This window comes from Eubalaena glacialis, chromosome 10 (assembly GCF_028564815.1).
Source record: "Eubalaena glacialis isolate mEubGla1 chromosome 10, mEubGla1.1.hap2.+ XY, whole genome shotgun sequence".
Taxonomy (NCBI): Eukaryota; Metazoa; Chordata; class Mammalia; order Artiodactyla; family Balaenidae; genus Eubalaena; species Eubalaena glacialis.
The window spans coordinates 24,087,147-24,147,221 of NC_083725.1; the positions used below are offsets into that span (position 1 = coordinate 24,087,147).

The 60,075-nt window shown below is 48.5% G+C and overlaps 2 protein-coding genes and 2 pseudogenes across 2 annotated transcripts; 2 read left to right on the forward strand and 2 right to left on the reverse strand.

Moving 5' to 3' along the window:
* Positions 1–8,081: 8,081 nt before the first annotated feature.
* LOC133099815 (serine/arginine-rich splicing factor 3-like) lies at positions 8,082–8,846 on the reverse strand (annotated as a pseudogene).
* LOC133099817 (thimet oligopeptidase-like) lies at positions 8,845–15,851 on the forward strand. Its single transcript, XM_061203685.1, is given in 11 exon segments — positions 8,845–8,912; positions 11,826–12,115; positions 12,360–12,566; positions 12,768–12,809; positions 12,812–13,098; positions 13,100–13,137; positions 13,230–13,587; positions 14,409–14,484; positions 14,590–14,718; positions 15,346–15,482; positions 15,696–15,851. Coding segments are annotated over 11 exon segments (1,788 nt in total).
* Positions 15,852–46,421: 30,570 nt separating this feature from the next.
* LOC133099818 (serine/arginine-rich splicing factor 3-like) lies at positions 46,422–47,187 on the reverse strand (annotated as a pseudogene).
* LOC133099819 (thimet oligopeptidase-like) lies at positions 47,186–54,192 on the forward strand. Its single transcript, XM_061203686.1, is given in 11 exon segments — positions 47,186–47,253; positions 50,167–50,456; positions 50,701–50,907; positions 51,109–51,150; positions 51,153–51,439; positions 51,441–51,478; positions 51,571–51,928; positions 52,750–52,825; positions 52,931–53,059; positions 53,687–53,823; positions 54,037–54,192. Coding segments are annotated over 11 exon segments (1,788 nt in total).
* The last annotated feature ends 5,883 nt before the right edge of the window (positions 54,193–60,075 follow it).

Here is a 60,075-nt window from a genome sequence, read left to right on the forward strand (position 1 = left end):
AAGAGGTATTTTGGCAAGCTGTGCTAATGACCCAAAACATTGTGTTAAAGACATGTATGTCAAGGTATATGTGAAGAATAATGAATAAAATTAATTCATAAAATGTTAGCATGGACAAGAGTCAATATTTTTCAAAATTACTTCATCAAGTAAGTAGACATTTAAGTAGATCCTCTATATCCTAAAGTTTATACTTAAGTAGCTATTATCAAGGAACTAGATTCCTTGCTTAGCACCGACCTCAAGAACCATTTCAAAGGACTGAAATACAGTAAGAGCTCTCCCTAACTAAGTTTGTGAGTATTTTTTGGCATGACCTGATAAAAGGTTCACAAAATTAGTCAAATGGCCCCTGGAAATTATACTGCTCTTTGCAAGCTGTCATTAAGTAACTCTTACTCTGGAATAATTTTACTAGACATACATAAAATCACAATCATGAAAATACATGCCTGGGGAAAAAAACTCAAACTTTGTCCTATCTTGGTTTCCCCAGTGAAATCTTACTTTTTAAATTCACTGATTTTGTTGTCTGCCGGCAGACAAGAAGTAGCAGGCATGCAGTCTGCATCACATAGTGTTTCCACAAAAGTTTTGTTTCCATCCTAGGAATAGGACTATTTTGCAGTGAGTTATCGCAAATATGAAATTTACATATCTTAAATTACAAAGATGAAAAATTAATTATCGTTTACATTATTAAAAGAATCTTCATGGCCAATTCAACTCAGTAGATTTTCTTAGCTAATTAATTTGGATGTGAGTCTTAATAATGAGATCAGTAACTCCTGGTTGGTAGGATCTATGTCTTTACTAATCTATTTCTACCATAGCACTTCACACATCAAATGTCACAGACATAGCATATTTTATTTACTACATTTAAAATGTTTGAAAGAAACTAATACATTCAATTTTCAGAAAGAGCTTTGTAAGCATTCTCTAACTAAAATGTTCTATTTGTCTGCTGGTTATCAAGAACTCAGGATGCATTCTGAATAGCACCCTTTTAGCCTCCAACTCCCCACCAAACACTCTAAACTGAGCAGCTCTGAAATAGTTGTTAGCTCTTGTGTTGCTAATATATCCTACCCACAGTAAGAAGGGTTCTTGTGGTAGAAGGTGGAAAAGCAGTTATTATGCCAATACCACTGAAGTCTTATATTCCTATAGTCATATAGTAAATACCGTTTACATTATGGAAATCAAGGTTTATGCAATGTTTATGGCATAGACAATTGTGCTATAACACAATAAATGCATCCTGACGAACCTCACATTCTGCAAAACAGCACAGTAAAAATAATAGGACTGGACTTGCCTGGTGGTGCAGTGGTTGAGAGTCTGCCTGCTAATGCAGGGGACACGGGTTCAAGCCCTGGTCTGGGAAGATCCCACATGCCAAGGAGCAACTAGGCCCGTGAGCCACAACTACTGAGCCTGCGCGTCTGGAGCCTGTGCTCCGCAACGAGAGAGGCCGCGATGGTGAGAGGCCCGCGCACCGCGATGAAGAGTGGCCCCCGCTTGCCGCAACTGGGGAAAGCCCTCACAGAAACGAAGACACAATACAACCAAAAATAAATAAATAAATAAATAAATTTAAAATATGGAGGAAAAAAATCATTAAAAAAACATGACTTGATGTTTAAAAAAAGAATAATAGGACTTAGGGAAAAAATAGGACTGGGGACATTCTACTCAAAACTTAAGTAACTCTAATCAGAACACCACAAATAAAGAAATATGTCTTAACTTTTAAAAGAAAAGAGAACCCTGTTACAGCACTTTCAAGAAAGAACATTTAGCCAAACTAAGCCAAGACAAAGAAATTCAGGTGAATGAGAATCACATTAATTGTTTACTCTTTGACTTGGGGTATTCAAGTGTGTTAGTATACTTTACATTCAGCTCCTATTATCCTGTGGTACACAACCTAAAAATATTGGGAAAAACCATGTATGAACCCAAGTACCCTCAGACTTATACTACTGCCATCATTCACCTTAGATAGCCATATGTATAATCTAAATCAACACATTTTTGAAATTACCCCAGGAAAACAAATATAGACTAGAATTGTCCCAAGCAAACTGAAACATGGTCACTGCATCTACTTAATAATTGTACATGATATATAATATAGGAATATAGGCAACCACTAATCTCCTTTCTGTCTCTACAGATTTGCTATTATGGGCATTTCATATAAATGGGACCATACAATATGTGATCTTTTGAGAGTGGCTGCTTTTCTTTACAGAATGCTTTCACGGTTCCTCCATGTTGTAACATGGATCAATATTTCATTCCTTTTTATAGCTGAATGCTATTCTATCGTACGGATATTCCACATTTTGTTTATTCATTTGTCAGATTGACATTTGAATTTTTTCCACCTTTTGTTTTTAGAAATATGCTTCTATGAACATTCACGTACAAGCTTTTGTGCAGACGTAAGTTTTATTTCTCTTAGGTATATATTTAGTAGTGGAACTGCTGGGTCATAGGGTAACTCTATGTTTAACACTTGCAGGAACTGTCAAGCTGTTTTGTAAAATGGCCGCACATTTTGTAAAATGGCTCAGACTGTACTTTCTATCCGAAGGTATCCAAAGCCACTTTAGATGCAAAATGTTTAAAGTTGACCTTTGCTGCTGCCCAAATCGTAGCCATTGTGGGCAGTCTGCAAGATGGCATCTTAGGTTTGTCAGGAAGAAATTAGAATACACAAAGGGGGAAATAAGTGTACAATTACATAATGTAGATTTCATATTTAATTTTATGGGAAAAGCAATCATTAGGTGGCTTTTGGTTTTAACTGGAAATAGCCACTCATTGGGAAATAATTACTCGCTAATGGCCTTAGCGAGTCACTCTGGAGCTTCTCCTAGAACAAGAAAACCTAAGTTCTGCTCACAGCAGAACATGGAGACGGTGCCCAGTGCTGGCGAGGCAGCACAGAACAAGGGAGTCGTCGCTGGAGGGAGCGGAAGACAGTGCAGCCACTCTGGAAAGGAGTTGGCCAGCTTCCTAGAAAGCGAAACTACATTGCCCACTTTTCCCCAATGTCACCTCTTGTGAAAGTCCAGTCAGCGTCCCAGCAGGATCCTGACGTTGACACGACTGCCCCTGTCATCCGTTGCCCTGGGAAGGCCCCCGGCGGCTTTCGGTCTGGGGCTCTTCCCAGTCAGGCGAGCGTTTGTGTACAGCTTCTGTGTGGACTTCAGTCTCCATTTCCCCGGGGTAAGTGCCCATGACTGCGGTTGCCGAGTCCTGCGACGGCTGCTTTTTGAGGAAGTTTCGCAGTAGGGGAGCGCCTGGCCTGAGCCCCGCGTGCTGGCCTCTACCCATCTCTCTGCCGCCTCAACCCCAGGAGGGAAGGTCCACGTGGACCAGCGCTCCCTCTGCACCTGCTCTGCCCTCGGTCCTCAGGGTCACAGGGCTTCCCAAGAGCACGGGCAGCGTGGGCCCCTCCCTGTGTCCCGCCCCACCCCCGCCTCATCCGGGCCCCCCGCCCCCTGTGGCTTTGGTGGGAGGGTCTCAAGGAAGGACCCCCTCCTCCGAGCCTACTCCACCCTCAGCCCCCGCTCCCACAGAGCTTCCGTCCCGACGCCAGGCCCGTGGGGCTCCCGCAGAAGCAGCGCTGGGACTGCCGGGTTTCTACAGTTCTTCAGTTCGGACTCCATCTACCCGGAGTCAGAGCCCGCAGGTCAGGGCTCGGCCCACGCCAGCCACAGGTCCACGTCGTCCTCTGCGCTTGTGGCCGACAGGCTGTGTCAGGAGTTCCCACGCCCCCAGCCCGAGTTCCGTTCGTTGGCTAGCGCGGGCCCCCAGAACACAGGCCCCCAGTCCACGGACTAGAGCACCGGGCTATTGGAAAGGAACAGCCAGGTGGAAGGAGGAGGTGGGGAGGCGTGGGGCGGAGCGCGGGGCTTCTAGGCCGCCTGCAGGCACCCACCCCGCAGCTCTCTGAACCCCGTGTTTACCGAGATTTTGTTCCATGAGCACGATTACAGCGGGGGCCATGGGCAACGGATTCACGTTGCAACCCCTGGCCCTCTCCCCTCGCAGGAGGTGGGCAGGCAGGGGGGCTGTAAGATGCAAGCCGGCCTGCAGCTTTAGGTTTAGGAGCTGTGTGCCAGGACTGGGGGCCAAGACCCGACCCCTTTCTCCCGTAATTCACAGCGCGGCTCCTGCTGGGCACGGAGGCTGGGGGACGACGGGAGGCTGAAGAGCATGGCGTCCGCCTTCACCCCCTCCCTCCTCTCTTGGCTGAGCCCTCCAGCCGCGCGGGTTCCCAGTGGGGCCCCCCCGGGGGGCCTGTCCCTTCAGGTCCTCCCAGCTGCCTGACACCCCTCTGCCCCCAGCGTGGACCCCCAGAGCCCTCAGCTCTTCCCACTCCTGGTCCAGCAGGACGGGGTCCCTGCGGCACCCTGGACAGGCGGGCGATGGGCAGCCCGGCCCCTCCCGGGAGGCAGCCCCGTGGGGTGGGGAGGGGGGCGGGCCCTGCGAGCCACCCATGGTCGAGCGCGTCACCTTGGTGCGTGGCGTGGGGCGCCGTGGCTACACGCATCTTGATGGCCGGGATCAGACCCAGCTCTGCCACCAACTGGCTGGGTCCCCGGAGGCCGCTCACTGGACCCCATTGTCCCTGTTCACCATCTGCAACGTGCGTGACCCGAGGACTCCCTCACAGGTGGTCGTGAGGGCTGACCGAGTCGGTTTGTGTGGAGGACAGAGAACAGTGAGGCCAGCAGATGAGGAAAGAGCTTGTCACTCATGGTTCTGGGCAGGGGCACGCCTTGTCACCTAGGGCCTCCCAGGAGCACGAGGGTTCGGCAGGAATGAGGGGAGGGGTGGCTGGGGACTGGAGCCTGAGGTGTGGGTCCCCGGGAAGGAGCAGGCTCAGGATTGTCTAGAATGACCCCGGGGCTCCGGGCCTCTCCGGGGTGATGAGGGCAGGGGGACGGTGGCCCCGAGTGTGGGAGCCCCGTACAGAAGGGGCTGGGGTGCAGCCCTGCGCTGGCTGGTTTGCGTCAGAAAGTGACAGACGCGGTGAACGCGGGTACCTGGCCCGACCCAGGGCTCAGCGACAGTTCTTGTTCCTCAACACAAACGCTGTCCCGCTTCGGCCGGTGCTGTGCCTTGCGGTGGAGGAAACCGGGACTCAGAGGATTGTGGGACTTCTGCCCCCAGGGTGGGGCCCGGGCACGTGGGCCCCGAAGTCCTCCGGAGCGGCAGGCCCATGGAGCTTCGAGGCTGGGGGAGGTGAGGGTGTGGACAGTGGGGCTGCGCAGACTGCCTTGACACTTGAGAACCACTGGCCCGAGGGACCACGGGGACGCCCGTGGAGGGGGCCGCCCAGGAGAGGCGGCCTGCTGGCGCGGGGCGGGGTCCTGAGTGCCGCCCCGCCCTCCCAGGGCGCCCTGTGCTCCTGCCCAGTCGTGGCCGGTGGGGCCGTGAGGCTGCAGGGAGGCCAGTGCCCGGCACGGCGCCTGCTGCCCGCAGAGGCCCGGCGTCCCTCGGGCTGCTTCTGAGCCAGGCGTGCCCGACGAGCCCCTGCGCCTGGCAGAGCCAGCGGGCACGCTCCCCCAGCGCCCCTCCTGTCCTCGGACAGGCACGTCTGCTCAGCCCGGGAGCGGGGCCGGGCGCGCTGAGTCCTGGGCTGGGCAGGGGGCGCAGACTGGGCAGGTCCTCGAGGCGCCCCGCCTGCTGCTGGCCCGGCAGGGGCCCCGGGGAACCGGCACCTTCCTCTGCGCCCCACGTCGCTCCCTCCCCCAGGCTGGTCCATTTCTACCTGTTTCTGCAAACCAGATAGACCCTGAAGGGACAGAGACTTAGCTCCGTTGAAACGGCTGAAGCTTAGGCTGTCACCTTGGGGTAACCTCCTGAGGAGGGTCCTAACAGTTAGGACCCGAGACCCTTTCTTTCCCATCTCCCTCCTCTCTCCGCCTCATCCGCCTCTTCTCTTTGAACCCCCCTCCGTGCCCCCGCCCACCGATTTTACGGCCGTCTTCTTCCTTCAGAAAATCAAGAGCATCAAGAAGAAGTTGAGGACTTCCCTGTTAGTGCAGCGGTTAAGAATCCGCCTGCCCATGCAGGAGACATGGGCTTGAGCCCTGGTCCGGGAAGATCCCACATGCCACGGAGCAGCTAAGCCCGTGCGCCATAACTATTGATCCAGCGCTCTAGAGCCCGTGAGCCACAATTACTGAGCCTGTTTGCCACAACTGCTGAAGCCCGTGCGCCTAGAGCCCATGCTCCGCAACAAGAGAAGCCACTACAATGAGAAACCTGCTCACCGCAACTGGAGAAAGCCCGTGTGCAGCAACGAAGACCCAATGCAGCCACTAATAAATTAATTTTTTAATTTTTAAAAAATGTTTAAAAAATAAAAAAAAAGAAGCCGAGTCTCCTGTGCATCGACTTCGACAAGAACCTGAACGGGGACGTGACCTTCCTGCCATTCACGCGCGAGGAGCTGGGTGCGTGCGGGCCCCGCGGGGTGGTCGAGAGGCGTCCGTGTGCCCTGCCCCTGGGAGGGCCTTCTTCTCCTGAGGCGCTCAGAGTGTTTGGGTCCCAAGGTTCTGGATCCTTCCTAGGGGAAGGTGGCGGTCTGTCTACCGAGATTCTGCCCGAAGGAGGTTGTCCCTCGAGACCCCGCCCCGCCCCTGCTCTCCTGTGATGTTTCTTTAATCTCACAGGGTCCTCCCGCACCTGACCCGGCGTGGGGTCTTGAAGGGCTGGGGCCTGGGCGGCTTTTTCAGCTTCTGCCCTCTTCCCCGAATGCTTTATTTTGAAAACTTCACACCTGTAGGGAAGTGGCAAGAATAGTACCAGGGAGACCCAGTGTGCTCCCCGGGCCCGGCCTCCCTATGTGGATGCCATGTGTGCTTTTCCTGCGCTGGGGCCTCTGGACACATGGCCAGGAGCAAGGGCGCCTCCTGAGTCCCCGGGTGCAGGCCCCCCTCGGGAAGCAGAGCGTGGAGCTGTCCCCCAGCCGTCCCAATGGCGGTCTTCTTTTAAACATTAATTAATTAATTAATTTTTGGCTGCGTTGGGTCTTCGTTGCTGCACGCGGGCTTTCTCTAGTTGCGGCAAGCGGGGGCTGCTCTTCGTTGCGGGCACATGCCTCTCATTACGGTGCCTTCTTTCGTTTCGGAGCACGGGCTCTAGACGTGCCGGGTTCTGTAGTTGTGGCACGGGGGCTCAGTAGTTGTGGCTCCCAGGATCTAGAGCGCAGGCTCAGTAGTTGTGGCCTACGGGCTTAGTTGATCTGCGGCACGTGGGATCTTCCCGGACCAGGGCTCGAACCCGCGTCCCCTGCATTGGCAGGCGGATTCTTTTTTTTTTTCTTTTGGAACCAAAACTTTAATCCCAAGGATTGTCACAAAACATATTACAAATGACAGCATGAAAAAAAAACTGCACAGTAACTCAAAGTTCAGCTCTACAATACACTCTTAATCTGGCAGGACATTGGTGTCTTGAATACTCTCAAATTCCCAAGTAATATTACAAAGAGCTTTGTATTCATGTACAGCAATCTCACAGGGGACTTATGACCTTAATCAAAGGTAAACTAACTTTCTTGAAACTTCGATTCTAAAGTCACTGGACAACCTCTTGTCCGATGTGAAGACTAGTGGAATTTTTAAACCTCTAATCTAGGGTAAGGGTGCAGCTTTAATTTTTACCTGCTGGCTTGTGTTCACAGCACCTTTTAAAGACTGCTTGCTTAACTACAGCTGCATGCCATATCCCAGCTACAGAAAGCCTTTTCAATGTTTGCCAGTGTTTTTTCCATAATAGTAAACATCACACTTTAGCTGGGCAGGAGTCAGAGTTTTATTATCAATCTAGGCAAGACCAGAAATTCAAAGCAAATTCAATTTTGCTTAAGGGAACATTGTAAGGTAACAATTCTTCATATTACATGCCTCATAGGACCCATTTCAAACCATAGAGAATGACACCTTTATGTGTCACTGTCCCAAGAGACAAACAAATGTGAACAGCTAAAACATTTAAAAAGTGCACCAAGCTTTGGAAGTCTCAAACACAACTTGAATTTTCTGTACATACTCCTGTCAAATGAAGTTATTGCCTGTACACCACTCCTCTTGCAAAGTGGTCTTCTATTTCCTTTCATTTGACCTAGATCGGCTAGGAGACCTAGAGAAAGATAGGGACGGCTTGTGATTTCTCTCCTGGGACAGGGATCTCTCTCTTCTCCTATATCTAGAAAGGGACCTGCTCTGGCTGAGGGAGAAGCTTCTCCATCTCGGAGATGTGTGGCGAGGTGGAGGACTCCTCCTCCGATAATCATCTCGAGGGCGATGACCCCAAGAAGGAGGCGGTCACGATTTCGACTTCTCTTTTCCCCATTAGACAGGTCCACTCTTACTCGGCAGCCACATAGTGTTCTCCCATCTAGTTCTCGGACAGCATCGGCTGCATCTCGGGGATCTTCACGTTCAACAAGAGCGAAGCCGGGAGGGTTTTTAGCAACCCACACACTTCAGAGTGGTCCATAATAGCCCAAAGCTCGTTCCAATTCAGTCTTGCTACCACTGTTTCCAAGATTCCCTACATAAACTTGACAGTCCAACGGACAGGAATCACGATGCAAGACCCTTGTGGCTCCTGGGTTTCACGGGCCACAGGGTGATCCCGGGCCTCTAGAATCTGGCAGCTGAATCTGCTCGCACAAGCTGTCCTGTGGGGACGCTTTTCCCCCTATGTGTCCGGCCCGGGGCCCTACTGGCTTGGCCCGGCCTCCCGGGTGAGAGGGTGAACCCCAGCTCCCTGGAGCAGACACTCAGAGCCCTGTTGACCGGACTCATGGGACTGGGGCAGCGGCTGCACATGTGTGGCCAGCCTGGTGGTGTTTGGCCCCGTCTGCAGTTCCAGTACCAGCCAAGAAAGAGCCTCGCTGTTTAACTTCCTCCTGGTTATGTAAGGATCCCTGGTGTCATTTGACAGAAATGTAGATGGTGTGTTCTTTCTCTGTTTTCTCCCTGCTTCCTCTCCTCTGTGTCTCTGTCTGTCTCTCTCTCTCTGTCCCTCTCCCTCTCTGCCTCTCCTTCCCTCCTGCTCCCACTCCTTCCTGAGAGAGGATAGACAGAGTGTGAGAGAGGGAGACTCAGAGGGAGAGGGAGGGAGAGGGAGGGAGAGGGAGAGAGGGAGAGGAAAGAGGGAGAGGGAAGAGGGAGAGGGAGAGAGGGAGAGGGAGGGAGGTCTCTTCCTCCCTCCCTCTCCCTCTCTCCTCCTTCTCTCCCTCCCTCCCTCACCCTCTCTCTCTCTCCCTCCCTCCATCACCTTCCCTCCTTCTCCCTCTCCCTCCCTCCATCACCGTTGCTCCTCCCTCTCCCTCCCTCCCTCTCCCTCTCCCTCTCCCTCCGTCTCACCCTCTAGAGACGGAGGGAGAGGGAGAGGCGGGAGAGAGGGAGGGAGGGAGAGGGAGAGAGGGAGAGGGAGAGAGGGAGGGAAACAGAGAGAGAGAGGGAAGGAGAGAAGTCTCCTTCCCTCTCTCTCTCTGTTTCCCTCCCTCTCTCCCTCTCCCTGTCTCCCCCCTCTCTCTCCCTCTCCCTCGTCTCTGCCTCTCCCTCTGTCTCTCCCTCTCTGGGAGGGAGTGAGGAGATGGAGAGACGGAAAGAGAGGGAGAGTTGGAGGGAGAGGGAGAGGGAGGAGCGGGAGAGAGGGAGAGGGAGAGGGAGGGAGGGAGGGATAGAGGGAGGGAGGGAGGGATAGAGGGACGGAGGGAGAGACGTTTCTCTCTCCGTCCCTCTATCCCTCTCCCTCTCCTTCGCCCACCTCCCTCTCCATCTCCCACCTCCCTCTCCCACTCTCTCTCTCCCTCTCCCTCCACCTCCTTCCCTCTCCAGAGAGGGAAGGAGGTGGAGGGAGAGGGAGAGGGAGAGAGAGGGACGGAGAGGGAGAGAGGGAGGAAGAGAGGGAGAGGGAGGGAGGAAGAGGGAGGGAGGGAGGGAGAGGGAGGGAGGGAGAGGGGAGAGAGGGAGAGGGAGAGGGAGAGAGGGAGGGAAACAGGGAGAGAGAGGGAAGGAGAGAAGTCTCCTTCCCTCCCTCTCCGTTTCCCTCCCTCTCTCCCTCTCCCACTCTCCCCCCTCCCTCTTCCTCTCTGCCCCCTCCTTCTCCATCTCCCTCTCCCTCCGTCTCTCCCTCTAGAGATGGAGGGAGAGGGAGAGGGGGGAGAGAGGGAGGGAGGGAGAGGGAAGGAGGGAGAGGGAGAGAGGGAGAGGCAGAGAGGGAGGGAAACAGGGAGAGAGAGGGAAGGAGAGAGGTCTCCTTCCCTCCCTCTCCGTTTCCCTCCCTCTCTCCCTCTCCCTCTCTCCCCCCTCCCTCTCTCTCTCTGCCCCCTCCCTCTCCCTCTCCCTGTCTCCCTCTCCCTCGTCTCTGCCTCTCCCTCTGTGTCTCCCTCTCTGGGAGGGAGTGAGGAGATGGAGAGACGGAGGGAGAGGGAGAGTTGGAGGGAGAGGGAGAGTTGGAGGGAGAGGGAGAGGGAGAGAGGGAGGGAGAGAGGGATAGAGGAAGGGAGAGACGTCTCTCTCTCCCTTCCTCTATCCCTCTCTCCCTCTCCTTCTCCCACCTCCCTCTCCCTCTCCCACCTCCCTCTCCCACTCTCTCTCTCCCTCTCCCTCCACCTCCTTCCCTCTTCAGAGGTGGTGGAGGGAGAGGGAGAGAGATGGAGGGAGAGGGAGAGAGGGAGGGAGAGAGGGAGAGGGAAAGACGTAGAGGGAGAGAGGGAGAGGGAAAGTGGGACAGGGAAATTGGGAGGGAGAGAGGGAGAGGGAGAGGGGGAGAGGGGTAGGGGGAGAGGGAGAGGGAAAGAGGGAGAGGGAGAGAGGGACAGGGAAAGAGGGACAGGGAAAGAGGGACAGGGAGAGAGGGAGGGAGAGGGGGACAGGGAGAGAGGGAGGGAGAGAGGGACAGGGAGAAAGGGAGGGAGAGAGGGACAGGAAAAGAGGGACAGGGAGAGAGGGAAGGAGAGAGGGAGAGGAAGGGACAGAGAGAGGCAGAGGCAGAGATGGAGGGAGAGGGAGAGGGAGAGTGAGAGGCAGGGAGGGAGAGGGAGGGAGGAAGAGAGGGAGAAGGGCTGAGGAGGGGGGCTCCCTCCCCCTCCCATGCTCTCCCCACTGCTTTCTCTTTTTTCTGCTTCAACAGACACCAGGCACCTTTTAGATCAGCCCTGAAGTCAAGGTTGATGCTTGGACGGCCTGACCTCCCCGCTGACTTCCAGCCCTGGACCACAGCTGGGAGATGAAGTCTACGGGGCCCTGGGCGGGGGGTTGCACAGGGCCCTTCTCTGACGCCCAATCTCTCCTCGTTTACGAGGCAGCCGCCAGCTCCCCTCTCTGACTCCCCAAGATTTTGGGACTTTTTAATATGTGTCCATAACGCCATGAGCTATTATTTAACTTTTCTACGAGGACCCATTTCCCGAAATGCAGTGGTTTTCGGCCTTGGCTGCACTAGAGAACCCCCAGGGAAGGGAGAGAAGTCTCTCCCTCCCTCTCTCTCCCTCTCCCTCCGTATCTCCTTCTGCCTCTCTCCCTCTCCCTCTCCCTCTGGGGTGATGCCTGATGAGCTCAGATTCGCAGATGTTCCCCCCATCCCCTCTCTGTGCCTTGCGTGGGGTCTGGGCCTTCTCACTGTGGCCCGGGCACGGCCTTGACATTCAGACTTCGGTTCCTGTAAGGACACTTGTGTTTGGTCCATACCGCGTGTGGCTGCAGTCTGTGCTTCTGCCGTTTAGCATCTTCAGTAGATGGGGGCTGTGCACGAGCCCTTCATCTTCCCCGCAGACACCACTGGTGCTTGCTGGGCCTCGCGGGTGATGCGGGGGGCACGGGGAACAGCCCTGTGTCCCCACCTTCTTGGGCTGCAGACAGGCCACGTTGGGCCTGTGGTGACTGGGGGCTCCCAGGAGAACCCCACCGCAGAACCGGAGAGGTGGCCCCAGAGAAGGTGGCGTACGCCTGGGGCCGGGCCTCACCAGCGAGCCACGGGCCACCTGCAGCAACAGGCGTCTCGCCGTCCAGGGGCTGGGTGTTCGGGCGCCTTGGGGATGAGCTGCTGTCTGCACAGCAGCCGAGTTTGTATTGTTGAGCCCGGGGAGGCCCCTGGGTGGCTCCTGGAGAGGCTGGTCGCATTTCTTCCTGCCCTTGGCCTTAGAGCCAAGGTTCACGGTTCACGACATTTCTGGTTCCAAAAGGACCTGTGTTAATAAAGACCACGTGTTAGGACAGCACCAAAGTGTCTAGAAATCCGGGCCAGGAGGAGGAGGCAGGGGGATTGGCTGTGCCCGCCAGTGGCCTGAGAGCCCTGCCCGCCCGCAGAGACCTGGCCCGGGGTCCCGCGGGGAGGGCATGGCCCACGGTCCCCAGCGCTGGCCGTCTCTGGGTTCCAGGAGAACTGCACGATCCTCGGGGAGCTGGTGAGGCTGCAGGCCCAGAAGTCCTGCCTGCTGGGGTTCAGCACGCGTGCCGACTCCGTGCTGGTGATGAACATGGCCAAGACCAGCCAGGTGGTGGCCACTTTCCTAGGTAATCCCGCCTCCACCTGAGTCCCAGTGGGGAGGGCGTCAGGCGGACCTTAACTGGACGTGGTGCTGCCTGAGACCCTACTGTGTCAGCCCTTGGGGGTCACCTTCCCGGACCCTTCATTCTGCCTCGAGGGGCGCAGGGTGGGGGGCGGCTGGGGGGCCGCCACAGGGACGTAGCCGAGCCTCTCCCCTCCGCCCGCAGATGAGCTGGCCCACAAGCTGAAGCCCCTCGGGGAGCAGGAGCGTCCGTGATCCTGGAGCTAAAGAAGGCCGAGTGCCAGAGGCGGGGCCTGCACTCTGACGGGCCCATCAACGCCTGGGACCTGCGCTACTACATGAACCAGGGGGAGGAGACGCGCTACCACGAGGACCAGTACCTGCTCAATGAGTCCTTCCCCGTGCAGGTGGTCACGCGCGGGCTGCTGGGCATCTCCCAGGAGCTGCTGGGGCTGACCTTCGACCTGGAGGAGGGCGCCAACGTGTGTCACGAAGACGTGAGGCTCTGCACGGTCCGGGACGCGGCCTCGGGCAAGGTCATCCATCGGCAAGTTCTACCTGGACCTCTACCCTCGGTGCGTGCGTGCGTGCGTGCGTGCGGGAAACTGTCGGCCGTGGGCCGGAGCTCCTCTGCGGAAGCTGGGCCTCACCCTGCGTCCCTCCCCAGGGAAGGGAAGTCCGGGCACGCGGCCTGCTTCGGCCTGCAGCCGGGCTGCCTGCCGCAGGATGGGAGCCGCCAGATCGCCATCGTGGCCATGGTGGCCAACTTCACCAAGCCCACGCCCGACCCGCCCTCCCTGCTGCAGCACGATGAGCTGGAGACCTACTTCCACGAGTTCTGGCAAGCGATGCACCAGCTCCGCTCCCAGGTGGGTGCGGGCGCGGGGCTGCGGGCAGGGGCCGGGGAGGGCCCGGGCGCGCGTGGTCCTCAGGCAGGCCCTCGCCACGGGATTCTTCCGCTGATGTCACCCCACACGTGGCGACGCCCTCGGTGTCAGCTTCCGTCATCAAAGCCCAGGCACTGGGCGCGTAAACAACAGAAATGGATGTCCTTGAGACTCTGGAGGCTGGAAGCCCCAGATCAAGGAGTCAGGACTGGTTCCCTGCATGTTAAGTACATGTACTCAAGAGTTGCCTTTAAAAAAGACAAAAGAAAAGAAAGGCACGTGGCATGCAAGTCTGGTGACAGGCGGCGATGAGAACCAGAGGGAACGCTCTGGGGCCGGGAGCGCTGCGCCCTGTGAGGCCCTGGGGCTGCTGCCAGTCTCCGTGGAGGCTCAGCAAGTCCCAGTGACTTCCCCACGGCGGGGGGCGGGGGGGGGCCCAGCTCAGCATCTGGGCCCAGGACCCACTGCTCGTTCAGTCTTCCTGCGGTCAGCCCTTTGTCCTGAGAGCGATGCTCTCACAGGCTGCACCGGAGCGCGTGGGGACACTTTACTGAGCTGTGCAGCCATCACTACTGCCCTGTTCTGGAACATTTCCATCACCACAAAAATGTCCCTCACGCCCTTAGTTATCACTCTCTCCCCTCCCCTGCCCCTGACAACCAGGAACCCACTCTGACTCTGTGGATCTACCTGTTCTGGACGTTTCCCCTCAGTGGGGTCACACCCGGTGTGTCCTTCTGTGTCTGACTTCTCTCGCTGAGCATCGTGTTCTCAGGGTCCTTGCACGTGGCAGCGAGTGTCAGGGTTTCACACCTTTGCGTGGCTGAGCCCCGGAAAAAAGAAAAAAGAAAAGAAAGGCATGTTGCCTGCGAGTCTGGTGACAGCCGGTGATGAGAACCAGAGGGAAGGCTCTGGGGCCGGGGGCACCACACCCTGTGAGGCCTTGGCGCTGCTGCCAGTCTCGGTGGGGCACGAGCAGCGCCGTCCCCCAGGGGCTGCGGGACAAGCTCATAAAGTCCCTGCAGGCCAACCCAGGTGCGGCCGGGCTGAGGGAAGGAAAGGGGGCGCCCGGATCGCCCGGCTGGAAAGCGCGGCCCGGACACAGTGCCATCCCCCCATCTCCTTCCTCCCGCCCCCCAGGCCTCTTCAACCTGCGCCAGATCGTCCTGGCCGAGGTGGACCAGGCCCTGCACACGCAGACGCCCACGGACCCGGCCCAGGAGAATGCCCACCTCTGCCAGGAGATCCTCGGGGGCCCAGCCACGCCAGGTAGCCAAGCGCAAGCCGGGCCCACCTTAGCGGTCGGTTGGCGACTACTGCCCAGGTCAAGAGGATCGTCTGGTGGTGTGTGAAAGGGGACCGACTGACAGGCTCTGGCCGAGGCCCAGTGACCTCTGGCCTCTTTCTGCCTCGGTTCCTTGGCTGCTCCCTCCAGCTGTGGCCCGCGGAGTCCGAGGGGGGGGTGGGCATATCTGCACGTGCTTTCTGGAGAGCCTGGAAGAGGCAGGAGAGGGCTTCATAGCCCGGACGGAACGCGTCGACGAGGTTTGCCCGTGCGTGTCGGTGCGGACACGCGGTTCACTCCCTCGTGAGCGCTTTAACCCGCGCTCTCCCCGTGCTGGAGGGCGAGCCCTGACTCATCCCTCGGAGCCTCAGCGGCTGACCTTGTAAGAGGCTTAGGGGTGAACCCTCGTGAGCTTCAGCAGAAAGTCGGCAAAGATTGATTTGTGTCCCTCCACTGAGTTGCCCGCAAGGTCCCTGTTTTCTACAAGTGTTGGGCCAATACTCCCTCTAGTGGCAGGGGACTCAGACAGGGCTGTTTGAGGCCCCCGCTCTGGGGAAGGGGCACTGAGAGGCCAGGGGGCCGGGCAGGAGCCTCTCCACGTTGTGTCCCAGGGACCCACCTGCCTGCGACCTTCGGCCGCCTGGCAGGAAGATACAACGCCCAGTCCCATGGCTACCTGTGCAGCGAGGTGTACTCCGCGGACACGTTCCACACACGCTTCAAGCAGGAGGGCGTCCTGAGTGGCAAGGTGAGAGGCCGTCCTGCCGCGCAGACCAACACGGAGGTCCTTGGCCTGGGCCTAGATGCTTGTGCCGCCCGCCTGGGCCTGCCAGGCTCTGAGGGCCCTGCCCTGGACCTCCTGCTCCCCTGCCCTTTGTTCAGTCACAGCAGAGGTGGCCACACCCACACCCTCAGTGAAGGCGGAGCTCCACCCTCCTGCAGTCCCGCCCCCTCTCGGCAGGTTGCCATGGACTACAGAAGCTGCATTCTGAGGCCAGGCGGCTCCGAGGATGCCAAGGGCATGGTGAAACTCTTCCTGGGTTGTGACCCCACGCAGGACGCCTTCCTCCTGAGCAAAGGGCTGCAGGTTGAGGGCTGCAAGCCGCCGGCCTGCTGAAGGCACGGGGTTCTGCCCACCCAGGCGGGCCCGGTGCCTTAGCGCCCCGCCGGGGCGGGGGAGGGGCCGCGTGTTCTCTCAGCCCCTGAGTCCCTGGCGGCCGGCCTCGGCCAAAAGTCTCCACCTGGACGTGTCTGGAGAGCCTGGCGTCAAGGCTCCCCCTTGTTGCACTAATGCAATCCCTTCCTGGGGAGCTTTCCTGCTTACAAAACGGTTCTTTGAAAACGCAGCCATTAATAAAAAGACTCCACTCCTGCTCTCTGCCTGCGGTCCCTTCCACCACAGGAGCGGCATGGGGGCCATCACACTGGGGGGAGTTCTGACCTTGGTCGCGGATCAGCCCTGCGGCCGTTGCAGGCTGCTCTCTGCTGGTGTAGCGTCTGGGTCACTGGGAGATGGCTGAGCTGTGGGGTGAGTTCAGACGGAGATGGCTCCCCCTACCCCGGCTGGGCCGGCTCTCCAGTGAGGGGGTGTCAGGTTCCTGCCGGCCTCTCGCCTGCCCGGCACTGTTCGGCATGTCGGGGGCTGTGATTGGCTGCAGCTGGTTCTGGCGGTGGGCACAGCTGCGGGAAGCCCGGCTGTGGCTGTCCCTGTCCCCGTGCCCTGTCCTCCTGCTCACGGCCGGCCGGCTGGCTCCCTCCGCTCTTCGGCAGCTGCTGAAGTCTGGACCACAGCAAGGGGCCGCCTTCCTGGGTCCTAGCAATTCTTCCCAAAGGCCTTAGGGATGTGGTTTGGTGGCAGTAGGAATTCAGAGAGGGTGCTGCCCCACTGGAGCGCTAGGGTGGGTCTGGACCGTCCAGTGTGTCCTTCCCTGGCCTTTGAGCTCCTCGGGAGCCCTGCCTCCGGCCCTTCGCCCCCACAAAGGACATGTTCATCTTCTTTTGAACATGTCATGCCCATTTTTGCCTTGGTACTTGCCATATTGCACAACTTTAAAGTCTTATCACTGTGGTTACTTTGCTGTTCCTTTAGCTCAGAATTTTCTCCCTCCATAAGTAGTCAACTCCTACATTTCCTTTAAAGTCCAGTTTAAAACCTCAGTCTCTTAGCAAGTCTCCAAACGTATGGCCCCTACTAGTATCTTTCATCTACTTATAACACTTCCATTGCAGGCAGAGTAGGTCTACAGAATATTCCACTTTAATTTTTTAATCTACATATAGTTTGTTTCTCTAATGGGGGCGGCAAGGATGTTTTAAGTTCCTTACACACATTATGTCATTTAATCCTCACAACAACCCTAGAGAAGGATATTATTTTCACAGATGGGGAACTCAAAACCCTCCCAGAAAACTTGTTTAATCAAAAGAATAAGTTACTAAAGCAAACACTGGTATGGCAATAAGAAAAACAAAAAATAACTCAAGTCTTAAATGGCTGCTTAATTTTTTTTTAAATTAGTAATTAAAATTTAACATCCTTTCAATAATCATTCTCTGAAGGGAAGTTGAGACAAGAAACTTAAAATTAATTTCGGGTCTGTTTTATCTTTGGTGTGTTTTTCTCATAAATCTGTCTATAATGTTATTCTGATTCATTTCTGTGCCACAAGTCATAGACTGAGATACAAAAGTTTAAGAGTACTATTATTACGCATTCTCAAGTACAAATTTAAAAAAAAGTTCTTAAAAAAAGGAATTCAGGGCTGAGAAAAGACCACGATAGAGGATCTTTGGGAAGGGAGAATCTTTGGAAAGGGCTCCTTGGGAAAGGAGAATGACAGAGGGAGAATTATGTAATGCAAATAATATTCTAATTTCAAATTTTTCATAAATTTTACATTACGGGTTTGATGAACATGTTTTACTTAGCAGTATTATGTGCATACTCTGTGGATTATGTTCTCATTTTTAATATCCTTGATCTATCTTTTAAAAAGTCACTTTTTGTGCCAATTACATAAAACCAGAAAATGAAGGTAGTGCTACAAAGCTTCAGAAAGCACCTCTGATAGAAGTTAATATTGCACAACTGGCTCTTATAACTCAGATAGCTGAGGTTCTGATCCACAAGTCATGATAAACAGAATCTTTGAACCCAAGGAAACGGCACTCACTCACTATACACTGGCTCTGTCTCTACCTAATATATAAATATATTTCATGTATGTATTTCACCAATCTTACCATGCAAGCCTCCATTCAAGCAGTGTGCATTTCATCTGTTGTATGCTCTTGATCTGCGCCTGCTTCCAAAAGAAATTGCACCATCTCTAGATGTCCTAAACCAAAAGTTTATAAGATTACTTAAAAATATTTTATTATTCCCCAAAAATAAAATTACAATATTTTGAAAAGTTATATTTCACTTAGAGCAATACATTTATTACCATAATACTAAAGTCAGCTACAAGCCACCCTCAACTGCCCAACACAAATTATACAAGTGATCTGTGCTGTTCTACTCCTTACCCTGTTACCCTAGAAACTGCTACTACTAAAATCCTTGCTGTAGGTGAGCAAAGGTGGCCCTAAAATGCAACACCCAGAATATCCCCTCTACAACCTTTTTAGGGCCCAGGCATGCCATAGTTATTTTATTTATACTATAGACTAAATTCATTTTTGTGAACTAGTAGCCTGGGATGATAATCATCACTGAAGTTATTTCTATGAGGAAATGAGCTTTAAGTTTCAATAACTAACTCACAGACATTTTAGAAACAACCTGCTTGTAAGTTGGAAACCGTATATATAAAAATATTCTTGAAACAACACCATTTATATTTATTCATTTATTTAGATATAAATATATATATACACATACATATATATACACACACACATATATTTATGGAGTTTCAAATAAACCATATGCTTCAGTTCAGATAAAGATTACCTTGTGAGTAGTTACAATGAACATCAATTATATTTTAAAAAGGACTTCAGATACTATGTAAGAAACAGTAGAAAAGTGACTAATTTTTTTCCAACTTCATCTGGAATGAGCTGCAGTCAATTTTCAGTCAACTGGGAATGGAGGAAGGAGTGGATGGCGGAATCATGAACAGTTAAAATTAACTCTGGTGAATAAGTGTAGCACCTGCCATGCCTTGTTTTTGCTAACAAACTATCTCTCCTTCCTCTCTGTCATTCTCCCTTCCCAAAGATCCACATCAGTGCTTAGTCTCAGCCTGAATTCTATCCCTTCCCCATCTCCTCCTTGTCAATCTGTATCCTAAGAGACCTCACCAGAAATAGAGGAAAGTAAGAGTGTCCATGGATCCTTGGAAGTGGTAGAGATGTTCTCCACCAGCTCAGTTCTATATCCAGTTTCTCTAACGAAAGCCTGCAAGCCCCAACCTCAGCATGGTGGGGCTACAAGCATAGGCGAGAGGGAAGAGTAGTTATACATAGCCCCATCTCAAAGCTCATTGGCCAGCTGGGTCTCAGTAGTAAAATGGAGCTAGTTCCAGTTTCAAAAGTATTTGATGGAAAGGTGAGACAGAGCCACCCAATCAGCCTGCCCTGGAGAGGCTGCCCCAAGGCTTAATTCCTCCCCTCCCAATGAAGATCAAAGTCTGCGTAACTACTAAACACAACTGGAGAAGTAAGAGACCTCAGGTGTGCTTCCTAAGTACCCTTAATCTGAATTATCTGTAACACGAGATAATCAAAAGTCCTTTAGAGCACATTTTTACATTTAACTTAAATTTTAGTCATTTATGTGGCTAAGGAGTATTTTAGCCATGTTTTTTAAGTGAAGTTATTCCAAAAGACCTAACAAAACCCTGGCCACTCTGAAGTACTGATAGAATGAAACAAAACAACAGGAGGGCCAACACAAGGGGGAAGGAATCAAAGCCCTGGGTGCAAAATTTAAGGAGACATTCACTCACAAGCTAGTGTACGTGAAGATTCAGCCATTGAGAGTGAGTGCCTCCTTCACTTTTGTACCTTGCCTTGCAAGAGCTTTTTCTTGATGCCTCTGGGTTAAAAATGTATCACTTATTTTATGATACAATCATGACACAGCTGCAGATGGTAGAAAACATTGAAGTGAATGGCTATGCAGGTATAAAATTTCATGAAATTTTGTTTTTAAAAAGTTTCTTAGTTTATAGCAATTTATCTGTCAAAAAGGTTGATTCCGAAAAATGTCTGGCTCTGTGGCTGTCTTTTTAGAATCTAGAATCTAAATTAACTAGCTGAAGACCAAGTATCTTTCCAGACAATTATCTTGCCCCCCCCCAAAAGAAGATATTTTACTCTATTATCAATATTTTCAGGTTGATCGCCAGAGGGCCGTGCAGGCGGCCTCCTCAGACCCTCCTTCGTGCTTCCACTCACTCCACGCAGAGGCCAGGGGAGCCCAGTGCTTTCCTCTCCGCCGCTTCCTGTACTCACCCATCGCCCCGGGCGCCCGGCTCCACGCCCGGTAGCGACCCGCCTGCAGGCTGGCGAGCTCGCAAGACAATAATTTTTTTTAAACTTTTATTTTTAAAGGCAGTAGTGAAAGCATAAGTGTTATACATTAGGAAGGGGACTTTTCAGCATGGTTTGGTCATAGACACATGTGATTCAATATTATAGAGTGGTAAAAACTATGTCCTCCTATCTTTAACCATGGTCCAGACAATGAGTCTTTCCAGAGAAAAAGTTGCATCTCAATGAAATTTTCTCTGTTAAAATATCTACAATTTTTCAATCCAATGGGAGAAGACAAAAAAAAAAAAAAGAGAGGAAATAATCATGGAAAAATGAACACAGGTTAAAATGAACAGGTGAAAAATTAAATAATGTTTCAGATTAAGGTTTTAGAAAACAAAAGATATCAAAGAGCAGTGCAAAGTGCCAAACCAAAAGTACAGATCAAAGGTACTAAAACTGTTTAAAGGAGACAATGCATGCAGAAAGAATATGAAAGGATTTTGACCAAAATAACTAATTGGTATAAGAAAAAAAGAGAAGAAGGAGTGTAGCACTGGTAGACGAGCATAAAATTTCTAGATACTAGAATACAGGGTTTACTATAGGAAAAGTCAAAGCTACAAGTTAGATCACAGAAGGTATTAAATTTCAATCAAAAGTGCTTTTCTGACACAAGGTCCCCTTATGCCACATTGTATCTTAACTAAGTTTGGTGAAAATTTACTAAGAAAAATGCATCTCAGTCTTTTCATGAGGGATACTAAGTGCAGAAGAAATATGTTTTCTTATTGATTTAAAACGTCTCCATAAAAGTTCTTTTTCTTTGGCCGCGCAGCACAACTTGTGGGATCTTAGATCTCTGACCAGGGATCCAACCCGTGCCCTCAGCAGTGAGAGCCCGGAGTCCTGACCACTGGACCGCCAGGGAATTCCCATCCATAAAAGTTTTCATATTGATTTTTAAAGCCCACTATTCTTGATATGTGAAAAACTTGATAACTTAAAAATCAGTAGATTCAAGTGACTATGAAATTCTATATATAGATTTTTAAAAAGACATTAGGATGAAAGAAAAGAATAGGAACGGATGTCTATTATATTCTCTCCCACCCCCCAGTTTAAGATTAATGAAGAATAAACTAATTTCAAGGATACTGTTAGGATCTAAAGACCTAGGTACCATTACTGCTTCATCTGCTACCTGTGAGACCTAAGCAAGTCTCTCAGCCATCTCTAGATGCTTATTCTGCGTAATTTTTTCATGAATTTTTCACATGACTTATTATACATATTTACTGTCTTTCTAAACTCCATGGAAATAGGCACTTTGTTTGGAGCACTGATATATATACAGCAACTAGAACTATGCTCATCACATTGTCAGGACTCAAATAACTCTTGAATAAATAAAAAGATGGTTTGGGGACCCTTCCCTTTCAGATTCTAAAAGGTTGCAGTGTATTTGGAGAAGGGAGAGGTAGTTACAAAAAATAAAGTTAAAGGTATATTTTATAGATATAGAAAAATCAAATATTAGGTAGCAGGTAGGGCAAAATGCTATCTTCATTGATTTACTAAACACACTTTTATTACAAACAGTCTTTGTACAAGAGATATTGCTGATTACTACTATGAGATGTGTAAAATTAAGCCTACTACCTAGGAGCTTATTTCTTTAATGTGAGAGTAAAAGTATACCATAACAATAATACAAGGTAGAAAGTGCATAAGATGAAGAGAGGGGAAGAAAAAGAGCCATAGGAGTTCTGAAGAGGAAGCAGAAGAGGACTTCCTCCTTTAACACCAATTCCTCTTTTCCCACCTGGAAAAATTCTTGTGCTACATTACAGAACAAGTAGAGAGACTGATATAAGGGGATGCAGTCTTATAAAAATAAGTAACCCTTTATTCAAATGTCAACTAAGTTATGGGCATATACCTCTTTAACATATCCTTAGTTGAGGAAATTCCGATGAAAAACTAAAATGCATTTTCCCATTGAAACCTAACTCATTTTTATCATATTATTTCTATAGAAAAAAACTCATTTTGAATAATGGCCAAGTTCTGGAACATTAAAAATGGTCTGAATAAGAAATTCACATAAATATTCTGAAACATTTTCCTTAAATGAAATGTATAAATAACTTTCCTGAAGAGGGGAGAGACAGAAGGAAAGGGATGTCCTTACTAAGTTTATTCATCCCTAAGGGAAATAATCTGTCAAAGTTATCAATATTCAAAGCATGACAATTTAAGTTATATCTAAGCTGTTTTGGATGTGCTGTTTTGACTAGCTGGATATTTTATGAAATGGTATTTGTGCATCAAATTCTTGTCTAATACAAAGAACCATCAAAATGCAAGGGTCTTAGAAATCACCAGGTTCAATTCATTGCTACAGATGAGAAAACAGAAGCACAGGATCCTTATATAAATAGCAAGTTTCTAAAGATCTAACACCAAGAGATCAGTTATCCAATTAACAAGTTCAATATTCTTTCCACCAGAAAAAGAGGCTGTTGTTTGACTCTGCTCTAGAAAAGCTGACTTTAAATTCTATATTTAAGGGATAAAGCTGTCAACACCTGAACCCAATGTTTAATTACTAAAAGTGAGACAACTAAACATTATATGCCCCTGATTTATGCAACATAAAATACACAGTACCTCCTATGAAGTACTCTTGCCTCCCTGAAATAACTTGCAGTTTATAAAAATTATTAAGGCAAATATCAGGAAAAAGTTAAATCAGGGCTCCTCAATCTTGGCACCACTGACATTTTGAGCCAGATAATTCTTTGTTGTTGGGAGCTGTCCTACATATACACTTCAAGACGTTTAGCAGCATCCCTGGCCTCTACCCACTACATGCCAGTAGCAACCCTATCACAGGTTGTGATACTAAAAATATCTCCAGACTTTGCCAAATGTCCCCCTGGAGGAAAAAACAAAAAAACCCCCTGGGGGTGGGAAACTGGGAACCACTGAATTAAACAGAAGCACACAGACTAAACTAAAATCTAGAACATGTTTTAAAAGAGAGAGAGAGACAGTAAAAGGGAAGAACTGTTCTAAATTAAAGAAATTCCAGAGACATAACCATCAAAATAATATAGACCTTATTTGAAATGTTCAAGGAAAATGAAGAAATCTGAATATGAACGGTACATTAAATAGTATAAAGGAATTACTCTGGTTAGGTAAGAAAATGCCCTTATCTTTTAGAGATGCATATTGTAGTATACAGAAATATTGTCAGGAATTTAAAACAAAGTGGTGTGGCAAATTTTTGATAATGGTGATCTGAAAAAGAGATTTATAGAGGCTTTATTTTATTAGTCTCTATACTTTTGTGCACATTAAATCCTTTTAGTTTTTAAAGATTAAAGGTGATGTTTTACTGCAGAGGTTGCTTTTGTTTAAAAAAATTATTTAATGGTAATACTATTCGATTAACAAAGTATTTTTTAACCGGTTTGCAGGGCAGAAATAGAGACACAGATGTAGAGAACAAACGTATGGACACCAAGGGGGGAAAGTGGGGGTGGGGTGGTGGTGTGATGAACCGGGAGATTGGGATTGACATGTATACACTAATATATATAAAACAGATAACTAATAAGAACCTGCTGTATAAAAAAAAAATAAAATTCAAAAAAAGTATTTTTTACTTTCTCCCCAAAATAAACTTAACACAAATGCTTAACAATAAAAAGCAAGGTCTTTTAACAATGGTCAGAGCTGAATGAAGTTGTTTATGCTATTAATGGTATTCCCAATCCTTGTATACTCAAAACACAAAGTCACATGAAAATGTGGAAATGTAGCGTCATTTGGACCAACTGTGAAAATTAGCATAACATTTCAAACTAACTCCTCTTCAGAACAAATGTATTATCACTGCTATATAAGAGAAGAGCAGTCCATTTGGTAGTGTAATAAACTGGTATTCACTCCAAAGAATAAGGATACAGTATATTCTGATTAACTAGACATCATATATACAAACTCCATTCAATTCAACGAATACATTCACTGCCAATTACATACTATGTGCAAAGCAGCAGGACAGCCACAGGAGAATGGTAATACAAAATGATTTTTTTTAATAATGCCTTCCACAAATATAAATATAGAAAGGCAACTCTATGTACAAACAGCTAACTATATCAAACAAGATTGGAAAACAGTACAAAATAGATACTAATACAGTGATTGTACAGAGGAAGGAAAAGACAATTCTGAATGAAAATAGTCAAAAGAATAATGCTTAAGTAAGATGGGGGTCTTTCAGTATCTTGCTGAGAAGTTCAGAATTTATATGGGAGCTTACTGAAGGGTTTAAGCATTAAAATAAATACTCAGTGTTCTAGAAAGATAGAGGCCACGTGAAAGATGGTTTTGGATAGACAGGACAACAGAGACAAAGAAACCAATTAGGAATTATCAATCATTTGATCAATATATCAAATGAAAGATTATGCAAGGTGGGGATAGGAAAAAGGGTCAGTCTTCGAGAGTAAACATACTTTAAGAAACGAGAATACTAGCAACTACAGAATTTGGATTTCTTGACCTTTAACACTCCCCATCCTCCCATCTCATCACTATCCACCAATTTATTACTGCTTTTGTTGTTCTGGAAACCACCCTCCACTTATCATTGAATGTCAAGCTGGTAATTGGAATTTCAAGATGATAATAATATTAAAAGGCTGTATATAGAAAGGTAAATATTAAAAAAGAGATTAATTTGAATCTATGATAATTTTATAACACTGATTGAATAAATTCTTAATAGTTTACACTACGTCTCTCAAACAAGTCCAGAAAAATATGGTATGTGTTCTTCCTAGTTCTTTGAATACAAACACATATTTATTATTATAAGAAATAGTCATCATCATAGTCATCATAATTATTTTCTTCTGTACATGGTCCTAAGATCTAATACAAATTTCTTTGCTCTGCATTTTTTATAGTCTTCTTTTGGGGGGGGCATGGGGGGGTATAGTTGTTTTACAATGTTGTATTAGTTTCTACTGCACAGCAAAGTGAAGTAGAGTTCCCTGTGTTATGCAGCAGGTTCTCATTAGTTATCTATTTTATACATATTAGTGTATATATGTGAATCCCAGTCTCCCAATTCATCCCACTCTATATAGTCTTAAATAGGGTAAAACTCAGCTAAAATACTGCAACTCTTAATAAAGAGTAAATTATCCCCAAATTAATACATTTGGGGTATAATTTTTCTGTACTAGTGGAGTCCCTGAATACTGATTTATGTATACATTAAAATAAAATAAGAAAATAAAATAAAAGCCCACTTAAAGTCCTTGTAAAAAGAGTATCAATGAATAGTCTGACATTATGGTATTGGTATCCTGAGATTAAAGCAAATAAAACTAAAGGGAACCTGACTAAAATAAATTTAGCTTTCAAAAGTCTATTCATTAAGAAAACACTGATTTATACCTATATTCTTTCATTCATACTCATCTATTCATCTAATAAATTTTAGTTAAGATCTAGGAATGTGCTAAGCATCAGTGATATACTGGAAAACACAGCAGTGTTCTCACAGAGCTAATACAAGACATGACGTCTTTTCTTATGCTTCAAAGTACTTACCTGCCTGCAACAACTCAGTATTAAATTATCAATACAATATGAAATTTTTGACATTAATTATAAACTTTATAAAGTGAACAAATTATTAATGTTTAAAATAAGTAAAAATTGTATGAATTCTCAAATCTAGAGTTTTTAAGTAGATTTTTTGCTAACAGAATTAGTTATAGATTATTTCAAGGGTTTCCTTAAGTTCAATATCAATAATACAATGCAATTTAATTATAAATTTAGCCTACTTCTGCTATTTATCATTAGTCATCAATTATCATAAAAAGAGCCTCAAAATAAAACAATTTCCTGTAAGATGGCATTAAAATGCACATGCAGATATACACACACATACAGATTACACACCTACACACAGAGTCATGACCTGGTAAAATGTGAGAATTCCAAGGATATAAAGTCTAGAAAGATTCCAGGGGGGCACTGTTAATAAGAGAATTAAAAATCAGATTGATGTTAGACTTTTCAAATACAAAACTAGATGCTAGAAGACAATTTGCAATGAAAAAAAATGAAGCACAATTATTTCTAAAACGTCTAAATTGTAGAACAAGGTAATTTTTTAGAGATGTAAGCACTCTGAAAATTTAAAAACCACAAACATGTCTCAATTTAGAGAATGTATGCCTTAACAACAAAAATGAATCCAAGAAAAGGACAGCCTTGGAATCATAAGACTAAGGAGTTAGAAAAGAAATTAGTAGAATATAATCTTTCATTAACATTTCAGGTGGTTGTTAATAAATAATTCCTTAAAGTTAAAAAAGTAAAAGCATATTAAAACAAATATATTACTAAAATTTCAAATTATTTAAAAAATAGTAAAGTCAAGTTTGAATGAAATAATGTCAAAAGCCTACGTTAAGGGAAAGGGAGCAACTAGTTACAAACAGTGTTTAAGTCAATCCAATGCCTGCTGAAGAACAGGAAGAAAACATATTTTTCAAACTGGGAGGGAAATAGAATTTTAAAAACTCCAATTCAGTTAAAGACAAGGGGGTGGGGTGTGGGATAATAAGAAAATACATCTTCGCCATAATCTTCAATGTTAGGAAAAAGAACAAAGACCAAAAGACCAAGTTAATATAAAAGTGAATGGGAAAATTCCTCTTATTTTAAAACTGACATGTAGATTAGGATTTAAAAAAAAAAAAAAGGAAAAAACTCAACTATATGCTATTACAAGAGAGAGATCTAAATTTTTTTGTCATAAAAGTTGAAAACAGAGGTGTGAAAAAGCAATCCCAGTCAAAGGTGCCATTATTAATATCAGTCAAAGAAGAATTCAAGGCAAAAAGCATTATACAGAAAAAAACATTTCATAATAATAATAGATACAATACACCAGGAGTGTGTGATAGCTCAACTTCTATGTACCCTAACAATATAACAAACATATAAAGTAAAAATACTAGAAATTTAAGCAACTTGAAAATTCACACAACTTAGGGGGAACCTTTCCACACACCTTTCTCAGAAAATGAGGAAAGCAAGTAGATTATGCAAAGATATGGACAATTCAGAAATAGAATTAAGGAACTACACTTATATTTCATAGTAAAATAGACCTGATCATATCTTAAGCAAAGGAAAATCTCAACAGATTTTTTTTAATTAATACATTTTTTAAATTAATTACATGCTTGGTCCATTAAGCTAAAAGAAACTAAAAATTGTCAATAAAAGAATAACACTGTACTTGAAAATTTAAAAAGAAAAGAAAAAAAGCCTACTCATGAACTCTCAGAATATGGAGGAAAAGAAAATTAAAATTGTGAGCATATTATTTCCAATGGAATTGGGTCATAGCAATCCTTAAAGAAAAATTTAGAGCATAAATGTATTCAGAAGAGCACAAGAAAGGTTTAAAATACATAAAATCTTCAAAAAGAAAATACAAATCAAAATATATCAATATAACTTATAGTGATAAATATAGAAATGAAGAAATTCAGAGAGATACAAAAGTAATTAATAAAACCAAAAATTCCTTCTTGGGTAAGTCTAACAAGAAAGAAACAAGCCTTTGACAAGTCTGATTACAGAAAATCAGAGAAAGAAAAAAATATAAGGAGAAAACTGAGCACAACTATACGTCAATAAATGTGAAAGTTTAAACAAAATGGATGGTTTTCTAAGAAAAGAAATCATCAAAATTACCTCAAGGAAAGGTAGAAATGGAATAGAATATATCCATAGAAGAAATCTTAAGGGTAGTCCTTTCAGAAGGAACAGAACATTACTATCTTATTTACGAAGTCCAGAAATCAGATGGTGAAACTCCCTAGCTCATAAGCATAAATAACCCTATTAGCAAACCTAAACAGAAAAAAAAAAACCTAAATAAAACAAAAACTTAAATAAAACACCACTAGAAAATTCAGCAGTTGTGTAAAAAGTAGAGCGCACACACATATAGGAAAGGGGATCAAGAAGACATTAAGAAATACAATTAATGTGTGATCTTCCCCTACCTGGAATGTTTTTCCCAATGCTTTCATCATTCTTCAGATCTTAGTTTATATTTTACCTTCTCAGATGATAATACCAAAGGAGGTACTCTCCTCATCTCTCTACCATACCATTCTCTTTATTTCCTCCACAATACTACCACAGTCTAAAATTATCTTGTCCTTGGGTACTTGCTTATTATCTCTCTTCTCCATATAAAAAAGAGAGGAACCATTCAGACTTAGCACTATCACCAGCTTGTGGCAAAGTTCCTGGCACAATGCAATATCCGATATTGCAAGTATCCAAATACTTGCTGAATAAATACTAAAAATGAGAAACACCATTACCAATATTAGGTCAATGTATTCATGTAATTCACTACATTAAAGTGTTAGAGGTGAAAAGAATATGTATCATCTCAACAAAAACACATGATAAAACACAGTATCTATTACCATGGAAATACCTGGTAAGCCAAGAAGGACACTTTTGTTCTTGACAATGTATTCTATCAGATATCTAAGGCATATATCAAGTAGGAGTTTAAAAATTAGAAGCATTCCATGTAAATCAGAAAAGATGCCCAAATCAGAACTAGTAGGGAACAGATCTGGAAACCTAACCAATGCAAGAAGACCAGAAAACAAAATAAAACAAACAAAAAACAAAATAGAGAAGTAAATACTGAAAAAAGGAAACAACAAAATGCCATCATTTGCAGAAAACATAATAATCCTTCTAGAAATTTCAAGAGACTCAATTGAAAATTAAGTAAATGGTAAGATCAACATACAAAAATCAATAGATTTCCTATACAGTAGCAATAACCAATTGAAAAATAAAGTGCAAAATGGAAGAAAAGATGTAATTCACAATAACAACAAAAACTACAAAACACCCCCGGCATCTGGTTCCCATTCCCCCCACCCACCCCTTCCCCCCGCGCCCCCCCCTTCCTACTCCTTAAAAATTCAGAAGAGCCTCGATCGAGGAGGAAAGCCCGCCCAGCACAGGGCGGAACTGGCGCCCGGACTCCCGGCTGCAGCCCCCGCCCCGCAACCCAGATGGAAGCGTTCGCTGCGCCCCCGCCTCCCGCCAAGAGTCCGGCTCAGTCTACACCTCGGTCTTCCGGGCTCCCCCAGACCACAAATCCACTCACTCAGACAAGGCTTTGATCTTCCAACTTTGCCAGGGAGCAGAGAAGCCTCACGACCCATCGCCCCCGCGCCCCCCGCCTCCTGGAGCCGCAAACCCTACAAAACCGGATCAGAAACCGTCTCACGCTACCACTGCCTGTGCCAGGAATCCCAGACTCGGCTGACCTCAAGTCTCTTTTTCCCAAAAGCAAAAAGTCTTCTCTAACCAGTAAACCAGCCGCTTTCCCCAGCAAGGGGAGGATCAAACTCGGGAGAGGGCAGGGGCGGGCCGGCGGGGCGGGGGCGCGACCCCGCACCGGGGGTGGGAACCCTGGGCTCCGGGTGGGCGCGCGTGGCCCCCGTGCGGGGGCCTCAGGCCGCCGGTAGCGCCGCGTTCCCCGGGCAGAGGGGAGGTGGGGCGGCCCCGTTACCTGGAAGACCAAGGCGGCCCGAGGCCCGGCTCTCATCTCCGCCGAGCCCCCCCGGCCCGCCCCCCGGCCCCAATCCACCCCGACGCGTCCAGAGCCCCGGTGGGCGCTCGCAGCCCCCGAGCCCTGGTCGGAGGCGCCCGCAGGAGAAGCGCGGAAAGCGGCAGCCGGTCCAGCAATGGCGACGCGCGGAGGCTCGGTCTCTCCGCACGAGGGGCCGGGGCGGCCGGGGGCGCGGGGCCGGGTGGCAGGAGAGACGCGGGAGACGCGGGCGCCCCGGGCTCGGGCCGCTCGGGCGCGCAGACTGAGTCTCGGCCGGCGCTCGGGGCCCCTCTGCGTGGACCGGGGCTGGAAGGGGAGGACTGCAGGGGAGGAGAGGAAGGGAGAAGAGAGAGGCGGGAGGGGGCGGGGGGAGGGGAGGCGAAGAGGCGGGGGGCGCCGCCACCCTTTCATCCCACCTCCCAAAGGCACTCCGGCGCACACTCGCACCCAGACTCCCATCCAGCACCGCCCCGGCGCGGCGCCCCCGGGGGAGGGGGTCTGCCCCCGCCCCGCCCCCGCCGCAACCGCCACTCGCACAAATCTCTCCGCTGGGCCCCCGCCACCCCGGCCGAGCCCTCCGGAGCGCCGGGCGCCGCGCCCGCCGGGAGCGCGCCCCGAAATAGCCGGCCTGCCCACTTCAAAGGGCCGCCCGGCACATCAAAGCGCGCGGTCCGCCTGCCGCCTCGACCTCGCAATCACCAGGGGTCCGCGCGCGCTCCGCGCCCAGACCTCGCGGGCGCCCCGGGCAGGGCCTCGGCCCCGGCCCCCGGATCGGCTTGCCGCCACGGCCCCGGGCCCCCCCCCGGGCCGGTCCCGGCGTCGGGGAACGTGGGGGAGTCGCACGGTCGGGGAGGGAGTGCGGGGAACCCGGCGGCGACAGAGGGGGCAGAGGCGCGCCCCGCCGCCCCTCTTTCTGCGGAAGATCCGAGTGGGCCACGCCCCCGCCGCGGCCGCCCTCGGCCCGTCCGGCCCCCGCCCGGCCCGGCTTTCGACACGGGCCCCGCTTCCAGCAGCCACTCCGGGCACCCAACGTCCTCCGGGCGCTTCCAACAAAAACTGCGCCGTGGATTTCACTGTGCACTTCAAAGGCGCGAGCCGGCGCACGGTCCTGAAAAGGAGGTACGCGCCCGCCGCGCTCCGGGCCGCCCCCGGGGCCCCCGCCGCCCCTCTCCGGGGCCGGCCGCCTCTCGGCCGGGCCGGACTCCGTCCCGCGCCCTGCGCCCGCGACGCGGCTGGGCGCGACCTCGCCCCCGGCCCGGGGCGGGGGGGGGGGGGGGGGAAGGGGGGGAGGGGGGCCCGGCTCGGAAGCGGCTCGGCCAGGGCCGCGCCTCCGCCCCCACCTTTTACAGCACAGCTTTCGCCGGGGGAGACGGGCGCCTCGGACGTCCGGAGGCCCGGCGATCCATGACTGCGAGGAGTTATTTTTATTTCCCGGCGCTCGGGTTCTAACCGAGTTGCCAGGACCTTATCAAAGCGCAGCCGGCTCCAGCCGACTGCCCCGGGCCGGGCCCGGGCCGCCAGTGATCCCGCCGCGCCAATCACTGCCGCGCTCGGCCGGCCCGCGCCTCCCGCCTTAAAGGGACAGCGCCCCGCGCCCGCCCCGCCCCGCCCCGGCCCAGCCCGCCCCCGCCCCCCGCCAGGCCCCCGAGGCCACCCGGGCGCTCCCGGCAAAGAAAAAAAGAAGAAGAAGAAAAAAAAAAAAACTACAAAATACCCAGGAGTAAGCCTAACAAGAAAACTGTAAGACCTACATGAAAAAAAACGATAAAACTTTACTAAAGGACATAAAAGAACACCTGAAGAAATGGAGAGGCATACCATGCTCCTGGATGGGAAGATTCAATAGTGTAAAGATGTCAATTCTCCCCAAATTAATCTGTAAATTCAATGCACTTCCAATCAAAATCCCAAAGGGATTTTTAATGGAACTTGACATGTTGATTCTAAAGTTCATCTGGAGAGGAAATACACAGAAATTGCCAAAATTTTTTGGAAAAAGACAATGGGGAGGGGTGCCCTACCAGATGTCAAACATAAAATGACAATCATCAAAACAATGGAGTATTAAATCCAGAACAAATATATTTTGGACTTTTAAAATATGATAGAGATTGTATATCAAGTCAGTGGGAAAAAAAGACATATTGTTCAATAAATTATTTTGGGACAAGGGTTACGAAACTGAAAAAATTAGGTCCCAACCACAGAATATATATTCTAAAAATTCCAGATGAATTAAAATCTACTAGAAACATAAATAAAACTAAGAAGTAGTAGAAGAAAATATAAGAGACTAAATTCCTATAAGAAGGCTTTTCTGGAAAGACACAAAACTTAGAAGCTAGGAAGGAAAAGACTGATAGATTTTGATAGTATAAAAATGAAAAATCCAAAGATTCCATAAAGTAAGACAATTGACAGGTTAGGAGAAAATGTTATAAAATATGATGAGTATATTATAAATAGAATTATAAAGAAATCCTAAAATTTCAGTAAGAAAAAGGCAAATCCCGCAATGGGCAAAATGATATGAGTAGGCAATTTATACAAGACATAACAAATGACCAATAAATATGCTCAACTTCACTGGGAATCAGGTAAGTACAAATTAAAATGTGGTAATATTTTTTATCCATTGACAGATAATGCCTATTTTGGAGATTTGGCAGAATCTATAATCGACATTTAAAAATGCAGTTTTCCTTCTAAGAATTTAGTGTACAGAAATACTTGTACATGTAAGCAAAAAAATATGTACAAGGATGTTCATTAAAGTATTGATTATAACCAAAAAAATCTAAGTAATCCATATGCCCATCAACAGAATAAGTTAAATAAATTATACTATGAAATAATAAATAACCATCTAAAGAATAAAGTAGGTCTACATATAAAAGCCTACACCACGACTATCTAAGGTACGTATCCTGCTCATTCTGTCCCTTCACTTTTCATCTCTTTACACTTCATTATTTATCTTTGTGAAACTTAACAATATAGTGACATTTTCCCCCCAACTTGTTTATTATCTTCTTCTTACTTGAATAAAATTCACTTAGGCAAGGACCATATTTTGTTCCTTGCTCTGTCCTTTGCAACTAGAACAAAGCCGTAAACATAAAAATATTTCCTGAATAAATACATGAATACTGATGTAGAAAGATATCAACATTACATCAGGTGAAAAATGCCTCAGTAAAGCAGGCGTGGCATGTGTCTGCTTAAGTTGATTTTAAAAACAAAATGTATGTGTACAAGAACACAAGCAAAAAATTTCAAGATATATAAACCCAAGCGATTAACAGTGTAATCAAAGAGTGAAATCAATGAGTGAATTTTACATTTTTACTTGTCTGTACCCTTCTATATTGCTTACCTTTAAAAACAACAACAACAAAAAAGACCACATAGTTTCCTATTGTGTAATCTTCGCAAATAATTTTTAAAAAACCTTTAGATCTTCAAAGAAAAATATCAAGAATAACTTACTTATTTCCATATTTCTAACAAAAATTCCAAAAGAACTACCATAATAATTTGTATTATTTTGAGGTATATAGGATTAACTTGCTGGTATATGTAATTCAGTCTGAAATGCACATGCAACCCAATAATTTTTAAATGAATGAAAAAAGTCTTGGCATCAAAATCAGTCATTGTAAGATTCAGTTAAAGCAACTGCTTGGTTTCCCAAGAGAAGAAAAATCAGGAGAATATTATATTCTTTCCCTTCATTCTTGTTCCTTCTGTATCCAATTAAATTTTTTTGAAAGTCAGGTTTATTGAAGTATAACTTCGAATATATTCACCCATTTTTAGTTGTAGAAATCTGTGAATTTTGACAACTATATAGTTACGTAATTGCCACCATAAACAAGATAGACAATATTTCTTATATTCAATAATTTCTCTTGTTCCTTTATAGGCAATCTCTTACCACTACCCTCTGCCCCTAGCAATCATGTTTTCTCTTACTTTCATTTTCTCTTTCACAGAATGAAATGGAATCATCCAGAGTTTTGAGTCCAGCTTCTTTCACAAATGCACAATGCCTTTAAGATTCATCCACCCTACGGCATGCGTTAGCAGTTCATTCCTTTTTATTGCTGAATATTACCTGACTAGGATCTCTAGTAGTATGTTGAGTAGGAATGATAAGAATGGGCAACTCTGCCTTGTTCTCAACCTTAGGGGAAAAGCATTCATTCTCACCATTAAGTATGACATTAGTTCCAGGTTTTTCATAAATACCCTGTATGAGGTTAAAAAAATTCTCAGCAAACACAAGAATTCTCTGAAAATTTTGCTGAAAATTTTTGCTGAAAATTTTTTCAACAATGCATGTTGAATTTTGCCAAATTCTTTCTGTATATATAGTGAGATTATAAAATAATTTTTCCTGAGTATATAAATGTAGTGAATTGCACTGATTGATTAGCAAATGTTAAATCAACTTTGCATTCCTAGAATATACACCATTTGTTCATGATGTATAATCTTGTTTATATATTGCTAGATTCTGTTTGCTAATATTTTGTTAGGATTTTACATCTAGGTTCATTGCATATTGGTCTATAATTTTCTTTTCTTATAATATCTTTGCTTGGGTTTTGGTATTAGGGTAATAATGCAGGTCGTATGAGTTGGGAAGTGACTCCTCATCATCTATTTTCTGGAAAAGTTTCTGCAGAATTTGAATTATGTCTTCCTTTAATGTTTCATATAATTCACAGATGAAGTCATTCAGATGTGGAGTTTTCTTTGCTGGAGGGTTTTTAATTAGAAATACTATTTCTCTGTTAGATATAATATTATTCTGGTTATTTATTTATCTTGAGTGAAATTTGATATTTTGTGTTTTTCACAGAATTGTTCATTTCATCTAAGTTAAATTAGCTGGCAAAGTAATTCATAATACTCCCTTATTAACCTTTTAATGTATATGGCTGGGATAGCTTGTCTTTTCTCTCTCTTTCTCTCAATCACTTTTAATGATTCTTTCAAAGAACCTACTTCCAACTTTCAGTTTTATATTCTTGTTTTTATTTTCAATTTCATTAATTTCTAGTTATGTTTATTTTTGTTAATTTATATTCTACTGTTAGGTTTATTATTGCTTGCATTCTGCCTGCTTTGGTTTAATTTGCTCTTCTTTTTCCAATTTCTTTTTTTTTTAATTTATTTTTAATTATTTATTTATTTATTTCTGGTTGCATTGGGTCTTCATTGCTGCGTGCGGACTTTCTCTAGTTGCGTCGAGTGGGGGCTGTTCTTTGCTGTGGTGTGCGGGCATCTCATTGTGATGGCTTCTCTTGTTTCGGAGCACGGGCTCCAAGCACGTGGGTTTCAGTAGTTATGGCATGCGGGCTCAGTAGTTGTGGCTCGCAGGCTCTAGAGAACAGGCTCAGTAGTTGTGGTGCATTGGCTTAGTTGCTCCACGGCATGTAGGATCTTCCCAGACCAGGGCTCGAACCCATGTCCCCTGCATTGGCAGGTGTATTCTTAACCACTGCGCCACCAGGGAAGTCCTTCCATTTCTTAATGTAGAGCTTGAGGTCACTGACTTTACTCTTTTTTAATATAAGCATTTAATGTTATAAATTTCCCTCTAAGCATTGCTTAGCTGCATACCACAAATTCTGATATATTTCATTCAATTCAAAATATTTTCTAATTTTCCATGTGGCTTCCTCTTTGACCTATGTATTATTTTTAAGGTATGTTATTTAATTTCTAGATATTTGGGGGTTTTCCAGAGATCTTTCCATTTTTTATTTTTAGTTTAATTCCATTAGTCAGAGAACACAGAATCTTTTCATCAGAGTCAAAATATTTTTGAAGTTTTATAGGAATTTTAAATAAAGTGAATGGAATGATAATTGACAGAAAGTCATACTGTACCAAAGCTGTATGCTTAAAAATGATAAAAATGATAAAATTTTACTACTCAATAAACATCAAATATGAGAAGGTTAAAAGTCAATTAAAGGGGCTTCCCTGGTGGCGCAGTGGTTGAGAGTCTACCTGCCAATGCAGGGGACACGGGTTCGAGCCCTGGTCTGGGAAGATCCCACATGCCTCGGAGCAACTAGGCCCATGAGCCACAATTACTGAGCCTGCGCGTCTGGAGCCTGTGCTCTGCAACGGGAGAGGCCGCGATGGTGAGAGGCCCGCGCACCGCGATGAAGAGTGGCCCCCGCTTGCCGCAATTAGAGAAAGCCCTCGCACAGAAACGAAGACCCAACACAGCCATAAATAAATAAATAAATTAAAGTAAATAAAGTAAATAAATTAATTAATTAAAAAAAGTCAATTAAAAAGAAAGATTTCTAGTATCAATATTTCTTTTATATTTAACAACAAAAAAAATGAATGCTCCATTCTAAGAATCCTAAATTTTTGAAGGTGGAAAGGATCTTAAACATCACCTAATCAATGATAACCTATTCTCATGGTTATACATTGAACATTTACACCTTTTTCGAACTCTGAAGTTTTACGTTTTAATATCTAGCCTCTATAATTCTATCATTTTGTTATTATCTATTAAATCTTATTTAACTGCATTCTAGGATCCTAAACCTTTCCTCTTTCGTTCAGTCTATCCGTTCCCTTCTGGATCATGTCCTTCCCGACCAATTCACAAATAAATGTGCCCACCATCTCAAGTATTTTATAATCACGCCCTTCTGAGCTTCTCTTCCTGGACTAACTCATTTAAATACTAATATGTCCCCTTCGTTTCATCTTGAGTCTTTTTGTCTGTTTAAGTTATGTTTAAGTTAGGTAAGTTAACAAGGTAACGTCATCCATAAACACGTTTTAACTGATAATTTAAAATATCAGTTTCCACTGATAATTTTCAAATATTTATCTCTCCCAAATAGACTTCTCTGCTGAGCTTCAGTTCTATTTTATCTAAACTGTTTGATATCTCTTCCTGGATGTGCTATAGACACCTCAATTAAACATATCTTAAATTGATATCTTTCTGTACTCTTTTCCCCATCTCCAAGAGAAAGCTCTTCTTCCTCCTGTATTTCTTCTCAGAGGAACGTACAGAGCCTTGCCTTGACTATCTTCACTGTCTCACTGGCTCCACTGCTCAGAGATAATACTCTACAATGGACAGCAACAGAGGAGGGGATAGACTATCATCCAAATAAATGATTGAACCCTATCTAAATTATATATGTTTTAGGTTTTATATATATATATAAATAAATAATATATATATAAAACCTAAAACTTAATCAAGCACAAATAATTAAAAGTCAGATTTCTAAGTATTCCAATTCCTTTTAAAATGTAAATAAGATTTATGACTCTTTTGTTAAAAACTGGCCAATGGCTCCCATTTCACTTAAAGCAATGCCAAAGTCTTTACAATGTCCCAAGGTAGGAAAAATTATATTTCAGTGACTTATGTAACCAAAGCTCTAAGAACACAATAGGTACTCAATGAAATAATTGCTGAATGAATAATTTCCAATATTTGGGTAAGATCTAAAAAAAAGAATATTCTTTGCATATCAAACAATGGTGAGCAGCAGCAACATTAGGACACTAGATAGTTGCTCACTTAAATTCATAAGTATTTATGTACCATATTTGATAAATTTCAGTAATAACTGGAACAGGTCACTGCTACCTATTATAAAAAATACTTTTCTTTATCCATTAATTTTACTTTATTTGAGTCGAGGTAGTATTTAAAAGGAGGTACATTACATTTTTTATGCCATGTAATAAGAATAAAGACACTACTTCTGCTCGCTTGTGACTTTCACTAAATTTTTAAATCCTGAAACTAGAAAAAATGGTAACCCTTTTCGTAAGTGAGGCTTTAGAACATTTGTATTATCAATCTCAATGAACTTACAAAAAGATACCTTTTAATTTTAAAATTAATTGTATTTTGCATAGAAATGAGTCCTAAAAATCTGAATTTATATATAGAAGCCAAATAGACTCTACAACCAAATAAAGGGTAAAGCAATGCTTACCCTCCTCCACCCACACCAAAAAATGCTTCAGAAAACAGGCAATCACCTTGTCATGCTTCCTTGTTTGGGGAAGACACATTAGTCCAAAACAGTGCAAGACTAAGATATAAATATATACAAAATTCACATGATAATTTTTTTAAGGCAAAGAAATCTAACAAGGTTAAAAATTTATTCCCAGTCTTCAATTCTAAATGCTGGATGGACGTTATTATAAAGAAACCTTTCAAAGAGCACATTTTAAACTACTTAGTAAATGATTTCACTGTAGCAATCAAGAATAGATAGCTACATAGACGAAAAATGAAAACCCCAACTGTCTTAAGCTATAAGAAGAGGTGTTTGTGGCTTTAGATACAATCATTATAGACAGCTGTGAAAGTACTTTATCTCACTAATCTTAAACTGAAAGAAAGAGGTATTTTGGCAAGCTGTGCTAATGACCCAAAACATTGTGTTAAAGACATGTATGTCAAGGTATATGTGAAGAATAATGAATAAAATTAATTCATAAAATGTTAGCATGGACAAGAGTCAATATTTTTCAAAATTACTTCATCAAGTAAGTAGACATTTAAGTAGATCCTCTATATCCTAAAGTTTATACTTAAGTAGCTATTATCAAGGAACTAGATTCCTTGCTTAGCACCGACCTCAAGAACCATTTCAAAGGACTGAAATACAGTAAGAGCTCTCCCTAACTAAGTTTGTGAGTATTTTTTGGCATGACCTGATAAAAGGTTCACAAAATTAGTCAAATGGCCCCTGGAAATTATACTGCTCTTTGCAAGCTGTCATTAAGTAACTCTTACTCTGGAATAATTTTACTAGACATACATAAAATCACAATCATGAAAATACATGCCTGGGGAAAAAAACTCAAACTTTGTCCTATCTTGGTTTCCCCAGTGAAATCTTACTTTTTAAATTCACTGATTTTGTTGTCTGCCGGCAGACAAGAAGTAGCAGGCATGCAGTCTGCATCACATAGTGTTTCCACAAAAGTTTTGTTTCCATCCTAGGAATAGGACTATTTTGCAGTGAGTTATCGCAAATATGAAATTTACATATCTTAAATTACAAAGATGAAAAATTAATTATCGTTTACATTATTAAAAGAATCTTCATGGCCAATTCAACTCAGTAGATTTTCTTAGCTAATTAATTTGGATGTGAGTCTTAATAATGAGATCAGTAACTCCTGGTTGGTAGGATCTATGTCTTTACTAATCTATTTCTACCATAGCACTTCACACATCAAATGTCACAGACATAGCATATTTTATTTACTACATTTAAAATGTTTGAAAGAAACTAATACATTCAATTTTCAGAAAGAGCTTTGTAAGCATTCTCTAACTAAAATGTTCTATTTGTCTGCTGGTTATCAAGAACTCAGGATGCATTCTGAATAGCACCCTTTTAGCCTCCAACTCCCCACCAAACACTCTAAACTGAGCAGCTCTGAAATAGTTGTTAGCTCTTGTGTTGCTAATATATCCTACCCACAGTAAGAAGGGTTCTTGTGGTAGAAGGTGGAAAAGCAGTTATTATGCCAATACCACTGAAGTCTTATATTCCTATAGTCATATAGTAAATACCGTTTACATTATGGAAATCAAGGTTTATGCAATGTTTATGGCATAGACAATTGTGCTATAACACAATAAATGCATCCTGACGAACCTCACATTCTGCAAAACAGCACAGTAAAAATAATAGGACTGGACTTGCCTGGTGGTGCAGTGGTTGAGAGTCTGCCTGCTAATGCAGGGGACACGGGTTCAAGCCCTGGTCTGGGAAGATCCCACATGCCAAGGAGCAACTAGGCCCGTGAGCCACAACTACTGAGCCTGCGCGTCTGGAGCCTGTGCTCCGCAACGAGAGAGGCCGCGATGGTGAGAGGCCCGCGCACCGCGATGAAGAGTGGCCCCCGCTTGCCGCAACTGGGGAAAGCCCTCACAGAAACGAAGACACAATACAACCAAAAATAAATAAATAAATAAATAAATTTAAAATATGGAGGAAAAAAATCATTAAAAAAACATGACTTGATGTTTAAAAAAAGAATAATAGGACTTAGGGAAAAAATAGGACTGGGGACATTCTACTCAAAACTTAAGTAACTCTAATCAGAACACCACAAATAAAGAAATATGTCTTAACTTTTAAAAGAAAAGAGAACCCTGTTACAGCACTTTCAAGAAAGAACATTTAGCCAAACTAAGCCAAGACAAAGAAATTCAGGTGAATGAGAATCACATTAATTGTTTACTCTTTGACTTGGGGTATTCAAGTGTGTTAGTATACTTTACATTCAGCTCCTATTATCCTGTGGTACACAACCTAAAAATATTGGGAAAAACCATGTATGAACCCAAGTACCCTCAGACTTATACTACTGCCATCATTCACCTTAGATAGCCATATGTATAATCTAAATCAACACATTTTTGAAATTACCCCAGGAAAACAAATATAGACTAGAATTGTCCCAAGCAAACTGAAACATGGTCACTGCATCTACTTAATAATTGTACATGATATATAATATAGGAATATAGGCAACCACTAATCTCCTTTCTGTCTCTACAGATTTGCTATTATGGGCATTTCATATAAATGGGACCATACAATATGTGATCTTTTGAGAGTGGCTGCTTTTCTTTACAGAATGCTTTCACGGTTCCTCCATGTTGTAACATGGATCAATATTTCATTCCTTTTTATAGCTGAATGCTATTCTATCGTACGGATATTCCACATTTTGTTTATTCATTTGTCAGATTGACATTTGAATTTTTTCCACCTTTTGTTTTTAGAAATATGCTTCTATGAACATTCACGTACAAGCTTTTGTGCAGACGTAAGTTTTATTTCTCTTAGGTATATATTTAGTAGTGGAACTGCTGGGTCATAGGGTAACTCTATGTTTAACACTTGCAGGAACTGTCAAGCTGTTTTGTAAAATGGCCGCACATTTTGTAAAATGGCTCAGACTGTACTTTCTATCCGAAGGTATCCAAAGCCACTTTAGATGCAAAATGTTTAAAGTTGACCTTTGCTGCTGCCCAAATCGTAGCCATTGTGGGCAGTCTGCAAGATGGCATCTTAGGTTTGTCAGGAAGAAATTAGAATACACAAAGGGGGAAATAAGTGTACAATTACATAATGTAGATTTCATATTTAATTTTATGGGAAAAGCAATCATTAGGTGGCTTTTGGTTTTAACTGGAAATAGCCACTCATTGGGAAATAATTACTCGCTAATGGCCTTAGCGAGTCACTCTGGAGCTCCTTAGAATCAAGAAAGTGCCTAAGTTCTGCTCACAGCAGAACATGGAGGACGGTGCCCAGTGCTGGCGAGGAAGCACAGAAGGAGTTCAGGGGCGAAGACGTCGCTGGAGGCGAGCGGACTGGAAAGGAGTTGGCCAGCTTCTAAAGCGAAACTACATTGCCCACTTTTCCCCAACATGTCACCTCTTGTGAAAGTCCAGTCAGCGTCCCAGCAGGATCCTGACGTTGACACGACTGCCCCTGTCATCCGTTGCCCTGGGAAGGCCCCCGGCGGCTTTCGGTCTGGGGCTCTTCCCAGTCAGGCGAGCGTTTGTGTACAGCTTCTGTGTGGACTTCAGTCTCCATTTCCCCGGGGTAAGTGCCCATGACTGCGGTTGCCGAGTCCTGCGACGGCTGCTTTTTGAGGAAGTTTCGCAGTAGGGGAGCGCCTGGCCTGAGCCCCGCGTGCTGGCCTCTACCCATCTCTCTGCCGCCTCAACCCCAGGAGGGAAGGTCCACGTGGACCAGCGCTCCCTCTGCACCTGCTCTGCCCTCGGTCCTCAGGGTCACAGGGCTTCCCAAGAGCACGGGCAGCGTGGGCCCCTCCCTGTGTCCCGCCCCACCCCCGCCTCATCCGGGCCCCCCGCCCCCTGTGGCTTTGGTGGGAGGGTCTCAAGGAAGGACCCCCTCCTCCGAGCCTACTCCACCCTCAGCCCCCGCTCCCACAGAGCTTCCGTCCCGACGCCAGGCCCGTGGGGCTCCCGCAGAAGCAGCGCTGGGACTGCCGGGTTTCTACAGTTCTTCAGTTCGGACTCCATCTACCCGGAGTCAGAGCCCGCAGGTCAGGGCTCGGCCCACGCCAGCCACAGGTCCACGTCGTCCTCTGCGCTTGTGGCCGACAGGCTGTGTCAGGAGTTCCCACGCCCCCAGCCCGAGTTCCGTTCGTTGGCTAGCGCGGGCCCCCAGAACACAGGCCCCCAGTCCACGGACTAGAGCACCGGGCTATTGGAAAGGAACAGCCAGGTGGAAGGAGGAGGTGGGGAGGCGTGGGGCGGAGCGCGGGGCTTCTAGGCCGCCTGCAGGCACCCACCCCGCAGCTCTCTGAACCCCGTGTTTACCGAGATTTTGTTCCATGAGCACGATTACAGCGGGGGCCATGGGCAACGGATTCACGTTGCAACCCCTGGCCCTCTCCCCTCGCAGGAGGTGGGCAGGCAGGGGGGCTGTAAGATGCAAGCCGGCCTGCAGCTTTAGGTTTAGGAGCTGTGTGCCAGGACTGGGGGCCAAGACCCGACCCCTTTCTCCCGTAATTCACAGCGCGGCTCCTGCTGGGCACGGAGGCTGGGGGACGACGGGAGGCTGAAGAGCATGGCGTCCGCCTTCACCCCCTCCCTCCTCTCTTGGCTGAGCCCTCCAGCCGCGCGGGTTCCCAGTGGGGCCCCCCCGGGGGGCCTGTCCCTTCAGGTCCTCCCAGCTGCCTGACACCCCTCTGCCCCCAGCGTGGACCCCCAGAGCCCTCAGCTCTTCCCACTCCTGGTCCAGCAGGACGGGGTCCCTGCGGCACCCTGGACAGGCGGGCGATGGGCAGCCCGGCCCCTCCCGGGAGGCAGCCCCGTGGGGTGGGGAGGGGGGCGGGCCCTGCGAGCCACCCATGGTCGAGCGCGTCACCTTGGTGCGTGGCGTGGGGCGCCGTGGCTACACGCATCTTGATGGCCGGGATCAGACCCAGCTCTGCCACCAACTGGCTGGGTCCCCGGAGGCCGCTCACTGGACCCCATTGTCCCTGTTCACCATCTGCAACGTGCGTGACCCGAGGACTCCCTCACAGGTGGTCGTGAGGGCTGACCGAGTCGGTTTGTGTGGAGGACAGAGAACAGTGAGGCCAGCAGATGAGGAAAGAGCTTGTCACTCATGGTTCTGGGCAGGGGCACGCCTTGTCACCTAGGGCCTCCCAGGAGCACGAGGGTTCGGCAGGAATGAGGGGAGGGGTGGCTGGGGACTGGAGCCTGAGGTGTGGGTCCCCGGGAAGGAGCAGGCTCAGGATTGTCTAGAATGACCCCGGGGCTCCGGGCCTCTCCGGGGTGATGAGGGCAGGGGGACGGTGGCCCCGAGTGTGGGAGCCCCGTACAGAAGGGGCTGGGGTGCAGCCCTGCGCTGGCTGGTTTGCGTCAGAAAGTGACAGACGCGGTGAACGCGGGTACCTGGCCCGACCCAGGGCTCAGCGACAGTTCTTGTTCCTCAACACAAACGCTGTCCCGCTTCGGCCGGTGCTGTGCCTTGCGGTGGAGGAAACCGGGACTCAGAGGATTGTGGGACTTCTGCCCCCAGGGTGGGGCCCGGGCACGTGGGCCCCGAAGTCCTCCGGAGCGGCAGGCCCATGGAGCTTCGAGGCTGGGGGAGGTGAGGGTGTGGACAGTGGGGCTGCGCAGACTGCCTTGACACTTGAGAACCACTGGCCCGAGGGACCACGGGGACGCCCGTGGAGGGGGCCGCCCAGGAGAGGCGGCCTGCTGGCGCGGGGCGGGGTCCTGAGTGCCGCCCCGCCCTCCCAGGGCGCCCTGTGCTCCTGCCCAGTCGTGGCCGGTGGGGCCGTGAGGCTGCAGGGAGGCCAGTGCCCGGCACGGCGCCTGCTGCCCGCAGAGGCCCGGCGTCCCTCGGGCTGCTTCTGAGCCAGGCGTGCCCGACGAGCCCCTGCGCCTGGCAGAGCCAGCGGGCACGCTCCCCCAGCGCCCCTCCTGTCCTCGGACAGGCACGTCTGCTCAGCCCGGGAGCGGGGCCGGGCGCGCTGAGTCCTGGGCTGGGCAGGGGGCGCAGACTGGGCAGGTCCTCGAGGCGCCCCGCCTGCTGCTGGCCCGGCAGGGGCCCCGGGGAACCGGCACCTTCCTCTGCGCCCCACGTCGCTCCCTCCCCCAGGCTGGTCCATTTCTACCTGTTTCTGCAAACCAGATAGACCCTGAAGGGACAGAGACTTAGCTCCGTTGAAACGGCTGAAGCTTAGGCTGTCACCTTGGGGTAACCTCCTGAGGAGGGTCCTAACAGTTAGGACCCGAGACCCTTTCTTTCCCATCTCCCTCCTCTCTCCGCCTCATCCGCCTCTTCTCTTTGAACCCCCCTCCGTGCCCCCGCCCACCGATTTTACGGCCGTCTTCTTCCTTCAGAAAATCAAGAGCATCAAGAAGAAGTTGAGGACTTCCCTGTTAGTGCAGCGGTTAAGAATCCGCCTGCCCATGCAGGAGACATGGGCTTGAGCCCTGGTCCGGGAAGATCCCACATGCCACGGAGCAGCTAAGCCCGTGCGCCATAACTATTGATCCAGCGCTCTAGAGCCCGTGAGCCACAATTACTGAGCCTGTTTGCCACAACTGCTGAAGCCCGTGCGCCTAGAGCCCATGCTCCGCAACAAGAGAAGCCACTACAATGAGAAACCTGCTCACCGCAACTGGAGAAAGCCCGTGTGCAGCAACGAAGACCCAATGCAGCCACTAATAAATTAATTTTTTAATTTTTAAAAAATGTTTAAAAAATAAAAAAAAAGAAGCCGAGTCTCCTGTGCATCGACTTCGACAAGAACCTGAACGGGGACGTGACCTTCCTGCCATTCACGCGCGAGGAGCTGGGTGCGTGCGGGCCCCGCGGGGTGGTCGAGAGGCGTCCGTGTGCCCTGCCCCTGGGAGGGCCTTCTTCTCCTGAGGCGCTCAGAGTGTTTGGGTCCCAAGGTTCTGGATCCTTCCTAGGGGAAGGTGGCGGTCTGTCTACCGAGATTCTGCCCGAAGGAGGTTGTCCCTCGAGACCCCGCCCCGCCCCTGCTCTCCTGTGATGTTTCTTTAATCTCACAGGGTCCTCCCGCACCTGACCCGGCGTGGGGTCTTGAAGGGCTGGGGCCTGGGCGGCTTTTTCAGCTTCTGCCCTCTTCCCCGAATGCTTTATTTTGAAAACTTCACACCTGTAGGGAAGTGGCAAGAATAGTACCAGGGAGACCCAGTGTGCTCCCCGGGCCCGGCCTCCCTATGTGGATGCCATGTGTGCTTTTCCTGCGCTGGGGCCTCTGGACACATGGCCAGGAGCAAGGGCGCCTCCTGAGTCCCCGGGTGCAGGCCCCCCTCGGGAAGCAGAGCGTGGAGCTGTCCCCCAGCCGTCCCAATGGCGGTCTTCTTTTAAACATTAATTAATTAATTAATTTTTGGCTGCGTTGGGTCTTCGTTGCTGCACGCGGGCTTTCTCTAGTTGCGGCAAGCGGGGGCTGCTCTTCGTTGCGGGCACATGCCTCTCATTACGGTGCCTTCTTTCGTTTCGGAGCACGGGCTCTAGACGTGCCGGGTTCTGTAGTTGTGGCACGGGGGCTCAGTAGTTGTGGCTCCCAGGATCTAGAGCGCAGGCTCAGTAGTTGTGGCCTACGGGCTTAGTTGATCTGCGGCACGTGGGATCTTCCCGGACCAGGGCTCGAACCCGCGTCCCCTGCATTGGCAGGCGGATTCTTTTTTTTTTTCTTTTGGAACCAAAACTTTAATCCCAAGGATTGTCACAAAACATATTACAAATGACAGCATGAAAAAAAAACTGCACAGTAACTCAAAGTTCAGCTCTACAATACACTCTTAATCTGGCAGGACATTGGTGTCTTGAATACTCTCAAATTCCCAAGTAATATTACAAAGAGCTTTGTATTCATGTACAGCAATCTCACAGGGGACTTATGACCTTAATCAAAGGTAAACTAACTTTCTTGAAACTTCGATTCTAAAGTCACTGGACAACCTCTTGTCCGATGTGAAGACTAGTGGAATTTTTAAACCTCTAATCTAGGGTAAGGGTGCAGCTTTAATTTTTACCTGCTGGCTTGTGTTCACAGCACCTTTTAAAGACTGCTTGCTTAACTACAGCTGCATGCCATATCCCAGCTACAGAAAGCCTTTTCAATGTTTGCCAGTGTTTTTTCCATAATAGTAAACATCACACTTTAGCTGGGCAGGAGTCAGAGTTTTATTATCAATCTAGGCAAGACCAGAAATTCAAAGCAAATTCAATTTTGCTTAAGGGAACATTGTAAGGTAACAATTCTTCATATTACATGCCTCATAGGACCCATTTCAAACCATAGAGAATGACACCTTTATGTGTCACTGTCCCAAGAGACAAACAAATGTGAACAGCTAAAACATTTAAAAAGTGCACCAAGCTTTGGAAGTCTCAAACACAACTTGAATTTTCTGTACATACTCCTGTCAAATGAAGTTATTGCCTGTACACCACTCCTCTTGCAAAGTGGTCTTCTATTTCCTTTCATTTGACCTAGATCGGCTAGGAGACCTAGAGAAAGATAGGGACGGCTTGTGATTTCTCTCCTGGGACAGGGATCTCTCTCTTCTCCTATATCTAGAAAGGGACCTGCTCTGGCTGAGGGAGAAGCTTCTCCATCTCGGAGATGTGTGGCGAGGTGGAGGACTCCTCCTCCGATAATCATCTCGAGGGCGATGACCCCAAGAAGGAGGCGGTCACGATTTCGACTTCTCTTTTCCCCATTAGACAGGTCCACTCTTACTCGGCAGCCACATAGTGTTCTCCCATCTAGTTCTCGGACAGCATCGGCTGCATCTCGGGGATCTTCACGTTCAACAAGAGCGAAGCCGGGAGGGTTTTTAGCAACCCACACACTTCAGAGTGGTCCATAATAGCCCAAAGCTCGTTCCAATTCAGTCTTGCTACCACTGTTTCCAAGATTCCCTACATAAACTTGACAGTCCAACGGACAGGAATCACGATGCAAGACCCTTGTGGCTCCTGGGTTTCACGGGCCACAGGGTGATCCCGGGCCTCTAGAATCTGGCAGCTGAATCTGCTCGCACAAGCTGTCCTGTGGGGACGCTTTTCCCCCTATGTGTCCGGCCCGGGGCCCTACTGGCTTGGCCCGGCCTCCCGGGTGAGAGGGTGAACCCCAGCTCCCTGGAGCAGACACTCAGAGCCCTGTTGACCGGACTCATGGGACTGGGGCAGCGGCTGCACATGTGTGGCCAGCCTGGTGGTGTTTGGCCCCGTCTGCAGTTCCAGTACCAGCCAAGAAAGAGCCTCGCTGTTTAACTTCCTCCTGGTTATGTAAGGATCCCTGGTGTCATTTGACAGAAATGTAGATGGTGTGTTCTTTCTCTGTTTTCTCCCTGCTTCCTCTCCTCTGTGTCTCTGTCTGTCTCTCTCTCTCTGTCCCTCTCCCTCTCTGCCTCTCCTTCCCTCCTGCTCCCACTCCTTCCTGAGAGAGGATAGACAGAGTGTGAGAGAGGGAGACTCAGAGGGAGAGGGAGGGAGAGGGAGGGAGAGGGAGAGAGGGAGAGGAAAGAGGGAGAGGGAAGAGGGAGAGGGAGAGAGGGAGAGGGAGGGAGGTCTCTTCCTCCCTCCCTCTCCCTCTCTCCTCCTTCTCTCCCTCCCTCCCTCACCCTCTCTCTCTCTCCCTCCCTCCATCACCTTCCCTCCTTCTCCCTCTCCCTCCCTCCATCACCGTTGCTCCTCCCTCTCCCTCCCTCCCTCTCCCTCTCCCTCTCCCTCCGTCTCACCCTCTAGAGACGGAGGGAGAGGGAGAGGCGGGAGAGAGGGAGGGAGGGAGAGGGAGAGAGGGAGAGGGAGAGAGGGAGGGAAACAGAGAGAGAGAGGGAAGGAGAGAAGTCTCCTTCCCTCTCTCTCTCTGTTTCCCTCCCTCTCTCCCTCTCCCTGTCTCCCCCCTCTCTCTCCCTCTCCCTCGTCTCTGCCTCTCCCTCTGTCTCTCCCTCTCTGGGAGGGAGTGAGGAGATGGAGAGACGGAAAGAGAGGGAGAGTTGGAGGGAGAGGGAGAGGGAGGAGCGGGAGAGAGGGAGAGGGAGAGGGAGGGAGGGAGGGATAGAGGGAGGGAGGGAGGGATAGAGGGACGGAGGGAGAGACGTTTCTCTCTCCGTCCCTCTATCCCTCTCCCTCTCCTTCGCCCACCTCCCTCTCCATCTCCCACCTCCCTCTCCCACTCTCTCTCTCCCTCTCCCTCCACCTCCTTCCCTCTCCAGAGAGGGAAGGAGGTGGAGGGAGAGGGAGAGGGAGAGAGAGGGACGGAGAGGGAGAGAGGGAGGAAGAGAGGGAGAGGGAGGGAGGAAGAGGGAGGGAGGGAGGGAGAGGGAGGGAGGGAGAGGGGAGAGAGGGAGAGGGAGAGGGAGAGAGGGAGGGAAACAGGGAGAGAGAGGGAAGGAGAGAAGTCTCCTTCCCTCCCTCTCCGTTTCCCTCCCTCTCTCCCTCTCCCACTCTCCCCCCTCCCTCTTCCTCTCTGCCCCCTCCTTCTCCATCTCCCTCTCCCTCCGTCTCTCCCTCTAGAGATGGAGGGAGAGGGAGAGGGGGGAGAGAGGGAGGGAGGGAGAGGGAAGGAGGGAGAGGGAGAGAGGGAGAGGCAGAGAGGGAGGGAAACAGGGAGAGAGAGGGAAGGAGAGAGGTCTCCTTCCCTCCCTCTCCGTTTCCCTCCCTCTCTCCCTCTCCCTCTCTCCCCCCTCCCTCTCTCTCTCTGCCCCCTCCCTCTCCCTCTCCCTGTCTCCCTCTCCCTCGTCTCTGCCTCTCCCTCTGTGTCTCCCTCTCTGGGAGGGAGTGAGGAGATGGAGAGACGGAGGGAGAGGGAGAGTTGGAGGGAGAGGGAGAGTTGGAGGGAGAGGGAGAGGGAGAGAGGGAGGGAGAGAGGGATAGAGGAAGGGAGAGACGTCTCTCTCTCCCTTCCTCTATCCCTCTCTCCCTCTCCTTCTCCCACCTCCCTCTCCCTCTCCCACCTCCCTCTCCCACTCTCTCTCTCCCTCTCCCTCCACCTCCTTCCCTCTTCAGAGGTGGTGGAGGGAGAGGGAGAGAGATGGAGGGAGAGGGAGAGAGGGAGGGAGAGAGGGAGAGGGAAAGACGTAGAGGGAGAGAGGGAGAGGGAAAGTGGGACAGGGAAATTGGGAGGGAGAGAGGGAGAGGGAGAGGGGGAGAGGGGTAGGGGGAGAGGGAGAGGGAAAGAGGGAGAGGGAGAGAGGGACAGGGAAAGAGGGACAGGGAAAGAGGGACAGGGAGAGAGGGAGGGAGAGGGGGACAGGGAGAGAGGGAGGGAGAGAGGGACAGGGAGAAAGGGAGGGAGAGAGGGACAGGAAAAGAGGGACAGGGAGAGAGGGAAGGAGAGAGGGAGAGGAAGGGACAGAGAGAGGCAGAGGCAGAGATGGAGGGAGAGGGAGAGGGAGAGTGAGAGGCAGGGAGGGAGAGGGAGGGAGGAAGAGAGGGAGAAGGGCTGAGGAGGGGGGCTCCCTCCCCCTCCCATGCTCTCCCCACTGCTTTCTCTTTTTTCTGCTTCAACAGACACCAGGCACCTTTTAGATCAGCCCTGAAGTCAAGGTTGATGCTTGGACGGCCTGACCTCCCCGCTGACTTCCAGCCCTGGACCACAGCTGGGAGATGAAGTCTACGGGGCCCTGGGCGGGGGGTTGCACAGGGCCCTTCTCTGACGCCCAATCTCTCCTCGTTTACGAGGCAGCCGCCAGCTCCCCTCTCTGACTCCCCAAGATTTTGGGACTTTTTAATATGTGTCCATAACGCCATGAGCTATTATTTAACTTTTCTACGAGGACCCATTTCCCGAAATGCAGTGGTTTTCGGCCTTGGCTGCACTAGAGAACCCCCAGGGAAGGGAGAGAAGTCTCTCCCTCCCTCTCTCTCCCTCTCCCTCCGTATCTCCTTCTGCCTCTCTCCCTCTCCCTCTCCCTCTGGGGTGATGCCTGATGAGCTCAGATTCGCAGATGTTCCCCCCATCCCCTCTCTGTGCCTTGCGTGGGGTCTGGGCCTTCTCACTGTGGCCCGGGCACGGCCTTGACATTCAGACTTCGGTTCCTGTAAGGACACTTGTGTTTGGTCCATACCGCGTGTGGCTGCAGTCTGTGCTTCTGCCGTTTAGCATCTTCAGTAGATGGGGGCTGTGCACGAGCCCTTCATCTTCCCCGCAGACACCACTGGTGCTTGCTGGGCCTCGCGGGTGATGCGGGGGGCACGGGGAACAGCCCTGTGTCCCCACCTTCTTGGGCTGCAGACAGGCCACGTTGGGCCTGTGGTGACTGGGGGCTCCCAGGAGAACCCCACCGCAGAACCGGAGAGGTGGCCCCAGAGAAGGTGGCGTACGCCTGGGGCCGGGCCTCACCAGCGAGCCACGGGCCACCTGCAGCAACAGGCGTCTCGCCGTCCAGGGGCTGGGTGTTCGGGCGCCTTGGGGATGAGCTGCTGTCTGCACAGCAGCCGAGTTTGTATTGTTGAGCCCGGGGAGGCCCCTGGGTGGCTCCTGGAGAGGCTGGTCGCATTTCTTCCTGCCCTTGGCCTTAGAGCCAAGGTTCACGGTTCACGACATTTCTGGTTCCAAAAGGACCTGTGTTAATAAAGACCACGTGTTAGGACAGCACCAAAGTGTCTAGAAATCCGGGCCAGGAGGAGGAGGCAGGGGGATTGGCTGTGCCCGCCAGTGGCCTGAGAGCCCTGCCCGCCCGCAGAGACCTGGCCCGGGGTCCCGCGGGGAGGGCATGGCCCACGGTCCCCAGCGCTGGCCGTCTCTGGGTTCCAGGAGAACTGCACGATCCTCGGGGAGCTGGTGAGGCTGCAGGCCCAGAAGTCCTGCCTGCTGGGGTTCAGCACGCGTGCCGACTCCGTGCTGGTGATGAACATGGCCAAGACCAGCCAGGTGGTGGCCACTTTCCTAGGTAATCCCGCCTCCACCTGAGTCCCAGTGGGGAGGGCGTCAGGCGGACCTTAACTGGACGTGGTGCTGCCTGAGACCCTACTGTGTCAGCCCTTGGGGGTCACCTTCCCGGACCCTTCATTCTGCCTCGAGGGGCGCAGGGTGGGGGGCGGCTGGGGGGCCGCCACAGGGACGTAGCCGAGCCTCTCCCCTCCGCCCGCAGATGAGCTGGCCCACAAGCTGAAGCCCCTCGGGGAGCAGGAGCGTCCGTGATCCTGGAGCTAAAGAAGGCCGAGTGCCAGAGGCGGGGCCTGCACTCTGACGGGCCCATCAACGCCTGGGACCTGCGCTACTACATGAACCAGGGGGAGGAGACGCGCTACCACGAGGACCAGTACCTGCTCAATGAGTCCTTCCCCGTGCAGGTGGTCACGCGCGGGCTGCTGGGCATCTCCCAGGAGCTGCTGGGGCTGACCTTCGACCTGGAGGAGGGCGCCAACGTGTGTCACGAAGACGTGAGGCTCTGCACGGTCCGGGACGCGGCCTCGGGCAAGGTCATCCATCGGCAAGTTCTACCTGGACCTCTACCCTCGGTGCGTGCGTGCGTGCGTGCGTGCGGGAAACTGTCGGCCGTGGGCCGGAGCTCCTCTGCGGAAGCTGGGCCTCACCCTGCGTCCCTCCCCAGGGAAGGGAAGTCCGGGCACGCGGCCTGCTTCGGCCTGCAGCCGGGCTGCCTGCCGCAGGATGGGAGCCGCCAGATCGCCATCGTGGCCATGGTGGCCAACTTCACCAAGCCCACGCCCGACCCGCCCTCCCTGCTGCAGCACGATGAGCTGGAGACCTACTTCCACGAGTTCTGGCAAGCGATGCACCAGCTCCGCTCCCAGGTGGGTGCGGGCGCGGGGCTGCGGGCAGGGGCCGGGGAGGGCCCGGGCGCGCGTGGTCCTCAGGCAGGCCCTCGCCACGGGATTCTTCCGCTGATGTCACCCCACACGTGGCGACGCCCTCGGTGTCAGCTTCCGTCATCAAAGCCCAGGCACTGGGCGCGTAAACAACAGAAATGGATGTCCTTGAGACTCTGGAGGCTGGAAGCCCCAGATCAAGGAGTCAGGACTGGTTCCCTGCATGTTAAGTACATGTACTCAAGAGTTGCCTTTAAAAAAGACAAAAGAAAAGAAAGGCACGTGGCATGCAAGTCTGGTGACAGGCGGCGATGAGAACCAGAGGGAACGCTCTGGGGCCGGGAGCGCTGCGCCCTGTGAGGCCCTGGGGCTGCTGCCAGTCTCCGTGGAGGCTCAGCAAGTCCCAGTGACTTCCCCACGGCGGGGGGCGGGGGGGGGCCCAGCTCAGCATCTGGGCCCAGGACCCACTGCTCGTTCAGTCTTCCTGCGGTCAGCCCTTTGTCCTGAGAGCGATGCTCTCACAGGCTGCACCGGAGCGCGTGGGGACACTTTACTGAGCTGTGCAGCCATCACTACTGCCCTGTTCTGGAACATTTCCATCACCACAAAAATGTCCCTCACGCCCTTAGTTATCACTCTCTCCCCTCCCCTGCCCCTGACAACCAGGAACCCACTCTGACTCTGTGGATCTACCTGTTCTGGACGTTTCCCCTCAGTGGGGTCACACCCGGTGTGTCCTTCTGTGTCTGACTTCTCTCGCTGAGCATCGTGTTCTCAGGGTCCTTGCACGTGGCAGCGAGTGTCAGGGTTTCACACCTTTGCGTGGCTGAGCCCCGGAAAAAAGAAAAAAGAAAAGAAAGGCATGTTGCCTGCGAGTCTGGTGACAGCCGGTGATGAGAACCAGAGGGAAGGCTCTGGGGCCGGGGGCACCACACCCTGTGAGGCCTTGGCGCTGCTGCCAGTCTCGGTGGGGCACGAGCAGCGCCGTCCCCCAGGGGCTGCGGGACAAGCTCATAAAGTCCCTGCAGGCCAACCCAGGTGCGGCCGGGCTGAGGGAAGGAAAGGGGGCGCCCGGATCGCCCGGCTGGAAAGCGCGGCCCGGACACAGTGCCATCCCCCCATCTCCTTCCTCCCGCCCCCCAGGCCTCTTCAACCTGCGCCAGATCGTCCTGGCCGAGGTGGACCAGGCCCTGCACACGCAGACGCCCACGGACCCGGCCCAGGAGAATGCCCACCTCTGCCAGGAGATCCTCGGGGGCCCAGCCACGCCAGGTAGCCAAGCGCAAGCCGGGCCCACCTTAGCGGTCGGTTGGCGACTACTGCCCAGGTCAAGAGGATCGTCTGGTGGTGTGTGAAAGGGGACCGACTGACAGGCTCTGGCCGAGGCCCAGTGACCTCTGGCCTCTTTCTGCCTCGGTTCCTTGGCTGCTCCCTCCAGCTGTGGCCCGCGGAGTCCGAGGGGGGGGTGGGCATATCTGCACGTGCTTTCTGGAGAGCCTGGAAGAGGCAGGAGAGGGCTTCATAGCCCGGACGGAACGCGTCGACGAGGTTTGCCCGTGCGTGTCGGTGCGGACACGCGGTTCACTCCCTCGTGAGCGCTTTAACCCGCGCTCTCCCCGTGCTGGAGGGCGAGCCCTGACTCATCCCTCGGAGCCTCAGCGGCTGACCTTGTAAGAGGCTTAGGGGTGAACCCTCGTGAGCTTCAGCAGAAAGTCGGCAAAGATTGATTTGTGTCCCTCCACTGAGTTGCCCGCAAGGTCCCTGTTTTCTACAAGTGTTGGGCCAATACTCCCTCTAGTGGCAGGGGACTCAGACAGGGCTGTTTGAGGCCCCCGCTCTGGGGAAGGGGCACTGAGAGGCCAGGGGGCCGGGCAGGAGCCTCTCCACGTTGTGTCCCAGGGACCCACCTGCCTGCGACCTTCGGCCGCCTGGCAGGAAGATACAACGCCCAGTCCCATGGCTACCTGTGCAGCGAGGTGTACTCCGCGGACACGTTCCACACACGCTTCAAGCAGGAGGGCGTCCTGAGTGGCAAGGTGAGAGGCCGTCCTGCCGCGCAGACCAACACGGAGGTCCTTGGCCTGGGCCTAGATGCTTGTGCCGCCCGCCTGGGCCTGCCAGGCTCTGAGGGCCCTGCCCTGGACCTCCTGCTCCCCTGCCCTTTGTTCAGTCACAGCAGAGGTGGCCACACCCACACCCTCAGTGAAGGCGGAGCTCCACCCTCCTGCAGTCCCGCCCCCTCTCGGCAGGTTGCCATGGACTACAGAAGCTGCATTCTGAGGCCAGGCGGCTCCGAGGATGCCAAGGGCATGGTGAAACTCTTCCTGGGTTGTGACCCCACGCAGGACGCCTTCCTCCTGAGCAAAGGGCTGCAGGTTGAGGGCTGCAAGCCGCCGGCCTGCTGAAGGCACGGGGTTCTGCCCACCCAGGCGGGCCCGGTGCCTTAGCGCCCCGCCGGGGCGGGGGAGGGGCCGCGTGTTCTCTCAGCCCCTGAGTCCCTGGCGGCCGGCCTCGGCCAAAAGTCTCCACCTGGACGTGTCTGGAGAGCCTGGCGTCAAGGCTCCCCCTTGTTGCACTAATGCAATCCCTTCCTGGGGAGCTTTCCTGCTTACAAAACGGTTCTTTGAAAACGCAGCCATTAATAAAAAGACTCCACTCCTGCTCTCTGCCTGCGGTCCCTTCCACCACAGGAGCGGCATGGGGGCCATCACACTGGGGGGAGTTCTGACCTTGGTCGCGGATCAGCCCTGCGGCCGTTGCAGGCTGCTCTCTGCTGGTGTAGCGTCTGGGTCACTGGGAGATGGCTGAGCTGTGGGGTGAGTTCAGACGGAGATGGCTCCCCCTACCCCGGCTGGGCCGGCTCTCCAGTGAGGGGGTGTCAGGTTCCTGCCGGCCTCTCGCCTGCCCGGCACTGTTCGGCATGTCGGGGGCTGTGATTGGCTGCAGCTGGTTCTGGCGGTGGGCACAGCTGCGGGAAGCCCGGCTGTGGCTGTCCCTGTCCCCGTGCCCTGTCCTCCTGCTCACGGCCGGCCGGCTGGCTCCCTCCGCTCTTCGGCAGCTGCTGAAGTCTGGACCACAGCAAGGGGCCGCCTTCCTGGGTCCTAGCAATTCTTCCCAAAGGCCTTAGGGATGTGGTTTGGTGGCAGTAGGAATTCAGAGAGGGTGCTGCCCCACTGGAGCGCTAGGGTGGGTCTGGACCGTCCAGTGTGTCCTTCCCTGGCCTTTGAGCTCCTCGGGAGCCCTGCCTCCGGCCCTTCGCCCCCACAAAGGACATGTTCATCTTCTTTTGAACATGTCATGCCCATTTTTGCCTTGGTACTTGCCATATTGCACAACTTTAAAGTCTTATCACTGTGGTTACTTTGCTGTTCCTTTAGCTCAGAATTTTCTCCCTCCATAAGTAGTCAACTCCTACATTTCCTTTAAAGTCCAGTTTAAAACCTCAGTCTCTTAGCAAGTCTCCAAACGTATGGCCCCTACTAGTATCTTTCATCTACTTATAACACTTCCATTGCAGGCAGAGTAGGTCTACAGAATATTCCACTTTAATTTTTTAATCTACATATAGTTTGTTTCTCTAATGGGGGCGGCAAGGATGTTTTAAGTTCCTTACACACATTATGTCATTTAATCCTCACAACAACCCTAGAGAAGGATATTATTTTCACAGATGGGGAACTCAAAACCCTCCCAGAAAACTTGTTTAATCAAAAGAATAAGTTACTAAAGCAAACACTGGTATGGCAATAAGAAAAACAAAAAATAACTCAAGTCTTAAATGGCTGCTTAATTTTTTTTTAAATTAGTAATTAAAATTTAACATCCTTTCAATAATCATTCTCTGAAGGGAAGTTGAGACAAGAAACTTAAAATTAATTTCGGGTCTGTTTTATCTTTGGTGTGTTTTTCTCATAAATCTGTCTATAATGTTATTCTGATTCATTTCTGTGCCACAAGTCATAGACTGAGATACAAAAGTTTAAGAGTACTATTATTACGCATTCTCAAGTACAAATTTAAAAAAAAGTTCTTAAAAAAAGGAATTCAGGGCTGAGAAAAGACCACGATAGAGGATCTTTGGGAAGGGAGAATCTTTGGAAAGGGCTCCTTGGGAAAGGAGAATGACAGAGGGAGAATTATGTAATGCAAATAATATTCTAATTTCAAATTTTTCATAAATTTTACATTACGGGTTTGATGAACATGTTTTACTTAGCAGTATTATGTGCATACTCTGTGGATTATGTTCTCATTTTTAATATCCTTGATCTATCTTTTAAAAAGTCACTTTTTGTGCCAATTACATAAAACCAGAAAATGAAGGTAGTGCTACAAAGCTTCAGAAAGCACCTCTGATAGAAGTTAATATTGCACAACTGGCTCTTATAACTCAGATAGCTGAGGTTCTGATCCACAAGTCATGATAAACAGAATCTTTGAACCCAAGGAAACGGCACTCACTCACTATACACTGGCTCTGTCTCTACCTAATATATAAATATATTTCATGTATGTATTTCACCAATCTTACCATGCAAGCCTCCATTCAAGCAGTGTGCATTTCATCTGTTGTATGCTCTTGATCTGCGCCTGCTTCCAAAAGAAATTGCACCATCTCTAGATGTCCTAAACCAAAAGTTTATAAGATTACTTAAAAATATTTTATTATTCCCCAAAAATAAAATTACAATATTTTGAAAAGTTATATTTCACTTAGAGCAATACATTTATTACCATAATACTAAAGTCAGCTACAAGCCACCCTCAACTGCCCAACACAAATTATACAAGTGATCTGTGCTGTTCTACTCCTTACCCTGTTACCCTAGAAACTGCTACTACTAAAATCCTTGCTGTAGGTGAGCAAAGGTGGCCCTAAAATGCAACACCCAGAATATCCCCTCTACAACCTTTTTAGGGCCCAGGCATGCCATAGTTATTTTATTTATACTATAGACTAAATTCATTTTTGTGAACTAGTAGCCTGGGATGATAATCATCACTGAAGTTATTTCTATGAGGAAATGAGCTTTAAGTTTCAATAACTAACTCACAGACATTTTAGAAACAACCTGCTTGTAAGTTGGAAACCGTATATATAAAAATATTCTTGAAACAACACCATTTATATTTATTCATTTATTTAGATATAAATATATATATACACATACATATATATACACACACACATATATTTATGGAGTTTCAAATAAACCATATGCTTCAGTTCAGATAAAGATTACCTTGTGAGTAGTTACAATGAACATCAATTATATTTTAAAAAGGACTTCAGATACTATGTAAGAAACAGTAGAAAAGTGACTAATTTTTTTCCAACTTCATCTGGAATGAGCTGCAGTCAATTTTCAGTCAACTGGGAATGGAGGAAGGAGTGGATGGCGGAATCATGAACAGTTAAAATTAACTCTGGTGAATAAGTGTAGCACCTGCCATGCCTTGTTTTTGCTAACAAACTATCTCTCCTTCCTCTCTGTCATTCTCCCTTCCCAAAGATCCACATCAGTGCTTAGTCTCAGCCTGAATTCTATCCCTTCCCCATCTCCTCCTTGTCAATCTGTATCCTAAGAGACCTCACCAGAAATAGAGGAAAGTAAGAGTGTCCATGGATCCTTGGAAGTGGTAGAGATGTTCTCCACCAGCTCAGTTCTATATCCAGTTTCTCTAACGAAAGCCTGCAAGCCCCAACCTCAGCATGGTGGGGCTACAAGCATAGGCGAGAGGGAAGAGTAGTTATACATAGCCCCATCTCAAAGCTCATTGGCCAGCTGGGTCTCAGTAGTAAAATGGAGCTAGTTCCAGTTTCAAAAGTATTTGATGGAAAGGTGAGACAGAGCCACCCAATCAGCCTGCCCTGGAGAGGCTGCCCCAAGGCTTAATTCCTCCCCTCCCAATGAAGATCAAAGTCTGCGTAACTACTAAACACAACTGGAGAAGTAAGAGACCTCAGGTGTGCTTCCTAAGTACCCTTAATCTGAATTATCTGTAACACGAGATAATCAAAAGTCCTTTAGAGCACATTTTTACATTTAACTTAAATTTTAGTCATTTATGTGGCTAAGGAGTATTTTAGCCATGTTTTTTAAGTGAAGTTATTCCAAAAGACCTAACAAAACCCTGGCCACTCTGAAGTACTGATAGAATGAAACAAAACAACAGGAGGGCCAACACAAGGGGGAAGGAATCAAAGCCCTGGGTGCAAAATTTAAGGAGACATTCACTCACAAGCTAGTGTACGTGAAGATTCAGCCATTGAGAGTGAGTGCCTCCTTCACTTTTGTACCTTGCCTTGCAAGAGCTTTTTCTTGATGCCTCTGGGTTAAAAATGTATCACTTATTTTATGATACAATCATGACACAGCTGCAGATGGTAGAAAACATTGAAGTGAATGGCTATGCAGGTATAAAATTTCATGAAATTTTGTTTTTAAAAAGTTTCTTAGTTTATAGCAATTTATCTGTCAAAAAGGTTGATTCCGAAAAATGTCTGGCTCTGTGGCTGTCTTTTTAGAATCTAGAATCTAAATTAACTAGCTGAAGACCAAGTATCTTTCCAGACAATTATCTTGCCCCCCCCCAAAAGAAGATATTTTACTCTATTATCAATATTTTCAGGTTGATCGCCAGAGGGCCGTGCAGGCGGCCTCCTCAGACCCTCCTTCGTGCTTCCACTCACTCCACGCAGAGGCCAGGGGAGCCCAGTGCTTTCCTCTCCGCCGCTTCCTGTACTCACCCATCGCCCCGGGCGCCCGGCTCCACGCCCGGTAGCGACCCGCCTGCAGGCTGGCGAGCTCGCAAGACAATAATTTTTTTTAAACTTTTATTTTTAAAGGCAGTAGTGAAAGCATAAGTGTTATACATTAGGAAGGGGACTTTTCAGCATGGTTTGGTCATAGACACATGTGATTCAATATTATAGAGTGGTAAAAACTATGTCCTCCTATCTTTAACCATGGTCCAGACAATGAGTCTTTCCAGAGAAAAAGTTGCATCTCAATGAAATTTTCTCTGTTAAAATATCTACAATTTTTCAATCCAATGGGAGAAGACAAAAAAAAAAAAAAGAGAGGAAATAATCATGGAAAAATGAACACAGGTTAAAATGAACAGGTGAAAAATTAAATAATGTTTCAGATTAAGGTTTTAGAAAACAAAAGATATCAAAGAGCAGTGCAAAGTGCCAAACCAAAAGTACAGATCAAAGGTACTAAAACTGTTTAAAGGAGACAATGCATGCAGAAAGAATATGAAAGGATTTTGACCAAAATAACTAATTGGTATAAGAAAAAAAGAGAAGAAGGAGTGTAGCACTGGTAGACGAGCATAAAATTTCTAGATACTAGAATACAGGGTTTACTATAGGAAAAGTCAAAGCTACAAGTTAGATCACAGAAGGTATTAAATTTCAATCAAAAGTGCTTTTCTGACACAAGGTCCCCTTATGCCACATTGTATCTTAACTAAGTTTGGTGAAAATTTACTAAGAAAAATGCATCTCAGTCTTTTCATGAGGGATACTAAGTGCAGAAGAAATATGTTTTCTTATTGATTTAAAACGTCTCCATAAAAGTTCTTTTTCTTTGGCCGCGCAGCACAACTTGTGGGATCTTAGATCTCTGACCAGGGATCCAACCCGTGCCCTCAGCAGTGAGAGCCCGGAGTCCTGACCACTGGACCGCCAGGGAATTCCCATCCATAAAAGTTTTCATATTGATTTTTAAAGCCCACTATTCTTGATATGTGAAAAACTTGATAACTTAAAAATCAGTAGATTCAAGTGACTATGAAATTCTATATATAGATTTTTAAAAAGACATTAGGATGAAAGAAAAGAATAGGAACGGATGTCTATTATATTCTCTCCCACCCCCCAGTTTAAGATTAATGAAGAATAAACTAATTTCAAGGATACTGTTAGGATCTAAAGACCTAGGTACCATTACTGCTTCATCTGCTACCTGTGAGACCTAAGCAAGTCTCTCAGCCATCTCTAGATGCTTATTCTGCGTAATTTTTTCATGAATTTTTCACATGACTTATTATACATATTTACTGTCTTTCTAAACTCCATGGAAATAGGCACTTTGTTTGGAGCACTGATATATATACAGCAACTAGAACTATGCTCATCACATTGTCAGGACTCAAATAACTCTTGAATAAATAAAAAGATGGTTTGGGGACCCTTCCCTTTCAGATTCTAAAAGGTTGCAGTGTATTTGGAGAAGGGAGAGGTAGTTACAAAAAATAAAGTTAAAGGTATATTTTAT